Source organism: Lactuca serriola, chromosome 1 (genome assembly GCF_051521515.1).
Source record: "Lactuca serriola cultivar US96UC23 chromosome 1, Lser_US96UC23_V15, whole genome shotgun sequence".
In the NCBI taxonomy this organism is placed as follows: domain Eukaryota; kingdom Viridiplantae; phylum Streptophyta; class Magnoliopsida; order Asterales; family Asteraceae; genus Lactuca; species Lactuca serriola.
The window spans coordinates 77426188-77498276 of record NC_136408.1 but is presented as its reverse complement, the minus strand read 5'-3'; the positions used below and the strand labels follow the sequence as shown (position 1 = coordinate 77498276).

Sequence of the window (72089 nt, the reverse complement as noted above, 5' to 3'; positions counted from 1 at the left end):
ACACTAATTCATTCACTCGGAATAACACATCTTCTAGCACACCTTTGGGATGTACTAAAGATCTATCAGCCAATTGAATGATTACCCCGGTCTTTTTCAATGTGCCAATATTTAAAGTTTTAAAAATGGAATATGGCAAAACATTGATAGAAGCTCCAAGGTCTAGCATATCCCGTGGAACATGAAGATTACCTAATTTGCAAGGAACCGTGAAAACACCCAGATCCTTACATTTTTGAGGTAGTCTTTTCTGTAACACTGCTGACACATTTTCACCCACTTTGACAGTTTCATTCCCTTTCAGTCTTTTCTTAGATGTGCATAATTCCTTAAGAAATTTAGCATACCTAGGGACTTGTTTGATGGCATCAATAAGAGGAATATTTACCTCAACCTTCCTGAACATCTCCATGATTTCATTGTCTTCCCTTTCACGCTTTGACTTGCTTAATCTTAAGGGAAATGGAGGAGGAGTGACTTTTGCTTTAATAGGAACTTGCTTGGAAGGTGTTTTTGACTTCTCTTCTTCTTTCTCTAGCTCTATCTTTTCTTCTTCTTCAACCATCTTAGGACCTTCATATTCTTTTCCAATTCTCAATGTGATAGCACATGCACTATGCTTTGGATTCTTTTCGGTTTGTGCGGGTAGTTTGCCTTGTGACTCCAATTTACTCACAGAAGTGGTGAATTGAGTCATTTGTTGCTCCAGATTCTTAATACTCGCCTTGGTTTCATTTTGAAATGTTTGAGTACTTGTGGCTAAACTCTTGACAATGTCTTCCAAAGTCATTCCTGACCTGGTTGAACTATTTCCTTGATGCATGTTTTGAGGTTGGAATTGAGATTGATGAGGAGGTTGAGTTGGCTGGAAATGTGGTTGATAACTTTGTTGGTGATGCATTTGATTTTGAAATGGGGGTCTTGGTTGATAAGGTGGTGGTCTTGGCTGAAAATTGGCATTAGGTTGATGCCAATTTGGATTGCTTCTTGGCTGGAAGTTTCCTTGTTGTTGACTTGAAAATCCCATAGCTTGAACTATCTCTAAATCTTCTTGTAAGATGGGGCACATATTAGTGGGATGTCCAACTTGTGTACAAATACCACAAGGTCTAACTATTGGTGGTTGCACGCCCTTGTCTTTTGCAAGCATCATCACTACTTTAGTCAACTCAGAAAGTTGAATTTCAATTTTTGGGGTAGAAATTTCTTTCACTCCTCTTGGTGCATCACTGTACCATTCTTCTTCTTGGACTGTATGCTTGGACTCTTCTGCCATGTTCTTGATAAGAACTCTAATTTCTGTTAGAGTCTTATCAGCTATAGATCCACCACTTGATGCATTGAGTAATCTCCTATCCGAAGATGACATTCCTTCATAAAAATACTACAACAAATGATATGTAATCCCATGTTGTGGACATCTTGAGCATAATTTCTTGAACCATTCCCAATAAGTATGCAAGGCTTCTCTCTTTTGTTGCTTGATACCAATTTTCTCTCTGTGTAAAGCTGAAGCTCTCATTTCTGGAAAATATTTATCCAGAAACATCCTTGCAAGTTCATTCCATGTTGTGACTGACCCCGATGGTAAGTCATATAACCACTCCTTGGCTAAATCTTGTAAAGCAAAGGGGAATGCCCTTAACTTGATTTGATCTTCTGTAACTTCATGTGGCTTCATACCCACACAGACTACATGAAATTCCTTAAGGAATTTATGTGGGTCTTCATTCTCAAGACCACGGAATGAGGGTAACAAATGGATGGGTCCAGACTTAAGTTCAAAGTTGATTGCTATAGGGTAATTTATGCACAAAGGCTGTTGGGTAACATCTTGAGTGGCCCATTGTCTAAAGGTTTGTTCAGGTGGTGGACGTGGAGGATTTTGGCCATGGTTGTCTCCCATGGTAGGAGTAGGGATAATGGTTTCAAATTTGGGTAAAGGTGAAGGTATGGTTGATGGATTTGATGAAGAAACTCTGGATTGTTGTTGTTTCTTTAAAAGTCTGGCTTGCTTCCTTCTTTGTTTAACAGATTTCTCTATCTCCAAATCAACTGGTAAAGGTGTACCTGTGCGAAAAGATCTTGGCATAAACAATTAGTACTACCGTATCCCCGACAACAGTGCCAATTTGTTTGGCTGTCAAACCAACAAATAATGGGATAAAATAATAACAATAAAATTCAAGTCACTGCTAGTTCATACACTGGAGATAGTATAGAGTAAGCATGGTCGGTCCACAGGAATGCGGGACTTCTTATTTAGCCATATTCTCACACATCATACAAACAAAAATTAAAATGGGGGATTGTGTTTGAACTCGAATTAAACTTCATAAATAAGCAAGATTGATAACAAAACGCAGTAAAAAAACGTACATTTCCGATTCTGATTCCTATACATGTATTATGTTGAAAGATGTAATATGATTATAACTCATGTTCAATCTAGGTTGGTAATTTAGATATTAATAAACTCTAATATCCAAGTTGACAAAAAATATTTTATTCAAAACAAGTTCTTCAAATAAAACTTCATTTAATTGATTCAATTCAAACAAGCTCTTGGATCAAATCATTAAATGACATTAAGTTCTTGCACTAATTACTAACAATGTTTAAAATTGCTCTTAAGCTTGGGAATATAAACATTTAATCTTTGATTGCACTATTTTTGATCTAATTACAACCAAGTAAGTGTGTGTTACTAACATCAAATCATAAAACATATACGAATTTCATAATTTGATTAACTAGATTGATAAGAATCCTAATTCATTGATCAAGTGAAAAGACAACCAATCAAACATGTAATTAAGTCCAAATCAAAGATCACTTGATAATAAACATAAAGTTAAGTGCAAATTACAACTTAACAACAAACACTTAGGAATCAGAATAAAAAATGATTGAGAAATTAGCCACACATGTCTAAGTTAACTACAAATCTAACAAGTATGATCTTCAAATCAACTTACAAAAAGCAAATTAAAGTGTTTCCAAAGTGTTAGATGATGATATGATACACCAAAATCGCCCCCCTACAGTTCCCAGTCGAAGTTATTTTTGAATATGCCAGAAGAACATGATAAATCAGAAGTTAAAGATTTGAATTTCAATCAGATCACGTTACACGGACCGTGTAACACATGCCATGCCAATACACGGCCGTGTAATGATCCTGATGTGTTGAAAAACATCCAAAACACGGCCCGTGTAACACATGCCTTGCCACAGCGCTGGCCGTGTGATGAACTACAAAATAACTAATCTCCAATTTTCTTCATTTCTTCAATTTAGCTCCGAAAGTTCCGAAATTTCACCGAGAGCTTCCCTTGACCATCCTAAGCATGCTCCAATCTTCAAATTACCCTGAAACATCCACAAAAATGGTGAAATATCGATAGATCCTCGATAATGTACTTAAATGCAAAATGAATGAATATTACACTAAAAATGCAATGCAATGCTATAAATAGACATGAAATTAAACTATGAAAAGGTGCAATTTATGCACCTAACACCTTATTAGTGAAACCATTGAAGTCAAAGCCCATAATCATATCATGAAGACATGCCAAAGCACAAACATAATCTGAATCAATACCACATATGCCGCTATCTCGTAAGATATGGTCTTGTAACACACACGATTGAGCTCGTGAGGCCATAAAAGCACAGGAGGAAGCCTTTACTGCTTAGTAAAACATCGAACCACCAAACCTAATTTGTAACGAAGCCATTCGCTATTGAAGGTCCCTAAAGAACGGACCACCGCAAACCACAATGTCCTCAAGCGAGCTACGTAACCCTTTATCAAAACACAAAGCAACCTATTCCATGTGAATGGGTTTTCATGTCCTCATGCCAAAGAAAAGTTTTGCAATGCCCATGCAAGAACGAAGCAAAAGGAGCTCACTATGGGGGTCATGTAACTATGGTAGAAGGTGCATCAAATCTACAGCCTTGACAGCCCTCTTCCCGTGTCAGACCGTTACATTTGGGACTTTAAGTTTGTTGGATGTTTCTTATTTCTTCTACGAGAACTTTCTTGGATTTTTTTCTAGAAAATTGTAACGCCCCGTTCTTAAAATATCTATATATAGGTCCCCGAGATCAAGAGTAAGGGCGTTTCGGTCTTTCATGAGCAATGGGTTATTATTCAGGAAGGTTTCGGGTCGGGGTGTGTTGCTAGAAGCGTAGATCTTCTCGCCACCTTTTCGTGCATATAAAGTTCGTCAGAAGCGGATCTAGAATGAAGGAGTTATGATACTTTAAAGATATTGACATTTATGGCCCTTAATGGATAAAAGTTGCCAAAGTAGGCCATGCAGACCTTTGGGACACGCGTGGGTACGCCCAGCGTAGGCTGGGTTACACCCAACGTTGTAAAGCAAATGGTCGCGGGTGCAAGGACGCGTACGCCCAACGTACTAGAGGTACGCCCAACGTACGCTCAGAGTCCTTAAACCCAAATTTGAGGGTGAGCCACTATAAATAGAACACAATGGCTTCAACCCTAGCCCCCATATCAGCCTCCCTAACCTTAGAAGAAACCCTAGAACGTTCCAACGTCCATTTTTAGAGATCTTGGCCCAGAAAAGCTCATCTTGGTGGTTTAAGCTTGGAAGAGGAAAAGAGGAATTTGTCAAGGAAGGAGTTGGGTGGCTGGAGCTCGTAGATCTAGGAAGGCATCATCTCCTGGAGCCCTTGTGAGGTATAAAGTCTCTTGCTTGACATCTATTTTATGTAGATCTTGGTGTTATGAAGTTTTGACATCATTTCCTGTCCCAAAGCCCCAAAGTGATGCATGATGTGAGTTGGTTGAGATTAGCTGTCCTTTCAGACCTTAGGAGAGGTCTTGAGTGAGAAAAATGAGGTCCCAATGGCTTTGGTTGTCTCATGTATGATGTAGGTGGGTCTTAATGGATTAAGACTTTGAGTTAAGAGCTTTATGGACGTCCCAAGGGATAAAGTTGGAGACTTTATGGATCCTAGGCATGTTTAGTCGATGGATCTGAAGTTTGGGCTTAAGAGGTTAAGCCATTAAGAACTTATGAGGACTTTTAGTTCAGTGAGTTTACGCCCCGCGTAAAGTGATGTACGCCCAACGTACTCACCTTTCTGCCTGTACGCTTAGCATACATGGGGGTACGCCCTGCGTACTCTGTCTGTATGGATCATGAGTTTTTGGGCCATGGGTTGGGGCATGTTTGGGTATTTGGGCCTTAGTGGGCCATCAGAAATCATATTATATGGACCAAGGAATATATTTTGGGATTAGGGTGAGGCCCATTAAGGGATTTTGCCCAATGTAGCCAATTGGGCCATTAGTGGGTCACTAGTGGGCTTGAGAAACTTACCTAGTGTTGGGCCCTTCATATTATGGTGTTGGGCCTTAGTCATGGACCAGATTGGGTTAAGGGTAAAATGGTCAATTTACCCTTAGAAGGATATTGTTTTCGGCTAAGTGTTATTGTGTCATTAATAGTTCGTGAAGCTAGAGGAGCAACAGCGCGGGGATTGTCAGATAGCAGCCAAAAGGGTACCAACAGTGTTTCAGTAGTTCAAGGTGAGTTATCATCACTATATCGACAGGGTCTACGACCGGTTAGGTCAGAATCCTGGTTAGGATATTGATATGTGTTAGAGACCTGGTTAAGGTCGGTACCTGGGGATAGGATAATGTTATGCTAGTGACCGGTTAGGTCGGAATCCTGGTTAGGATATTGATATGCTATGTGATCGGTTAGATTGTTTGTCTGGTTGAGGATTGTATATGATTATATGTTTATGTGCATATGGTTGTTGGACTGCAGTTGGGTTGAGGCGGGTCCTGCTTTGTGCTGTAGGCCAACATACCCAGGGCGGTCCGGACATTCTGAAGGCCCATCGAGTGGTCCAGATAGGCTGAAGGCCCCAAGAGGGTGGACCAGACGTGCCGAGGCTAGGAGAGTGGACCAGGCCGACTGAAGGCCCGGTGCGGGCGGACCAGTCATACTGTAGACTCAGAGAGTGGACCAGAAGGATTGAAGGCCCGGAGCGGGCGGACCAATCACACTGTAGACTCGATGAACATGACTAGACTGGAGGGTGGACCAGGTGGACTGAAGGCCCGGTGTGGGCGGACCAGTCATACAGTAGACCCGATGTGCGTGGCTGTTCTGCGTTCTGTTGCGATATGGCATGTTATGTGTTTGGTATATGTGGTTGGTATTTTGGGGGTATCTCACTAAGCTTTCGGGCTTACAGTTGTGGTTTAAATGTTTCAGGTTCTTCAGGAGCCCGTGGCAAGGCAAAGGCATGATCGTACGACTCCTCATGTTTTACGTGTTCATGATGTGGTTCTGGGAAATACTCTGATAATAAATGTATTGAAAACCTTTTTGTAATAACTTTATGAAATTGGGTTATCTTTGAAAAGTTTAAATTGGTTGGAATTTTTAGAGCGTTACAAAAATGATCCTACTTCTACTACATGGAATAATTTAATTCCTAGGAAAATGAATGTTTAGCTTTGGATGATTCCTAAGGTAAGGATTGTCACTCGTCTAATTCTTCATGATAAAGGAATTGATCTAGACTCGATTGTTTATCATGCAGTATGAAGAAATAGATGATTCAATGGAAGAAACAAATCAAATCACTCATCACGATGAATTTCCACAAGGATCTCAAGTGGATGATGGAGTTGCACGTTTACTTTCTTTACAGACAAGTACATATAGTTTAAATTGGAAAGAAATTTCACAAGCAGATGAAGAGTGGGATGAATTAGTTACATAAGAAGATGACGAGCGTGAATGAAGGGTATATATGTCAATTCACCAGTAAGAAGAAATTCTCAAGAGTAGATTGAAACTCTAGAAAGTAGGAGTAACACATTCTATTGGTCTGATGATGATGATGATAACCAGAACATATTTGAATTCATGCAACTTAAATAGGTAGATAGATGGATCCAATCACAGTTGGATTCCATAATAGTTAAAGAATCAATCTAATTCCGAAAACCATTTGCGATTGTAGAAGAGCAGTCTCAAATCTTTTTCAAATTGATTTTGGTGCACATCTGAATCAGGTGCTGATGGAATCGTATGTGAATTGACATAATCAAGAATTTGAGTCACAAAATGAAGATGTTGTCATCCCCCCAAACTGAGGAAGAAAGGGAGACAATCAATGCGTTAAAAGTTGATATTAATTCTGTAACACCGTAAATTTCAAAACAATTTTTCGCATTTTATAAAAACATAATTCATTTATTATTCATAAAAACATCATTGTTTGAAACTCAAATCCATAGCATATAACAATCCCAAGATCTCATAACATAAGAATCCCATGTGTGTACTGATTAGGCCGGCGCCTTCCCGCGATCCTCACTAGTACCTGAAACAAATAACACCAAACACTATAAGCACAAAGCTTAGTGAGTTCCCCAAAATACCATATATATATAACACATATTAGCCACTCGAGGCTATAACTCTTTGGGTCCGTGCACCCAACTCTATGAACCCTCAGGCTCTATCTCTGTGAACCTTCCAATTCTAACTCTGTAACATGCACAACATAAATCACATAGAATAATGCAGTGCAACACATAACACATATATAGCATACAACACTGTATCACATAACTCTAATTACCTACTCAAGGTAAATTATAGTGAGAAGACTCACCTCGCGTATCTCGGTAACTCGTAAATCCCTGAAATCACTAGTGCTCGATCACCCGAGCTATAGTCCTCCTATAACACAAATACATCTCTAATTAACACTTTCCCAACTAGGGTTGACTAACTCTATCAAGTCAACACCGGTCAACTCTGGTCAATGGTCAACGGTCAACCCAACTCGCCGAGTCTAGCGTGGACTCGCCGAGTCCCTACGGGGACCCGATTCCTCTGAATCCCTTCCGACTCACCGAGTCACTCACCCAACTCGGTTACTCAACCCCTGGTTCGAAAACACGGAACAACTTGCTCCAACTCGTCGAGTCTGCCAATGGACTCGACGAGTGCATTCCATGCACAACCCCAAACGACCTTCTGAGGTCAGATCTGTTCCACTAACTCATAGATACAGTCTTTCCAAGCTTATTTATCACGTAAAGTTTATGTCTTGGCGCTCATATCACACCTATTGACTCATAAATGGTGTTTTAACCTCAAACACAATGATCCCAAACCAAAACCTCCATAGACTCATATAAAGCTTGGACAAAGAGGCACTCTGGACCTCCATGGGTCCAGATCTAGAACCTAACTCGCTTAAGGGACCATGGGAGCACTAGATCTAGTCACAAAAGGGCTCAATAAGCCCTAAATCAACATGAACATCACCACAACAGAAAATGGTTCGAAAATAATACCTCAAACGTGATGTTCTGGACCTCAGATCTTCAGGAAGTTAACCCTCTTGCTTCCTCTTGGCTATAGCTTCCTTTCCCTTGCTAGACAACACCTCCAAGGTCGACAATGGCTCCTTCTCTCACTCCAAACGCTGAACTCACTAGGGTTTCGCTCTGGGGGGCTGGTGAGCACAAATGACGGCCATAAGGCCCTTTAAATAGGCCCCAAACCCGAGAAATTAGGGTTTCATTAAACAGCACGGACTCGCCGAGTCCACCAATGCGACTCGTCGAGTCCGGTCATTAATCCGGGTGAGAAATCGCATCTCTACTCGGCGAGTCTACGCACCAACTCGCCGAGTTCTTCCACAAAACTCAAAATAAAATGAATAAATATAATACCTGAAATTCCGGATGTTACAGATTCACTTGAAGAAAGAATAAATGAAATGTAGAGGATGTTGGAGGCATGTGTGGATATGCAAAAATTGGTGCATCAAGAGCTTAATTCAACTCTGAATTAGTCATGATCTTCATACTTATGTTGTGATGATGGTTTTAAATCATAACTTGATAGGTAACATTTTTTTTAAATCTTAGAATCAATAAGATTCATTAAATAAACCGTGGAATTAACTATTTATAATGTTCATTTAGATCTGGTTCACACATGTGTATATCCTCAAAACGTGCTCAGAAAGTAAATTGGTCAAAGTTGAAGGAAAATGTTAGGTGAACAAGTAGTACAAGGTCAAGATTTTTAGAGCAGAGGAATTAATAGATGGAATAAGAAAAAAAAGATTAACAACAATGTTTTTTTAATCAGGTAATTTACATTAATACCCTTTTGATTCAATTGTTTATCGTGTTGATTTTGAATTTTCCTTCAGGTTCTTTTAATCTTCGGTCTTGTGTGGTGATGAAATGAAGATGCTAGCTTAGCATTGATGACAAATCCAAAGAAAAACATAAATCCTCTGTTAGTTTTGTAACATCCTAATGAAATTTAATTGTTTAAGTTTGAAATTTTAGATGGCCACGACATGGTGATTACATCACCACGACTTGGAAAAATGATTTGGACCTGCAAATATTAAATGAGTTCCATGCTGTGGCGCTAGGTGGCCACGACGTGGCAAACATTTTTGGCTAAACCCTAATACATGGGGTTTGAGCCCTATTTAAAGGAATGGGGAGGCTAGGTGATGTGCACAAAAGTACCCACTAATTTTAATATTTATAACCTAACAAACTTAGACTATCTATGCACTTATAGGCAGTGTACCTAGTCAGATTACAGTATAGCTTAGGTAAGTCGGGTGTCGATCACAGGGAACGGTAGATTAATTTAATATATTTGATTATAGGTTACAGGTCACACGAAAAGAATTAAGAAATAGTTTAATAAATCTCAAACTAACAATTAATTAACAACTCTCGATAAACTAACAGGAAAGCAAATCTCTTCAGGTACTTTGGTTTAAACAAATTACACCTTAAAAACATAGACAATTGCATACACAAATTCATTTATTCATGTTCACCGATTCCTAAAATGATTAGATTCATGTTCACTATAACTAATCCTTTAGCAAACAAGTCAATTCAAACAGTGATCAGTTGATTAAACTAACATGCTTCCTAGTGTTCAGTTCGTATCGAGCAAGACTTGTACATATAGTTAATCAAATTACTAATTCAATTTAACCTATTGTTGATGGTCATCAAACAAGGCTCACACATTAACTTACCTATTCTCAAATTAATCCTAGTTTCACATTCGTTATTTCTAGTCTTATAATCTCGATGGTCATCAAAAATCATAAGAGACAAGCAATCGAGCAGATGTTCAAGCAACTCAATTCACTTAACAATTAACAGAAAATAATCATCATTAACACATGAGGATCTTTAAACAAGCTTGGCAAGATAAATTAAACACAAATAAACTATTTAATATAGCAATTAGTCTAAAAAATCAAAGCTTCATTCAATCATAAACACAAAGTAAAAGGTTTTTACACCTAAATCAGAAACTTAATACAGAAAAGTACCACAATGGAATGCTAAACATGGTCACGTTAGCAATCCATATGATAACCGACATGTATCCGCTCTCCAATCCTTCCGATCTCCACTCCCGTTAGCTTAACGGCCTTCCGGCCGCCTTCTAGACCCTCAAAACGGCTTAACAGAAGTTAATTGTCGACTAAATTAGGTTAGAAGTCGCCTCCAATCGATCTGTGGAATTATCTTTAAATATACGAACCGACTCGTCGAGTCAAGTGGTGACTCGTCGAGTCCCTCTCACATTCCCCGTATTGTGATTACTCTCTGGGATCCCGAGTCATTATCTTCTCGATTCTTCGATTGGACTCGCCGAGTAGACGATCTGACTCGCCGAGTAGGTGCCTTTTTCAGTGTTTTTCTTCTTTATTCCATTCTCAATATTCTAACTGTTTCTCCCGCTTCCTTTCGCTTCCGAGCTTCATCTTTGGACTGAAAAACATAATTTAACACTTTTAAGTACCTTTTGTCCATAATATGCGATAATTAAGTTAATAAATGAATACTTAATATGAACTAATTATGCACATATCAAAATACCCCACACTTGTCTTTTGCTTGCCCTCAAGCAAAATTGAATTTTAAACATATTAGAATCATATATAACAACTCCAATCTAACCCAGCTATTATGCCAAGACTGCAACGCGTACATTTGTGTCTAAAATTTTTCCTAAAGAACCCCCCATATTCCAAATACTCACAATCCTCATAAACACTTGCCCACTCATCCCGAACTATGCTCATTTTATGCAACCCTCCGAATCCATCCTCAGAAAACCTCTTTACCCTCAAGGTATTTTTAATTGAGCCACCCAAGCATACATAATCTAGAAAATTACAATTTTTCGATACCACTATGAAATTCTTTGAATTCGTCACTTTCTTGATAATTTGATCTTTGATATCTTTGAATTCACCACCTTTATTGTTTGATTTTCGGGTATCTTCAATTTTTTTGGATTTCTTGGAATTTTGATCTTTTGATCTTCACTTTAATTGCTCCAAAATTCATACAATTTCTTGTAATTCTCTCTTTTTTTTTTTACATGTATACCTCACTTTTTCTTTCACTCAAAACCCTACATGCTTAAGCAGGGGCGCTCAATCTCAACCTTTATTGGCTAATGATAAAAATTTTCCTGGATACATTTCAGGTTTAGGCTGCTAAACATATTACATCCCTCAGGCTGAGCAAGATTGTGTTTTAGTCTCATGATTTCACTGAAATAAGGAAGCCACAAATGCACTAGAACGTGTATAGGCTCAACTAAACATTTGGGTTATCATGAAATTATCAACACAACTCTAACATGAAATCCTAATTTTTACCAAAATTTTCTAAATAAATCCTAAGTAATACTTTTGGTATGCAAAATTTTAAAATTAACCTAAATTAAGACTCTAGATTTTCTATTATGTAATTATGTAACCAACCCCCTACCCCACACTTATTTGATGCAATGCCCTCATTGCATATTATGCCTACTATAAACATAAAAATAAACAAAAGAGGGAATTGGAACAAACTCCCCTGGGATAGCAGTCGATAGGCTGATCACTTCCATATTAGTTCCAACTTCAATTAACTTTAGACATGGTAACATCTCATCCATGCCTTGGGTGTCAAAACTCGTGTGGTTCGCTCCAAATACGCGGAAATCAGTGTAAGATCTTGAAGAATGGATATGGAAGAATAAGTGAGCAAGTGGGACAAGTAGCAGCATCAAATCAGCAGTCCATCGGTATAACATTTGAACGACTCGTCGAGTCTTATGGTGGACTCGTTGAGTACCAGCGCGCCTTCACAGAATATGTAGAAATACAAGGCGACTTGTCGAGTCAGCTTAGTGCACTCGTCGAGTAGGCCACTGAACGAAAAAAACTTGGTATTTTGCAACTGTTTTAGCCTCTAAAAACGTCTCTAACTCTTCCCCATGTTTAGACTCAATTGCCCATACCCCTAAAGACCGGACTCGACACTTTGACGTTAAAGTTCCACCTCCTTGACTCTCTTTCTCACTTTGATTCCATGACTCTAAATCCATTTGAAGCTAGTACTCCTAATTCAATTCTGAAAGCATCTGAAGGGTAAAAGTTTTGCAAAGATCTGAAACATCAAGAGCATCAACATGGAAAACAAAATTTAAACAAACTAAAAATAAAAAGAAAAACCTACTAAAAAAATAACTAAAAAGGATATCACGATCACTCGACTTCGTCGAAATCAAGTTACAATTGTTGATTAAATCCCTTGCATGCAAGAAGTGGTTTGTGAAAACAAAATCTTTCGGGACCTGTCAGACTATTTCCTTTGTTTTCTTTGCACCATTAACTAGAAGTAGAACAAGAAGTGACCAAACTAGTCAAGAACAGCAAGAGCTCGGTCTTCCACTTAACCACCACGACACGCCTTGCTATACTACGCCTCATAGATCGAGTTGGACAAATCAACAAAGTAGTAGACTAAACAAGTCAAGAATTCCCTAATCGCTTGCAATCTCGAAACCCATGCAAAAAGTAAAACCAAGCAATGTGTATGATCCCAAATTCCTGCAACATAAAAACAAGAACCTTCCCGACAAGTGAAATGATATCATCGAAAATCAACTAAAAATAAAAACTAAAAATAAAAACTAACTAAAAACAAATAACGAATAATCAAATAAACTAAATTAATGACAAACCGTTCCCCGGCAACGGCGCCAAAAACTTGATGTGCACAAAAGTACCCACTAATTTTAATATTTATAACCTAACAAACTTAGACTATCTATGCACTTATAGGCAGTGTACCTAGTCAGATTACAATATAGCTTAGGTAAGTCGGGTGTCGATCACAGGGAACGGTAGATTAATTTAATATATTTGATTATAGGTTACAGGTCACACGAAAAGAATTAAGAAATAGTTTAATAAATCTCAAACTAACAATTAATTAACAACTCTCGATAAACTAACAGGAAAGCAAATCTCTTCAGGTACTTTGGTTTAAACAAATTACACCTTAAAAACATAGACAATTGCATACACAAATTCATTTATTCATGTTCACCGATTCCTAAAATGATTAGATTCATGTTCACTATAACTAATCCTTTAGCAAACAAGTCAATTCAAACAGTGATCAGTTGATTAAACTAACATGCTTCCTAGTGTTCAGTTCGTATCGAGCAAGACTTGTACATATAGTTAATCAAATTACTAATTCAATTTAACCTCTTGTTGATGGTCATCAAACAAGGCTCACACATTAACTTACCTATTCTCAAATTAATCCTAGTTTCACATTCGTTATTTCTAGTCTTATAATCTCGATGGTCATCAAAAATCATAAGAGACAAGCAATCGAGCAGATGTTCAAGCAACTCAATTCACTTAACAATTAACAGAAAATAATCATCATTAACACATGAGGATCTTTAAACAAGCTTGGCAAGATAAATTAAACACAAATAAACTATTTAATATAGCAATTAGTCTAAAAATCAAAGCTTCATTCAATCATAAACACAAAGTAAAAGGTTTTTACACCTAAATCAGAAACTTAATACAGAAAAGTACCACAATGGAATGCTAAACATGGTCACGTTAGCAATCCATATGATAACCGACATGTATTCGCTCTCCAATCCTTCCGATCTCCACTCCCGTTAGCTTAACGGCCTTCCGGCCGCCTTCTAGACCCTCAAAACGGCTTAACAGAAGTTAATTGTCGACTAAATTAGGTTAGAAGTCGCCTCCAATCGATCTGTGGAATTATCTTTAAATATACGAACCGACTCGTCGAGTCAAGTGGTGACTCGTCGAGTCCCTCTCACATTCCCCGTATTGTGATAACTCTCTGGGATCCCGAGTCATTATCTTCTCGATTCTTCGATTGGACTCGCCGAGTAGGTGCCTTTTTCAGTGTTTTTCTTCTTTATTCCATTCTCAATCTTCTAACTGTTTCTCCCGCTTCCTTTCGCTTCCGAGCTTCATCTTTGGACTGAAAAACATAATTTAACACTTTTAAGTACCTTTTGTCCATAATATGCGATAATTAAGTTAATAAATGAATACTTAATATGAACTAATTATGCACATATCACTAGGGTTTGTTTATTCTCAACCTCCATCACCCTCTTAAGCTTTGAAGTAAGCCCTAATCTCTTTCCTCCACTATTGCAGCTCTTTTTGGGGCTTTTGGTGATCTTGAAGGAAGAAAGAAGAAGAAGTGAGACAAGATCCAGCAAGCAAGTTTCCATTTCTCATCTTAGCACACTCTTAGACCTCTGTAAGTGTCCAAGGCTCCACAATTATGTTGTTAAGTTTCTAGATCCTTAGTTTGGCCTTGTACTCTTCTTGTTCTTGTTAGTTGGGGTGTTGAGATCCCATAAAGGTTGCAACTTTATGAATCTATGGGTCATTTGGAGTGGTTGAGGGTTTGGATTTAAAGTTTGGTTGGGTTTTTGATCCATGCATGATATTTTTGGTCAAAACCCTTATTAAGACCTAATTTGAGTTCAAGAAATGCATTGGACATACATGTATGTAAAGCACACATTTTTATGTTAGTTTTGGTTTTAGAAACTATTCTGGAGCAAATGGACAAATAACTTTAGAGATTAAGTGATAATGGTTAAGTCTATGCCATGTTTTGACTTTGTTGGACCTAAGGTTTGAGATCTAGATCTCTTGGAGGGTCTTAAGGGATAAAGTTGGAAACTTTATCTATCTAGACCATAAGAAGGACCAGATCTAAGCTTTGGAGCTCTTAGGACTGAAGGAAAAGGCTTAACCCATTAAGCTATTAAGAAGCTAGTGCCACGACATGGCCTTAGGTTGCCACGACGTGGCGCTTGGGAAATCGTCACTCGTTGTCAACTTTGACCGTTGACTTTTTCCTTGAGTTGAATTTTGGTCAAACTCCTAGTTTTTAAGGAGGGCTAAGGGTTTACCTTTTGTGACTATATAGGTGTTGTATAACATCTATACTTTCGACTGTGAGAGCAGTAGCAGTTGGTTATCATCTGAGAGGTGAGTCTTCTTACTATACTTATGGGTCGAAGACATGCCGACCTACTGGATTGTGCTCTATGCTAGTTATCTTTGTGATACTTGCATGAAAGACCTCGGTGGGTATCCCATGACACTTGGATGTTAGTGTGACATCCCCAAAATCACGGCCAGAAAAGACCGGTTTGTTTATGCTTTGTTTAAAAATCAGAGTTACATTTTAAATGAAAGTGTTGCGGAATTTGTCCCAAAACAAAAATATGATAAAGATTTATCAAAAGCATTTCCATAGAAATGTATTTCATTAAAAGACTCGGGATGTCATGTTCGTACAGATCAAAAGCATAAACAGTACAATATAAGCCTTACTACATTATTTCATATCTACAGGCCTATATCCGTAATCCCTCATCCAAAACATCACACCTATGCTCATGCGCCACTACCTGTAATACATAAAACTGAGTGGGTCAGGCTTGGGAGCCTGGTGAGCACATAGGGTTTTCAACCCACAATAAATAAGTTTATTAATTTCATCGATCAACAATAACCCGATTACCCGTTCCCGTTATCCTCACTTTACGTCCCTAAACACCTATCATAAGGGACCTAGCCTAAGGATCATCATCGGGACGGACACTACTGCTAAGGGGATTCCTCAGCAATAAATGTCCTAAAGGCAACCATGTGGGGGATGGAGTACACCGGTGAACATATCGTTCACAAACACCTATAGGTTGCGAGCCTGCTAGTGTTCCACTGGACTGTCTAGAAGAGTCCGTGGTCGTCATCCATACTCCGCTAGATGACAAAATCAACAACATCAACATCGAGGCCTCTCATCATTTTATCACACATCACCTATTACATCTACCCATGTTTTACCCCAACATTTTCGTAGATATAAAATACATATACAGTTTAAGTCATTGAAAACATGTATAACAACGTTCATCTAGCATAGATAGCAAGTATTCAGATAATATGCACACATAGCACGTAATTTATATAAAATACTTCATATCTATGTGTAAGTTGAAAGTAACTATGCACTCACTTGTTAAGTTGATGATTCCAAAATCGGGCAGCGCTTGCTTCTAACGATTCTATTTTCCTTCGACGAAACCTAGCATTATTATCGCTAAATTTTAGTCTAATACTTACCGTGACCAACTATTAGTCTTAGTATTATTATTATTATATAAGCGTTAAACAATATTTTCCAACCACTATGTACAGACAGGGGCCAGAGATAAAACACCGGAGGGCAGGACCATTTTGGCATATAGCACTTCTGAAATCCAACAACCCTATGCGGCCCTTTAAACCAGATTCCCCGTACCGCGAGTAGTTAAAAAAAATATTATAACGACACTTATATAAGTTATAATAATAGCTCAAATATTTATTATAAGTTCATAATAACAATACTAATTTTAAATATAAGCTATATTAAAATAAGGTAAGCATAACTTACTTACAAGGGGGTTTTAGCTAGGAGTCGGGCTCTGCAGGGGTAGAACTTCGTCGCTGAATCTTTCTAAGAAAGATTCGTGCAGCGCTTCAGCGCTCACCTTACTATACTAAGCTACAGAAAGAGAAGTCGAATCACGAGGGACCGAAATGCTCGGGGGATAAGGAGAGAAAGACTCTTGAATCAAGAGAATGGTGCAAGAAATATGAGAGCCCAAGGCTCTTATTTATACTAATTGAATTTTCAAAAACTACCCTCCATAATTACTTAATGACCTTTTAGTTATATAAACAACTAAACACCCCTCTATAATACTATTATAAATGGATTTAATGATATTTGTACTAAACTAATGTCGAAAGAACTCAACATTAGTCTTATAATGACCGCATCGTCGATACCTTTCTAATGATATATACATATGTATATATATATGTGTACGTATACATGATTTATACTTTATTTTAATACGTAAATATGCTATTATAATTTGTAATTCGTTCATACGAACTCCGTTTTTGACGTTCTTTATATCCACGCGTAGGTGAAGACGTACTCTACAACTTTCGTTTAGACTCCGTCGGCTAATTTTGACTTTATTTTTAAAGTTATATTTTTAACAAGCCGGGACAGGATTGGTCTGTTTAAAATCTCATAACTTCTTCATACGAAGTCAGATTTGGGCGTTCTTTTTATCGATGTTCTTAGTTTAACATATTCTACGACTTTCGTTTAGATCACTAAGGCTAAATCTCGCTCTATCGTAAATTCACTATTCACGCTTCCCGGTATCGTGCCGGTTCTGTCGTGAAACTTCGACAGGTCATAACTTCTTCGTTATAACTCGGATTTCGGCGTTCCTTATATGCACGGAAACCTTGAGACATATTCTACAACTTTATGTAGAGATATCGGGATTATCTCACACTTTAATTTTGACGCTCATTTTTATTCTTTATTAATTATACATTTATAATTAAATAATAAACACATATAATTCACATAATACTCAAATATTTCATCTTTATTACTTCAAAAAGAGTTACAAGAGTTGACCTAGACTATTACATTGACAAAAATGCTTAGCCCTGAAACCCGGGCGTTACAATTCTCTCCCCATTAGGATGATTCCGTCCCGGAATCATGCATCAGCAAACAGATGTGGATAGCGACTCATCATGTCATCCTCTGTTTCCCAAGTGAGATTCGGCCCATTCGAATGTTTCCATCGGACTAGCACCAAGTCGACCATCTTGCATCGTAACTTCTTAGTCTTACAGTCAATAATTGCCTCAGGCTCTTCGATCAACCTTTTATTTTCATCCATCCTTAACTCTGAGATTGGAATTATGTCGGGAACATCTCCCGTGAATTTCCTCAAATAACACACATGGAAGGTGTTATGAATACCATTGAGTTCTTCGGGCAATTCCAGCTTGTAAGCTTGGTTCCCTATCTTCTGAAGAACTTTGAACGGTCCAATAAACCTTGGACTCAACTTTCCTCGTTTCCCAAATCGTATAAGTCCCTTCCACGGTGAGACTTTAAGCAAAACGGAATCCCCAACTTCGAAAGTTATCGGTCGTCTTTTCTTGTCAGCCTAGCTCTTCTGACGATCCTGGGCTGCTAACATCCTTTCCCTAATCACCTTCAACTTCTCAGCAGTCTCATGGACTATCTCGGGGCCCATAAACTGCTTCTCTCCGGCTTCAAGCCAACAAGACGGCGTACGAAACTTCTGCCCATACAAGGCTTGATAAGGATCCATCTTGATGCTCGAGTGAAAACTATTGTTGTAGGAAAATTCTACCAGAGGTAAGTGCTCGTCCCAATTCCCTTGGAATTCGAGGGTACATGCTCTCAGCATATCTTCCAGCGTCTGAATCGTTCTTTCGCTCTGACCATCAGTTTGCGGATGATAAGCAGTACTCAAACACAACTTTGTACCTAACTCCTCTTGTAGACTCCTCCAAAACCTTGACGTGAAACGACTATCACGATCTGATACAATCGTAAGAGGGACACCGTGAAGTCTTACAATTTCCTTCACTTAAGCATTTGCGAGCTTATCCATAGACCACTTCTCGTTGGCTGCTATGAAGTGTGCACTCTTGGTGAAACGATCCACGACTACCCAAATCATGCCGTGACCGTTCTTCGTCCTGGGCAGTTTAGTCACAAAATCCATGGTGATGTCTTCCCATTTACCCATGGGTACAGGTAAAGGTTCCATACTCCCATACGGTTTCTGATGTTGTGCCTTAACCCTCGCACATGTTACGCACTCGGCCACATACTTCGCAACATCGAGCTTCATCGTCGGCCACCAGTAATAGGGTTTTAGGTCCCTATACATTTTAGTGCTACCGGGATGAATCGAGTACATGGTCTTGTGTACTTCTTCCATCAGAAGATCTCTTATTCCTCCCGTCTTAGGTACCCAAATTCGATCTTGGAATACCTTCAGTCCTCGACTGTTTGTACCAAACACTAACGTTCTTCCCAAACGTTCTTCCTTTCGGTCATTTTTCTCTAAAGCTTCTTCTTGAGCTTTCCTGATACTTTCCACAATCGTCGAGACGAATTCAATTCTTAACGCTCTTGGCCTTTTCCTTTCCAGATTGACTTTCCGACTGAGAGCATCAACAACAATATTTGCTTTACCTGGGTGGTAAAGTATCTCACAGTCGTAGTCCTTGAGAAGTTCTAGCCAGCGTCGTTGCCTCATGTTCAACTCCTTCTGATTAAAGAGATACTGGAGACTCTTATGATCAGTGAAGAGCTTGCACTTCGTGCCATAGAGGTAATGCCTCCATATCTTTAAGGCAAAAACTACCGCTGCCAACTCCAGATCATGAGTGGGGTAGTTCTTTTCGTGCTCTTTCAATTGTCGAGATGCGTATGCTATCACCTTTTCTCTTTGGGTCAGAACACAACCCAACCCGACTCCAGAAGCGTCACTATAAACCGCGAAATCTTCGACTCCATCGGGTAAAGAAAGTATCGGTGCTTCACATAACTTCTTCTTTAGCTTCTCGAATGCCTCATCGTGTTTCTCACTCCACGTATACGTAGCTCCTTTATGAGTCAAAGCTGTTAATGGAGCAGCTATCGAAGAAAAGCCTTGGATAAATCGTCGATAATATCCGGCTAATCCTAGAAAGCTTCGAATCTCCGTGGGACTCTTTGGACGTTCCCACTTCATTACAGCCTCGATCTTTGCGGGGTCAACCATTATTCCCTCTTGGTTAACAACATGACCCAAGAATTAGACTTCCCGTATCCAAAAGTCGCATTTGGAGAACTTTGCAAAAAGCTTCTCCTTCTTCAACACTTCTAATACTTCCCGTAGATGCTTGCCATGCTCCTCTTGGCTTTTCGAGTAGATGAGAATGTCGTCGATGAACACTATCACGGATTTATCGAGGAATGGTTTACAAACCCTATTCATCAAATCCATGAATGTTGCGGGAGCATTGGTTAGCCCGAATGACATAACCAAGAACTCGTAGTGTCCATATCTCGTTCTGAATGCAGTCTTCTCAATATCCTGCTTTCTCACCTTTAGCTGATGATATCCTGACCTAAGATCGATCTTTGAGAAGTAGCTCGAACCTTGCAGCTGATCGAATAGGTCATCAATCCTCGGCAATGGATACTTGTTCTTTACCGTTGCCTTATTCAGCTCTCGGTAGTCTATACACATTCTCATACTTCCGTCCTTCTTCTTCACGAATAACATCGGAGCTCCCCAGGGTGATGAACTAGGTCGAATAAAACCGTTGTCCAATAGCTCCTGAAGTTGCGTCATGAGCTCCTTCATCTCCGTCGGTGCTAATCGGTAAGGTGCCTTTGCTATCGGTGTTGTTCCTGGTAACAAGTCTATACAAAACTCTACTTGCCTATCAGGTGGTAATCCAGGAAGATCTTCGGGAAAGATTTCCGGATAATCACACACAACCGGTATATTCTGCACCTCTTTCTTCTCCTTCTTGGCATCGATTACGAATGCCAAGTATGATGCACATCCTTTGGACAAACATTTCCTGGCTTTCATCAGGGAGATGATTCCAGAATTCACTCTGCGTTTGTCCCCATACACCATAAATGATTCTTTTCCGGGTGGGTTTACCTTTACTATCTTCTTTCGGCATTGAATCTCAGCATCGTTGGCGCTAAGCCAATCCATACCCAAAACGATGTCGAAACCGTTTAACTCTATGGGTAATAGCTCTTCGTGGAATTCGTTTCCGTTTAGGTCAATGACGATGTTCCTAATACGATTACTAACAGGTACGAATTTGCCACTGGCAACTTCTACAATCAGGGCATTATCTAGTTTTTCTACAGGCAATGCTAATTTCCCACCAAATTTATGTGACACAAAGGAGTAGTTGGCTCCGGAATCAAATAGTATATTTGTAGGCAAACCATTTACAAGAAAGGTACCTGAAGCGACTTCTGCTGCCTCCTTTGCAGCCTCGAGCGTCATCTGGAAGGCTCTCACCTTCGGCTTCGGTGGTATGTTGGATCTTCCTGTCTCCTTCTTCTTCGGGTAGTCCTTCAAAATGTGCCCTTCTTCATTGCACCCATAACAGGCTTTCTGGTTGAGGGTGCATTCATTGGCGTAGTGCCCAGGCTTTCCGCACTTGTAACAAGTGACCCCTCCATCACACTTCCCAGAGTGCTTCTTCTTGCACTTGTCACACCACTTCGCTTCTGATCCTCCTCCCCTCGAACCAGACTTCGAGAATCTACTCTTCTTGTTGGACTTCGAGGATCCATTGAAATTCCGTTTCTCACCAACCTCAGCCCTCTCCAGACCTCTTTCCTTTTGTTGGGTCTCCACGTTCTTAGCTACTCGAACAGCTGATTTCAGAGTGGTTGCCATCTTGACTGTTGGGCCAAAGTCAGCCGGCAGTCCGTTTGCGAATTTCTCAATTTTGGAAAGTTCGGTTGGCACTAGGTATGGAAACAACTTCATCTTTTCGGTAAATGCAACAGCATAGTCATCGATGCTCATTCTCCCCTTCTTCAAATTTTGGAACTCATTGTTCAGATCAATCAGGTCTATCTCTGAACAGTACTGCGCCTTCAGTTGTTCCAAGAACTCATCCCATGACATTTTCAGAGCTTCTCCCCGTGGCATTGTATCTGCCAATAGCTTCCACCAGCTCAAGATTCTAGTTTTCAATTGTCTCACAGCGAAGACAGTCTTCTGCTTCTCGCTGCAGTCGCAACTCTCAAACACCATCTCCATCTCGGAGATCCAGTCCATAATCTCAACAGGCTTTGGGCTTCCTGAGAGACTTGGTGGTTTCGCACCCAAGAAATTTTTATACATCCGCCCATCCTTGTTGTTTCTCCCTTCTGGGCCATCCTTTTGCTCACCTTGAGTCCCTACTTGACTCACTTGGCGACTATAGTTCCCTTCCTCAGATGGCTTAGGAACTAGCTCCGTCGGTTCAACATGTATGGTAGGTTCGTCCCTATTTTCGTGGAGCATCCGTCTCATTTCTTCCCTTTGTTCAGCTAGCATAGCCTGAATCATGGCTTGAACTCCAGCCATGGTGACTGGCTCAGGTGCAACTTCTTCAACAACAGGTATTTGTTGAACCACTGGGGGTTGGTTCCTACCTCCATTTGCGTTCACGTTTCCGCTACGGGTCCTTGCCATCTTGATCTATACACCGAATAAGGTGAATTTAGATCTTTATTTAGGATAGACGTTTTAAATCGTCCTTATCACTCCGAAACGTTTACATGCTAGTTCTAATATCGTAGTCGTACGTTTAGAATCCTAAACACATAAGGTTTCCAGATCCGGTCGGCAACAGACCATAGATCCGAACAATTAACAGCATATTATGCACAAAGCATTTAGCACATAAAAGCATTTTAGGCACAATTCCTAAAATAAGCTAGTGCTCACACCTCACAATCATCGCTTAGCATTCTAAGTTTAAGTCTAGAAATCCTACAAATTCCTAGTTCGCTTAAATTAATGCTCTGATACCAACTGTGACATCCCCAAAATCACGGCCAGAAAAGACCGGTTTGTTTATGCTTTGTTTAAAAATCAGAGTTACATTTTAAATGAAAGTGTTGCGGAATTTGTCCCAAAACAAAAATATGATAAAGATTTATCAAAAGCATTTCCATAGAAATGTATTTCATTAAAAGACTCGGGATGTCATGTTCGTACAGATCAAAAGCATAAACAGTACAATATAAGCCTTACTACATTATTTCATATCTACAGGCCTATATCCGTAATCCCTCGTCCAAAACATCACACCTATGCTCATGCGCCACTACCTGTAATACATAAAACTGAGTGGGTCAGGCTTGGGAGCCTGGTGAGCACATAGGGTTTTCAACCCACAATAAATAAGTTTATTAATTTCATCGATCAACAATAACCCGATTACCCGTTCCCGTTATCCTCACTTTACGTCCCTAAACACCTATCATAAGGGACCTAGCCTAAGAATCATCATCGGGACGGACACTACTGCTAAGGGGATTCCTCAGCAATAAATGTCCTAAAGGCAACCATGTGGGGGATGGAGTACACCGGTGAACATATCGTTCACAAACACCTATAGGTTGCGAGCCTGCTAGTGTTCCACTGGACTGTCTAGAAGAGTCCGTGGTCGTCATCCATACTCCGCTAGATGACAAAATCAACAACATCAACATCGAGGCCTCTCATCATTTTATCACACATCACCTATTACATCTACCCATGTTTTACCCCAACATTTTCGTAGATATAAAATACATATACAGTTTAAGTCATTGAAAACATGTATAACAACGTTCATCTAGCATAGATAGCAAGTATTCAGATAATATGCACACATAGCACGTAATTTATATAAAATACTTCATATCTATGTGTAAGTTGAAAGTAACTATGCACTCACTTGTTAAGTTGATGATTCCAAAATCGGGCAGCGCTTGCTTCTAACGATTCTATTTTCCTTCGACGAAACCTAGCATTATTATCGCTAAATTTTAGTCTAATATTTACCGTGACCAACTATTAGTCTTAGTATTATTATTATTATATAAGCGTTAAACAATATTTTCCAACCACTATGTACAGACAGGGGCCAGAGATAAAACACCGGAGGGCAGGACCATTTTGGCATATAGCACTTCTGAAATCCAACAACCCTATGCGGCCCTTTAAACCAGATTCCCCGTACCGCGAGTAGTTAAAAAAAATATTATAACGACACTTATATAAGTTATAATAATAGCTCAAATATTTATTATAAGTTCATAATAACAATACTAATTTTAAATATAAGCTATATTAAAATAAGGTAAGCATAACTTACTTACAAGGGGGTTTTAGCTAGGAGTCGGGCTCTGCAGGGGTAGAACTTCGTCGCTGAATCTTTCTAAGAAAGATTCGTGCAGCGCTTCAGCGCTCACCTTACTATACTAAGCTACAGAAAGAGAAGTCGAATCACGAGGGACCGAAATGCTCGGGGGATAAGGAGAGAAAGACTCTTGAATCAAGAGAATGGTGCAAGAAATATGAGAGCCCAAGGCTCTTATTTATACTAATTGAATTTTCAAAAACTACCCTCCATAATTACTTAATGACCTTTTAGTTATATAAACAACTAAACACCCCTCTATAATACTATTATAAATGGATTTAATGATATTTGTACTAAACTAATGTCGAAAGAACTCAACATTAGTCTTATAATGACCGCATCGTCGATACCTTTCTAATGATATATACATATGTATATATATATGTGTACGTATACATGATTTATACTTTATTTTAATACGTAAATATGCTATTATAATTTGTAATTCGTTCATACGAACTCCGTTTTTGACGTTCTTTATATCCACGCGTAGGTGAAGACGTACTCTACAACTTTCGTTTAGACTCCGTCGGCTAATTTTGACTTTATTTTTAAAGTTATATTTTTAACAAGCCGGGACAGGATTGGTCTGTTTAAAATCTCATAACTTCTTCATACGAAGTCAGATTTGGGCGTTCTTTTTATCGATGTTCTTAGTTTAACATATTCTACGACTTTCGTTTAGATCACTAAGGCTAAATCTCACTCTATCGTAAATTCACTATTCACGCTTCCCGGTATCGTGCCGGTTCTATCGTGAAACTTCGACGAGTCATAACTTCTTCGTTATAACTCGGATTTCGGCGTTCCTTATATGCACGGAAACCTTGAGACATATTCTACAACTTTATGTAGAGATATCGGGATTATCTCACACTTTAATTTTGACACTCATTTTTATTCTTTATTAATTATACATTTATAATTAAATAATAAACACATATAATTCACATAATACTCAAATATTTCATCTTTATTACTTCAAAAAGAGTTACAAGAGTTGACCTAGACTATTACATTGACAAAAATGCTTAGCCCTGAAACCCGGGCGTTACAGTTAGCCCATGGAATTTGAAGGAAATACCATGAGGGTAGCTCATAACACTTGGTTGTAAGACCTTTGGAGTAGCCCATGACATTCCATGGACAAGACCATGGGGGTAGCCCATGACAATTTTATGTATGTTAGTGGTATTTTAGGGAACTCACTAAGTTTTGTGCTTATGGTTTTATGGTTTACTTTTGGTTCGAAAGGGAAAGGATTGATGTGATCGCACAACACTCCCCTCGATTGTATTATGCATAAACATTTGATTTTACTTTGATGATGACAATAATTATAATATGGTTGTTTTGGAACAATTGGGTTGTATTTTTGGGTGATTGAATAATGAAAATTTTTACCACTGTTTTTGGGATGTTACAAGTTTATGTATATTGATTTGGATTTGGGGAATTGTTGCTTAGTGAGTTCCCCAAAATACCTGAAAAATATTTAATACACAATTATAAGCATAATGCTTAGTAAGTTCCCCAAAATACCAGTAAACATACATGCATACAAAGAAAGCTCTTGGGGCTACAACCAATCTACCTGTACAACATCGAGTATCTAGGCTCATAACACTTTAGTTGATGTTGCCATCAACCCACCCTTTGTGAAGGTCTAGACTCACAACACTTAATGTTGATCTTGTCATCAACTCACCGATTGGCCTTCAACATAAAGTTGGTATGCCCACATCTTTGCCTTCCGCACAAAGCTGGAATGCCTCAACCCACCATAAAATATGTCAACATATACATAATACATATAAATACACAACGTAGTGTAATAGATAACAGTTTACAAGTCTACCTACCTAACAACATTCTACAGTCTAACCACATCCTAACCTACTAGGACACATACTGTAATATATAATATAGTGAGAAAACTCACATCAACTAAGCAATAGAAGCTCACCAACAACCCCGACATAGAAACAACTAACACAAGTCACCTAATGATAACCTATATCAGTCCTTAGATAAACACTCAATTTCCCTAAAATTTGACCAAAAGTCAAATTAGTCAAAAGTTAACAGTCAATAGCCTAAGTCAAACTTTGACTTTGACCAGGTGCATCGCGCCCTACAGAAGCGTGTCGTGTATCTGCAGACGCCTCATGCTTCACTACATGACAAAATAGTCGAATTCAGGACAATTTATCTAGAAGCAGGCCACACTCTACAGAAGCGTGCCATGCTTCTCAAATAGTTAAATTCCTAATTAAGGTTTAAAACCTTAAACCACAAAGTCATGGGCCACAACTCTTAGATCTGAATCTCTAAGATGTCTTAATGGATAATGTTTCCAACTTTATCCATTTGGGTGATCCAAACAACCAAGATCTCAAACTCTAATTCACCAAAATGCCCGTAAATGCACTTATCACTTGCATGAGGCTTAAAAAGCCCTATCATGCACCAAATTCCCAACTAAAGGCTAGATCTGTATAATATCATCATAAAAAAACCTCTAGAGTTGCTTCAAACTCCAAAGAACAAGTCTCCAAAGGACTAAAACTCCAATTACCTAGCTAACTTATAGATCCAAAGAGGAAACAACGCAAAACAAGGATCTTTATGACTTACGAAAGTCCAGAAGCTGAAAGAAGGTTGAACAATTCAGTTGCACAGCTCTTAAAGTGAAAGTTTCTTGTTTGCACCACTCAAGAACACCAAACATGTAGGGATAATGCATAAAAGCTCCAAAATCAACAAGAAGAAGAGAAAGGGGGCTAGGGTTTCGAGATATAGTCTCTAGGGAGTGGAGGCAGATGATAATGACCAAGCCCTAGAAGTTAGTGCTTTTAAATAGGCCTAATTTTCGAGAAGGTCTAAGGCATTGGGCTAGGCATGGCACGCCTACCTATAGCCACACCATACTCAAGATTAAATAATTACGAATGAACCGAAAACTTGGTGTTACATACAACTTTATTATTTCAATGGTAGTGGTGTTTTCTTAATAATGATGAAGCTTTTATGGAGCAAAGTGATAAAGACTTTCACGGTAAGGTTGATAGCTTTGGTTGGGGTGATGTTGTGGTTATGGAGAAAAAGGTATGGTTAAGGATCATTGGAATAGTTAATCAATTACCTGATTTCGGTATCATTACACATGATGTTGTTAAAAAGGGTTGGCATAGGAAATGATATGTTATTCTGGAAATATCATTGGATTGGTAATTGTCTTCTCATAACTCAATTTATTTTTACTAGAAACCAAGTTAAATTGTAAAATTAATCAAAGATGTAATGTTCATACATGGGAATAGAATTCGAGCCGTCCGATTCAAGGAGAGATTGTGAATTAAGAGCTCTGTCAATTGTAGGACGCGCTTCTTGGTTTCACTTTCTCAGATTCTAGGGATAAATGGGGTTGGGACACAAGGGGTGTGGAAGAGTTTACACTATCGAAAGTTGGAAAGATAATTGATGATTAATCTCTTCAGGATGGTCCTACTATAGTTAGGGGGAACATGTACCTTCCACCAAAAGGTGAATATTTTAAATTGGCATTGTTGATTAAATAAGTCGCTTACACTTATTAATCTTGGGCAAACGAGTTAACATTATTTCCATCAGTCGTGCGATTTGTAAGTTTGGTCCAAAATCAATCATACATGCACACAATAGATAGTGAAACAAAATAACCATATATATATATATATATATATATATATATATATATATATATATATATATATATATATATATATATATATATATATATATATATATTTGTGAACTAGCGGTAGAGATGTGGAAGCTCATTGGAAAGTGGTGTGATATTATTATATTGAGTCGGTTGGTTTTGGAAGATGTAGTAAGTTGGATTGACGGTGTGAAGATTTCCATGAAGAGGGCAACCTTAGAGTTGATCATTATGACTAAATAGTAGAATCTTTGGAATTTCAAGAATAGGATTATGTTCAAATATCATACTCTTCGAAGGAGTTCGTTAATTGATAGTCTTATTCACTACTCTTATAATTGGTTTGTGTATCGTAATAGAAAAATAAGGAGTAATAATGGGGCCTAATTATTAAACCCTAGAAGGTGGACTGAAAAATTCTGATGGTTTCATGTCTACCATCCAATTCTTGATTCAGGTAGTACTTTGTTTGACTTTATCGATCACCTTGCATGGAATGCTAAAGGAATCAATTTATTGATGCGGACGTTGTTTGTACTAGAATTTGGTATATTTGAAACGATAGAGTTTTTGCGGGGAGAAAAAAATATCAGAAAGGATGATATGGACATATAGTGGATTCTATAAAGGAGTTATTTATTTATTTATTTATTTATTTTTTGTTGTTTTGTAATAGAAATTGTAAATACTCTAAAAATTGGATTTGTTGGTTACAATACCCGTTTTACCTTTTGTAATTTTTGTTATTTTGCTCTAGTTTCTTGCTAAAGTCGTTTATTCTTGTATATTTGGTGATTATAAAAAAAGCCTAATTTTGGCGATTTGTACGTCATGTTTTGTTAGCCTTTTGCTAACTTTTTAATGAAAAAATCAACTGTTAAGAAAAAGTTAATACTAATTGAAGACAATATATATATCACAAGAAAAAAACTTTATCGTTTGACCGAAAACGAATATAACTCTGTCGTACTAGTGTTGTTGATTTTCATCTGCAACGTTCTTAACAAGGCTGAAACTTCGATGTTCGTTTTTGTGCTTTAGCTTATGTTATATCGAAGTTGATTCATTTCAAAGTCGGCCAACTTGAATTCACTATAGAATGTACAAGTATTTATTGCAAAGCTAATTTCGATAAGAAAAAAAATGTATGCCGTCTCCATTTTTGATTGACCTCAACATTATATTTTAGTGCGAATTGGCCGTTTAAAAAAAAAAAACTGTCCATAGCCAATAACACTACAGAAAATACAAACTTCAATCCTGTCTCTCCAAATACACAAGTCCAAAGCTCCATTTTTGACAATTAACTTCAACTATTTAAGCTGAATAGGGGAGGAACGAAAATATTGTACTCTATTTACAACAATAATGGCCCAACTAAATCTTTCTTTCCTCTTGAAGTTGTCTTTATTTGTTTTAATAGCACTAACTTGTGTGTCGGGAAAACATTACCGAGCAACCAAGTTAATCGCTAAAAATAGTTTTTTAACAGCAAAAGTTGATTCTGAAAGTATAAACGAGTCACAAGAATATGAGGTCTATAACTACACCCAAACACTGGATCACTTCAATTTTAACCCCGAAAGTTACACGACTTTTCAACAACGTTATGTGGTGAATAGTAAATACTGGGGTGGACCCACTAACAGTTCCCCGATCTTTCTTTATGTGGGTGCGGAGTCCGATATCATGGGAGATGTAGAATATAACGGGTTCGAGCACGTTATTACTTCGCGATTTAAAGGTCTTTTGGTCTACATTGAGGTATGTTTGTTTGTATTATTACTATATCGAGTAGTAAATGTTGGGGAATTTTGAATTGGGTTATAGGAAGTCTGGATCACAAATAGGAATTGTGTGATACACTTTTCTTGTTTGATATTTCGACCTTAATTGCCTTGGGTATCACGAAATCCAAACTAGGATAATTCCTGAAGAAACGATTCTGATTTTAGGCACAAAATACAGAATCAATTTTGAGAGAGAATGAAGAAGAAAGCGTTTTTCAGTTTTCTGTGTTTCAACGAAGTCGTTGTATTTCCAGGATTTATCCACTCAACGGATAAATGAGAACAGTTTACATCAAGCGGGACCCCCGACTTGACATAGTAGATCAGGGTTCGGTACTAACAATGTTTAGTAAATACAAGTGTGCACTCCCACACCTCCTAACTTGTATTATAACTAAAACACTATTCTTGAAACACTTGTTAAATCCATTACACTAAAATATATTTGATGATTAAATCACCAACATTAAATTAATCATTCCTGCATTGATGATTTGTATATTTTCAGCATCGTTATTATGGGACTTCCATGCCATTTGGGTCTTATGACGAAGCATATAAAAATGCTAACACTCTTGGATACTTTACTTCAGAGCAAGCTTTAGCAGATTACGCTCAAATAATCATCGATATTAGAAAAAACATGTCAGCAGTAAATTGTCCAGTCATAGCTATTGGAGCATCGTATGGTGGAAGTAAGGCCATTACTTTTTAATTTGTTTTCCTATGATATTTGTATAGATAAAGTATAAAATAAATAAATGAGGTTTATTTATTTTTTCAAATTTAGTGCTTGCTTCGTGGTTTCGCATGAAATATCCACACGCTGCTTATGGAGCATTGGCGGTTTCAGCTCCAATCCTCTATTTTATGGGCCTAACTCCTGAAAACGGATATGCTTCTGTTGTTTCAAAAGACTTCAATGTAAGTAAACACCAAAATATTTCATTCTATTCCTTAAATCATGGCGTACTATACGTGAATTAAGACAACTAAATTTTATATGCAGAGTACAAGCACGAGTTGCTACAAAACAATAAGAGAATCTTGGTTTGAAATTGATAGAGTTGGTGCTCAACCTCAGGGCATGTTGAATCTCTCCCAAACTTTCAACACATGCACGTATGTTACAATTCCAACATTTCTTGTTATCATTCATCTCGAATGTGATTTGTTTTCTAATATAATGATCGTGTTTTGAAGGCCTGTGAACACGACTAAACTTCTAAAGTATCATTTGGAGATTATATACGACGTTATGGCTCAATATGATGACCCTACAGTTAACTATTTACAAACATTTTGCAATGCAACGGATGCTGCTGGAGAAGGAACTTACATCCTTGACAGAATCATGGCTGGATATCGTAGTGTAGCTGAAACAAATTGCATAACTTTATTTGATATGGGATTCAATAACAAATCCGGATGGGATTGGCAGGTATACAATCGAATAAGTGTTTTAAAACATGTAGCTTTTCGAGGTGTTTATATGTGCAATTATGCATGTCTCTTTTCCTTTTGAAACGTTTTTGAGACCAAAATATTGTCACTAAATCCCTCCAATATCTCAAAATGAGACATACATTACCCAACATGTATAGCAAAAGCGACACCAATAACCACCACTAAAATATTAATTAACACATCATAAATATGACGATGACGTAGCTACCTAGATGACTTCAAACAAATTTTATATATAAGAACCTCTTTTTGTGACATTTTAAACTGTGGTCTGACTATTTCTTTTCGTTACAAATTAGTCGTGTACAGAAATGGTAATGCCGATGGGACAAGGAGAAAATGATACGATGTTCCAAGCGAACCCTTTCAATTTGGGCGAATACACAAAGGAATGCCAACAAGTCTTTGGTGTCACCCCAAGACCATATTGGGCTCCTATAGAGTTCGGGGGTTATGTATGTCAATTATCAATTCAGTCGTTCCTTATATTGTTATTTGTAGTTTAACCATTTTTATATAGTATATCTTATCTTATAATTCGACCATATATTGTTACTAGGGTATAAAAACTGTGCTTGAAAAGTTCGCAAGCAACATTATCTTCTCCAATGGCTTACGAGACCCATATAGTTCAGGAGGGTAAGTTTTATTTAACCTTTCATGTGAATCTAATACCTCTTTCAAATACTAACTTTTGTTTTTGTTGCAGTGTTCTTCAAAACATATCAGATACAGTTGTCGCTATTTATACACAAGAAGGTAAATTCTTTATGCATTATATATTTGTTTCAAACAAAAAAACATATAGTAAGGTTATTCATTTCTTATAACTATTTGGTTTAGTTCTGATAAATTTATTTATTTAATTTTGTACGTTATCATGTGACTTAGGACACCATTGCTCGGATCTTCTAACTCCTATGGCTACAGATCCGGACTGGTTAGTTGAACAGCGAAATAAAGAGATCAACATCATAGAAGGGTGGCTCTCAAAGTATACGTTCGCGAATGCTAACTAGCTCGCCCAAAAAGATTTACAATCATTAAAGATTTATCTAGAACAATTCTCTTATCATTTATTGTTCTTTTATCATTTAAATGCGATGAAAACTTATTGAGATTTATGGTTATTAATGATTTAATGCATCAAGAAGTAATTGTGACACATACTCTTATGAATTAGTTAAGGATGGTTCCCACCGTTCAAAAAAAGGGGATAGTGTCAAAAAAGAACCGTCTACTCGTGGTTGCTAATTTATTATCTTTATCATATATTATCCGGATCGTATAAACTAAAAGCAACTCATTGTAAAGAAAAAAAATCAGATTTATTTATATTTTTTTTAGAATAGCAAAAATATTATTAATGAAACCAACAAGAAATTAGTAAAAAAAACAAAAAGATTATGGGCGTGTTTGGCACGGAGCTTTTGGAAGCGTTTGGGAGCTTCTAGCTTTTAGCTTTTGACAAAACGCTCTAGTTGAAACAAAAAGTTTCGTTTGGCAGTACGAGCGTTTAGCTTTTAGTTTTAACAAAATGCTCCGATTCTAAAAGCTATTTCATGTAGCTTTTAACAAAACGCTCCGGAGCTTTTGAAATCAATTTCCATAATTATCCTTAAAAATATATTTATATATTTTTTTTATTTTTAATCAATTGTCCTTTTATGTAATTTTATATATTTCAAAAGTTTCCAGCTACTTTTGTCAAACATTCATATAACAAATAAAAGCTACAGCTTCCCGCTACCAGCTACCAGCTACACGCTACCAGCTACCCGCTACCAGCTAACCGCTACACGCTTCCAGCTAACAGCTACTTTTGCCAAACACGCCCTATGGACAACTTGGACAATATTTTGAAACCAAAAAATTGTGGTATTTTTTTCCTAATATAGACAGTATTCCTACTAGAAATAAAACAATAGGAACTAAAAATACCTGCCCCAACATAGGGTATATATGTATTTTTTTTTTCTATTAAGTATTACGGTGAAAATGTTGTAAGTTGTCTAAATGTATTTGGAACGTCAAACTAGAGAAGACAACAGGTACAGGGAATATATTGGACGCTAATCTCATCTCTATCCCCAAATTCTCGTTCTAATTCCCATCCTCATCCACATCTCCATTGGGAACTAGAGATCCTCAACGGAGAATTGTGGATAGTGATATTTGAGGTAAAACAAATAAACCAAAGAGAAACAAATTATACACGAGGTTAACTTAGATAAAAAAAAAGTATAATTTCAACAATGTAATTATTATTTTAATCAACTTTTATGTAATGTTAATTGTATTATAAATATATGTTATAAGTTGTCTTTATATATATATATATATATATATATATATATATATATATATATATATATATATATATATATATATACTTATAAAACTAGCATTTTTTCTTGAATATCATGCATTTGAAACCCCCATTCTTTTTTCCTTTCACCACATTCATTTGAAACTCCCATGACTTTTCAATTTCTTTATAATAATAATTATAATTTGTTAATTAGGTTAAATAAATATCAAATCTAAAGTGTATTCATATATAAACTAAATTTCAATATTAAAATAATATCTTTGATTCTACTTATAAAATTATGTTTTTTTAACTTTTAACATATCATACTTAATTTATTAGTTTTAATATATTGTTGAATGTAAACCATTATCATTTTAAAGGTATAATTTTTGAACAATTTGTATAAAATACTTAAATTATTAATTAAAATATAACATTATAGGCTCAAATTAAATATAAATTTTATTTAACTAAACAACCCAAAGATTATTTTATAAATAATTAAAAATGATAAATTGTAGTGTCTTTCTAATAATGATTGTAAGTTGGTTAATAAGGTTAAATAAATATCAAACCTAAAGTGTAATCATAAATAAACTAAATTTCAATTTTAAAATAATATCTTTACTTCTATTTATAAAGTTATGTCTTTAAATTTTAACATATTATATTTAATTTATTAGATTTAAAATGTTGTTGCATGTAAACCATTATCAGTTTAAAGCTACAATTTTTGAACAGTTTGAACAAAATACTTCAATTGTTAATTTAAATATAATATTACAGTGTCAACTTAACTATAAATTTCAGTTCCACTAAAAAAACCAAATAATATTTTGTAAATAGTTAAAAGTGATAAATTATAGTGATAAATGCAAAAACTAAATTGTAATATCAGTTTAACTAAAATATTTCCTAAATATATTTATATAATCATTAAAATTTTTCAAATAAGTAGCTTAAAATAACTTATAATAACAGTAGTTAAAATTAACTCTATATAAATGATTATATTGTTATCTTTAAAATCAAAAAATAATGTTTGATGTTTTAAATAATTAAAATGATAGAAATTAAAACATTAAGCAAATATATTTTAAAAAATTAGTTAAAAATAACAACTATAAATAATATTAAACCATATATAATATTTAATTTTATTGATGTGTAACTCACGAGTAGAAATCATTCAAACGATTGAGATTATGACGTTATAATAGATTTATATATTATCATATAATTCAAAATAGTTAATATATTATATCAAATTAATATACGAATTATTATATCAAATTTAACAACAACGTTAGTGTTATATTTAAAAATATATATATTTGTAAAAACTTCAACTATATAGGTGTTTCTGTGCATTACAATGTCAACTCAAATATTAAATTTCAGTTCCATTTAAAAAACTAAAGAATATTTTATAAATAGTTAAAAGTGATAAAATGTATTGACAAAAGCAAAAACTAAATTGTAATTTCAATTTAACTAAAATATTTCTTAAATATATTTTTATAATCGTTAAAAGTTTCCAAATAAGTAGCTTAAAATTACTTACAATAACAATAGTTAAAAACAACTATATATAAATGATTATATTGTTAGCTTTAAAATAAAAAAACAATGTTTGATGTTTTAAATAATTATAATGATAGAAATTAAAACATTAAGCAAATAAATTTAAAAAAATTAAATAACAATAAAAACAACTATAAATAACATCAAATCATATATTATATTTAATTTTATTCTTATGTATCTCACGGGTAGAAATCATTCAAACGATTGAGATTAAGAAGTTATAATAAATGTATATATTATCATATAATTCAAAATAATCAATATATTATATCAATTTAGTATATACAAATTACTATATCAAATTTAACAACAACGTTATTGTTATATTTAAAAAAACATATATTTGTAAAAACTTCAACTATATAGGTGTTTCTGCGCAACGCGCGGGCATTCGCCTAATATATATATATATATATATATATATATATATATATATATATATATATATATATATATATATATATATATATATATATATATAGAGAGAGAGAGAGAGAGATAATCGTTCAATCGAGAACATTTCTTATTACGAGAACATTTAAGAACATATTTTGACCACATAACTTTTTTTAATAAAATTATAAAATAATATTCATATAAATCAAAAAATAGTTAAAAACAGTTTAAAAACTGATTATCCAATACCACCCACCACCACCAACCACCACTCATCACCACCATATACAACCCACCACCCACTACCCACCATCCACTATCTACCCACCAACCGCCACTACCCATCACTTACCACCATCCACCCATCACCACCCACTACTCATCACTATAACCTACAACCCACCACCACCCACTACTTGCCACTGCCACCCACCTTCACCCACCTCCACCACCCGCCACCACTAATCATCACTATTATCACCCGCCACCACCCACCACTCTCCCATCACCACGAACCACCACCACCACCACTACCACCCACCATTACTATCTCCATCACCACTATCACCAACCACCACCACCCACCCTTCACTACCACCCGTATCTACCACTCCCACCACCATCACCACTACTAAACACCAACCACCACCACCACCCGTTACCACCCACCCATTACCACCACCCGCCACTACTACCCATCTCTATCACCCATCACCACCACCTAGCTACCACCACTTGTAACATCCATAAAATCACAACAAATTTAAACTTTTTAAAAACAAACCATAGTCATAAAATGCTTACAAAAGCATTGTTTCCAAAATGTTTATCCATACCAGAGTATCCCAAAATCATGAAGTCATAAACAGAGGATGAGTACGGTTACGCCTTCACATTCTCACAATCATCTGAAGTACCTAAAACAATAACTAAAAATTATAAGCCAAAGCTTAGTAAGTTCCCCCAAAGTACCAGCACACACAAACATATAACATATATAACAACATGTCAACTCCAACCAACTATCGGGTTGGAATACCTCGGGCCCAGTCACCCTACGTGTCTAGTCATCCTCGGGATGGGATACCCTATGTGGAATGCCAATATATAATAGGTCCAGTCAACCATCGGGTTGGAATAGCCCAGGCCCAGTCAACTATCGGGTTGGAATGCCAATATATAATGGGTCTAGTCATCCTCGGGATGGAATACCCTTGGGCCCAATCAACCATCGGGTTGGAAGGCCCCTGGTATGTTGGCTCACATACATAGCAGTAAAGCCTCAGCCACCAACCAAAATATGTGCACATATAATAGATAAACATATAATCACTCAACAGACAATCAGGTAGATCTACAGATCACTAAGCATAACATCATCCTATATACCATGATACAGATCTAACAGATCACTACAACACGATAACGCGAGCATGGTGCCTTAGACCCATAAGTACAGTGAGGAAAACTCACCTCATAGTCTAAACAAAAGCTGATGAGGTCTCGACTCTGAATCACAGCTCAAACCGACACCTATCCAACCAAATGACCAATTTCTCAACAAAATTTCCAAAATACCCGAAATACCCTTAAGTTAAACTTGGTTAAGTCCTGGTCAAGGTCAAAGTCAAATTTAACGGTCCTTAAAGACCATATCCAACATCACATCATGGCCATGCCTTGGTCACATTGTGACAATGTACTCGGTCCGATTCCCACTCGACTCGGCCCAACCAAGTCAAATCAGTTAAAGAAATCACCTGAGCTGACATCACGACGTGTCACACCCCGCTAAAGCGTAAATACGAGGCAGAACAGTACAAGGGGTCTCATAGCAAAAGTTAAAAGACAACACCAACCATAGTATTAAAAGCTTTACAATTTATGTTGGGTCAAAAATATGGTTTATACTTTGCTTTTCTAGGCAAATGTATTTTTATGTAATGTTTTATGAGTTTACAGTCAGGTTTACGACCAGGGAGGTGTTTACGGCCGTAAACCCATTTACGGCAGTAAACCCATTTTCGGCCCATGTTTCTCATGTATATATATAGGGTGAGGAGTGTAAGGGTAACGTTTTTAGTGACAAATAAAAGAGAATAGGGAGCTTAAGTGTGTGTAAGTGTGTGTGAATCTTGTATCCGGATCTTCATTCATATCAATACATACAAGATTCATCATTTTCTTCTTCTCATTCTCTTCTATTTGATCTGACATCATCCGTTTGATTGGGATTCCGCACCATCAAACAAATCTGATTGATACACAAGCAGATTGAGGACTAACAATTGGTATCAGAGCAAGGATTGTATCAGTCAATTTTGTCAGATCTGGAGCTTATTTGATATTATTTTTGAAAAAATTTGCGTTTTTGGATAGATCTCTGAAAATTAGGGGGGGGGGGTTGTTCTTCGTGTTTTTGATAAAAACGAGTTTTTGATCGAGTTTTGGAGCAAAATTTTTCACGAAATATGCGAAGAGTTTACGGCCGGAGTTTACGGTCATCGGAGTTTGCGGCCGGCGGTGTGCGGCTCGGAGTGGCTCGGTGTTTGCGGCCTCGGCTCGGTGAACGACTAGGGAAGCCGGCTCAGCAGCAGCAAGCTTCGCATTAGCGCTTCAATAAAAGGGGACGAATTTGGGGGGTGCCGGGGTTTGAACTCGGGACCTCTGAATCATTTCTTCACACGTCTTACCAGCTGATCTAGCTTGCTAGATAGAAGAACACTTCGAAATTTAATTCTTAAACACTCCCTATCGCACCTTCTTTCACATTTTTTTTTTACATTTTTAACCCAAAATTCAATTTCTTTTAGTTTTAAATTCTTTTTTCATCCAAAATATAAAATAATAATAATAATAATAATAATAATAATAATAATAATAATAATAATAATAATAATAATAAATAAATAAATAAATAAATAAATAAAAAATAATAAATAATAAAAAATAAAATAAAATAAAATATAGTTTTTTATTTTTTGATTTTTGATTTTTGATTTTTTTTTTAAATTTTTACTTTGACTTTGATGTTTGACCTTTGACTTTAAACCTTGACTTTTTCGTTTGATTTTTAAAATTTTCAAATTTAGCTTTTCGGTTTGACTTTTAAGGTTGACTTTTGAGGTTTATAGTCAAATGGCATTTTTAAATTTTAGTTTGACATTTAAGTTTTATTTTAGCTTCGAGTTGTGCTTTTAATGGCTTTTGAGGTTAACAAAGGAATTGAAGACATGAAAGAGAATCGTCAGGATATGTCAAGACAAAATTTCAACATGTTCAACTACATTCCCGGAGTAACCCTGGAAGCTCAGTTGCAGCGATTTACCACACTCACTACTGAGATGAATATAGTTGGGATCTTTTTGAAAAAATTTGAGATAAACAAAAAACTACTGAATTCACTTCCGAAATCGTGGGATATGAACGTAGCTGTCATCAAGAAGACAAAAGATCTCAATCGTCTTAGTATTGCTGATGTAATTGAAGAGCTTGATGCTTTGAAATGTGGAAAAACAATGAGTTCCACAAACATCCTGGTCAATGAAGTTTCATGTACTCCATCTTATGAAGATACGATTAAAATTCTTCGTGAACATAGTGATTTGCTAAAAAGGGAAGTCGAGGACCTAAAATACGAAGGATATCAACTTAGGAAAAGACAGAAACCCCCGAAGGCTGAATTAGAAGCAAAAACCAAAGACTTTAGGAAGCTTCAGGAAGAGTATAGCAACAAGTGTGAAAATTATGACTATATTAAGAGACAATTTGCTGCTGTAACTAAAGAACTTGACACTTTGAAAATTAAGTGTGGAAAAACATATGTTAGTTTCAAAAATTATACTGCGTCAAGTCAGACAGTCGAGTCCTTATTTGAAACCCAATTAAAATTCAAAGATAATCAAAACAAGGGTCTAGGGTATGATGGTGTTCCTCCACCTTTCAATCATAACTACACATCCATCCCTATGATACAGGAAGAAATTGACAAAAAGGCACATCTTCAATATGGAAAACCAGCTGGATTTGTGTCAGGAGGTATTCAAGTTGAAAATACTAATGTTTATACTTCATGTGCAGGTAAAGTAGCAGAAGATGAGAACAAGGAGAACACTACTGAACAAACCAATGACTCCTTATACACATAATCTGTTGCTCCGAATTCTGTTACTCCTCACAAACCTGTTGTTGAGAAATACATGCCACTAATTCCAGCGCACCAGAGTGCTTGTTGTAAGTGTGCATGTGGGAACAATAAGAGACAAGGCAAGGATACGTCACCAGGGGCAAGAAGAAACAACTTCACAGTGAAGAAAAAGACATGTTTTCACTATGGAACACATGGACATATTGCCCAAAACTGTCCAAATCGCGCATACGTTCCCTACTACGCACAAGGCTGGCAGAACGCGCCAAGAGGGAGATACTTCAAAAGAAAACCCTCAAGGTCACGTTCAGACCATGGTGACTGGAATGCGCAGAAGGCCAAGAATCCGAATCCCAAGGGCAAGAAGGAAATGCCAGCCAAGAAGCCTAATCCAAGAGATGCTCCAGTGAAACAAAGACCAGTTAGGTCAAAGTCATCTCAACAGCTGACATCAAGATCAAAAGCAAGTGCCAAGGCACCCATCCGATCCAACAAGAAATGGGTTAAACCCAACTACAAATGGGTTCCAAAGGCTTAATCTCCCAAATCAACTAATTGTTGGATTAATGTCTAAGTCCATAACTATAATTGGTAAGACTTGACCCGACCCGGCATGGTCCATTTAGGTTGCATGGCATCATGCATTTGGATAGACTAAAATGAGAGAAATAACACTTAAGGTTTGTTAATATATTATCAGTTCTAATATATTAATTTGGAATTAATTAAGTGATCAAAAGGAGACTAATTAAATATATGGGTTGATTGAAATCATTCATTCTTATATATGTGGGCTTGTGATCCAAGATTCCTTATGTTGGACTAAGTCCATGGGGTGACCCATGGATGCTCCATGGAGGTTAAAATCCATGGAGCATAAGGAATGGGTAAAGTCATGAGTTACATGGTGTAACCCTAATAACCACCATATAAAAGAATCCCATGGCTCAAGAAATCGTGCACTATGTGTGTATGTGAGGGCTAAACGATTTCATGAAGTGTTCAAGTTTCTCTCAAGTTATTCCAAGTGTATTTGGTGTTGTGTGAACCATTTGAGGTGTCACACTTGAGGCACTTGGCACTCAAGCTTCATGAAAACTTTCTACATGAAAGAGGTATGTATTCTATCTTGTTATACTCATTGTTTTGTATGCTAGATTAGGATAATACCTTGTATGTTCATAATTGAATGTATAATAGAGAAAACATAGATCCAAGGTATTTAGGGTTGCATGTACACTTAGGAGTGTTAGAATGCTCAAAACTCAACAGTGGTATCAGAGCCACGGGTTGTTTTCTGTTATATTGATGCAAATATTTTATTTTCAAAGTTGAAAAAAAGGGAAAAAAACATGAAGTTTGTCAAATTTTAAGATAATTACTTGTTCTTGTGAAAAACTAATTATTTGTAAACTTTGAATAATTTGCTTTATGAGTTGAATTAGGTCAAATTTAATAAAAGATAAAATGATATGATTATTTTATTAGTTTTAAAAGTTTGATCTAAAGAGTTTTATTTTTTGAAACCTCCATAAGTTATGGATATGAAAAGGTTTTTAAAAAAAAATTGATTCAAAGTTTTTATGGAGTTACAAAATTTGGTGTTACTGTTTTAAAGGATTCCATAACTTAAGAATAAGTTATGGATCACCAAAAGTTTTTTGTGTTACCTTGTTTTATGAGTGAATTTAGATTAATGAATAAAATTATGTGATAGTTGATTTTAATCCAAATTAATCTAAAAGAAGTTCATAAAATGTGTTTATGTAACTTATAAGTCACATTTATGAATCTTAAAACTCATGAAAGTTGCCATAGGTTACAAAATGAAGAGTCTTTTTCCTCATTAAATTGTTTTATGACTCCATAACTTGTCCTCAAGTTATGGATGTTCAAGAGTCAGTTCATTAAAGTTTTTAAAACTTTAATTAAACTCAGAAGTTATGAAAATCCAAGAGTTTTGAATAGTTTCAAAACTTGCCCTCAAGTTTTGGAATTTGTAAAGTTTTCCCCATGAATACTTTAATTCCAAGTTAGCCCTTAGAATTTTAAAAGTTAAAATTCAACCCTTATACTTTATAATATTATAAGTTAATAATATTTATATATATGTATAAGAGTAAAGTCAGTCTTACCGTTAGTAGGCCTCATTCACGAAGCTGGTCTATAAGGGGGGTATAAGGTTATTGCCTATAAAATGGCAGTTTAATGGGTGTCCACTCTCACCCACCGCTTCCTTGACCGGTGGAGGGTCGTTAGCCGAACGGGTAGGACAATGACTAGAATTCTCCCTTCATTAAAAGTAATAATGATAAATACTAAGTAACTAAACTCTTACAAATACCCAATCTTAGTTACTTAGGAAAATGTGAATAAGGTGCTAATCCATGAAATTACACTTTGCACTTTGTTTAAGTCGGTTAGTGGAGCGTGCGTGGTTAACCGACACACTAACTCGTATTTAACAAGGTAGGCAAAGGGTGACTTAATGTTTATCATAGTATCGATGAAGCGTGTGTGGTTAACCAACACATCGATTGAGGGGTAAACACCTAAGGGTACCAAGTAATTTGCATGGTTACTTCACACCTTGTTTTGTGATCCTCGGCATCCCAGTCACAAAACCTGAAGGGCACACTCGATATTGAAACATGCCAGTGAAAAGTTCAATGAATCTCAAAGATCTAGGAGTTTCAAAAACCAATTAAAACCTAATAATACATTTCGTTTATCTTGGTGGAAATTGGTGAATCGTCATTCACCTACCTTCGAATATTTTATAGCTTGGATTACGGCATCCCTCTTCTAAGTTATAAAATAGTTTGTTGGGTCCTGGCCTTAATATTTCATATTGGGTGTCATATTAAGGACTTTAAATCAACTATCTTGAATATCTCCCAAAAAGATGTCTGGTTTAGACATTTATGATCTTCCTAAATCTCTTGAAACAAGCTTTCCTAAATGAAGATGATGTCCCATGGAAATCATACTTCTTTCACTTCCTCCAATTTTTCTCCCTAACCCACAAGTTCAAGGTCACTCAAGCCCTATTGGCAAGGCAAGGTCTAGGTGTGATCACATCTTGGAGATGTAGTCACATATTGACAAGCCGGGAGAGTTGGGTGTCAAAGTCTTGAGAAAGTTGGTGGCTCAATCACTTTCTAAGTCACATAGTGAGTTTCTGTGGAACTCCTATGAAACAAACTATGACAAGACCCTTAATTATCTTATCTATTTGCTAAGATCAACTTTCTAAAACTTGATGGACATTGACAATGGTGACACCGGATATCCAGTAAAGCTCCCTCTTCCCAATGGAAAGGGATCGACCATAGTTAACTCGGTTGACCAAATGGTAAAGAGAAAGGCTAGGTCTATGATAGTCTCATGTTCCATTACCAAAGCGTCCATATGTTGAATTGCCAAAGGAAAGGGCATTGTTTGCGAAGCTGCCAATTTACCTAAGGGTGTTAAAGTCAATAAGTTTGACTCTACTTTAGGTAAAGTCCATTATCTAACTCTGCTAAGTTTTTATTCTGAGATTCTTGATACATGATGTGACTTGGTCACATGTTGATGTTTTAAGAATCAAAGAAAAGTAAAGAAACTTAAAGAAAGAATATGCTGAATATGATCGCGTAGATGGATTTCTATCACATAGTTTGAGGATCGGATTCTTGGGCTACTTCTTAGGAGTTATGATATTTTGCTTAGGAATAAATAACAACAAGTTTTCATATGGATTGTAAGGATAAGTTTTTCCGCAAAGTTTTTAAAATAAAAGGAAATTTTAGATTTTATTTATTTTAAAATATCCTTACAATGGCATTTGGTGAAAATCTTTGTTGCTTAAAAGATTTCATTAATAGCAAGAGTGAAAATACGAAATTGATTCTATCATTTGTGGTAATGTCTAAATTTACCAAATAAGGAAAGATTCTCATCACCCAAGCTTCAATTGGACCGGAACTTGGAATCATGCAAGTTGTATAGCATGATGAATGAGAAATTTCAAGTATTGGAAAATTAAGACTAATTACTTGTTCACATGGATGTGTGTGTCAAGTGAAGGACTAAGGGATCGAGTACACATTCTTGTGCACTGGTCAAGTCCACCACAAAAGATCGATAAGACTATTCATCATAGTTTACTAAAGCTTAGTAAATATGATTATACTTACAAACTTAAGTGTAACTCTGAGACATTGGAAAAGGTTCCAATGTAAGGCAGAGCGAATAAGAAGAATCAACTTAGGCAGAAAGATAAAAGTTTCTCAAATATGAAAAGATGGGAGAGTACTTTAGTATCCGTTTTGTGATCATCTTAATGATTAATAAACCATAGCACAATTATTTCTCTTAGGGAATCTTAGTGCATTCTTATGACTAAGAAGAGGAACTTGAATTGTTGAAAGGTTTAAATCAAGGAGATAAGTCATACTTCGTTCCAAAAACAATTCTTAGAGTTATACTCTAAGATTGAACTTGAGTGACATGTCTTAGAGAAGGTTTAAAACACTTGTCAAATATAAGAGTAAAATTTTTCTACTCTTGTACATTTGAAATTGGTAAGTTGTGATGTTTTGGATAAAACAAAGACAAACTAAGGCCAATTGTGTGAAGTGTTTGTCTTGATTAGAATCCACACTATCTCTTGCATATCTGAAAAGAGAGTCTTATATGTCAAGAGGACAGTAGGAGTCTTAAAGGTCTTGAAAGTCTTAAGAACTAATCAAGAATAAAACCTGAAATTCTTCACTAGCACACGACTTGAGGTTTATAACCTATCATGTTGACATATTCTGTGCCCATTCCAGTTAAACTTGGTTTTGCATAAGAGTTCTTAGAGTTCTCAATTGGTTGCACAACAACTTGGAAGCAATGGCAGGCCCTTGAGCTGCCAGGTGGGAAGAAATTAAGATTGAGTTCAATCCATATGAGTTTGGATTTGTCATTATCCTTGTTTTGTGATTATGGTTTTGACAAATTCATATGGGTAGGAACTCATACACCATAAAAATCTAAGTGTCATAAGGTTTCTCTCCGATTCATAAAAATGATGGTGAGGAAACACTTTCACTAAGTAGATTTTAGCTAGATAGCAATTGCGATATTTGCATTCTCAAAGTCGTTAGTGGAGCGTGTGTTGTTAATCGGCACACTAACCTGGACTTGTGAGAAGTGGAAAAAAGGTCTAACCATTATGATTACGGCATCCCTCTTCATAATTGTTTAGACACACCTATGAGCTATCTAAGGGAAGGTGTATGATTTTGATAAAGTTTTATCAAAACAATCTAGTATCAGGAATCTGAACTTTGGTAAGAAAGTCAATGAAGTATTGATTTCTAGAAGTCCAGCTGATTTCTAAGTACATGTCAAAGCTAGTGGGAGCATAAGTGTTATGCTAATAATCATCATGTTAGTGGGAGCATGATAATTATGATAAGTAGTGCAAGTTAGCAATGTTAATTATAGAAAACAAAAAGTTTCAATTGGGAAAAAGTTGTTTTGCTATAATTAAGGGAGATGAAATTATACTTCATCTCAAATCTAAAAGCTTAGATTGAGGTTTTAATCGTATTTAGTCAAGGATATATATATATATATATATATATATATATATATATATATATATATATATATATATGAATTTAATGTTAGAATGGCTCAACATAAGGAAATTCTGTATATGGGTCCATTATTTGCGTTCTAAAATTCGATTATGCTTACGACATCCCTTTTCATAATCTGAAATATGAGAACTTGGCAAATAGAAATGAAAATGTTATAGCAAAAGATTGGTTTAGTCTTTATGTGAGACATCATGAATCGTGTTGCATATGCTTTGGATATAGGATCGATTACATGTGCTATATTCATCCTTTCTAAAATTTTCCAAATGCCTGGGGCGTTAAGAAGGGAAAAGGTCTATAATAGGATATGACTAAAAAGATTAATCAATTGTACGTCGAGGACAATCTAAGGTTTACCAAAGATTGGGTGCTCAAGGACATTTGGAAGTATAGTGATAATCTGGAAGAACCGTATTGACATAATTTGTAAGGAGGCAACTCTTGTTCAGAAGTGATAGTCAAAATGAATCTGGAAATGTTTCAAAGTTAAAATTATTCAATCTGTGTAAGATTAGGAAACTTAATGCAAGAAGGATGTTTCCAAGGAGCTGATCTCCTTTGGAATGCTCTGTAATGATTGTTTTCAAGTCTTTCCAACTTTGTACATAATCATTACAAGAAGATCAATGCATATAAGTTTAGAATTTAACAGATTTCAGTAAATGGCATGAATTTGGAATTCTTGCATTTGTAGTAAGGATTTGGGACTGTGAAAGAGGATCATTAAAGCTATGTTCAATTGATCTAATTCACAAAGTGAAGATCATAGACAAACATAGTATGCATACTTGGTGTATGGCATGATTAGTGTTTAGAAAACATAGTGTACATGCTTGGAGCATGGGACAACTTTTGTTTTAAATTCAAGAATAAAGTTGATAGCTGAAACAGTATACAATGAATAATGTGTAATCATATGGTGATAAATAAAAGGTGTTTTATTTATGTTCATAGGTTTTGATACCATATTGGATTCAATTATTCTTGTGTTTCATTTTGCATGTTTTGACTTCCCGAATAAACTAGGTTATTCTTCCGGAATGACTAAGTTATTCAAACCATCCACAGTCGGTCATATGTTGGAAGTAGATATGAATTAAGACTGTCATGGGTTGGCTTGTAGAGGTCTAAGGTGTTGGACAAAGGGCTACAACCCTCATGAGTGCTCATAAGTTCTGAGTATTGGATTCAACCCGCGCTCATTGGAATCACTTCATGGATTTTATCACGAGTGATCATGAGATGATAATATCTTATATTCTTCAAACCTAGAGATATGAGTTGTTACTATGAGTTGGTTGTACATTGATTGCACGAAAACGCATTCGGTAACTCGGTGTTATAAAACGTGCCTTTGTGTATGATTCAACAAGTAGTAGAACAAGCCATATGAGTCGAGGTTTATCCATTCCTTTTACCTTCGGGATAAAAGCGATATCTGTGGGCCCCTCGATGATTTGATGATGACAAATGGAAGTGCTCGGCCGGGCCAGGACTGATTTGATTTGTTCAATTAGTCAGTCGTCATAAATCGGAAATCGGGAAACAAAAAATGGACAGAGAGAATGATTATAATCCATGTCTCAGTCCATATGATATCTAGAATGGAGGAATATATGATCCCTTATCTAATGGACAAGTCATTGACAAAGGTCAGAGTTCATCTACAAGGTCAGAGTTCGACAGAAGCTTTTGAGAGCTATGATTGCCAGTCAGTTCTTGAAGTCATACGCAATAATAGTCTTAGACTTATCCAAGTGGGAGACTGTTGGATTAATGTCTAAGTCTATAACTATAATTGGTAAGACTTGGCCCGACCCGGCATGGTCCATTTGGGTTGCATGGCATCATGCATTTGGATAGACTAAAATGAGAGAAATAACACTTAAGGTTTGTTAATATATTATAAGTTCTAATATATTAATAAGGTTATTTAATTAGTATTGATCAAGAATTAATTTGGAATTAATTAAGTGATCAAAAGGAGACTAATTAAATATATGGGTTGATTGTGTAAATCATTCATTCTTATATATGTGGGCTTGTGATCCAAGATTCCTTATGTTGGACTAAGTCCATGGGGTGACCCATGGATGCTCCATGGAGGTTAAAATCCATGGAGCATAAGGAATGGGTAAAGTCATGAGTTACATGGTGTAACCCTAATAGCCACCATATAAAAGAATCCCATGGCTCAAGACATCGTGCACTATGTGTGTGTGTGAGAGCTAAACGATTTCATGAAGTGTTCAAGTTTCTCTCAAGTTATTCCAAGTGTATTTGGTGATGTGTGAACCATTTGAGGTGTCAAACTTGAGGCACTTGGCACTCAAGCTTCATGAAGACTTTCTACATGAAAGAGGTATGTATTCTATCTTGTTATACTCATTGTTTTGTATGCTAGATTAGGATAATACCTTGGATGTTCATAATTGCATGTATAATAGAGAAAACATAGATCCAAGGTATTTAGGGTTGCATGTACACTTAGGAGTGTTAGAATGCTCAAAACCCAACACTAATGAATCTAATATTTCTACATCTTTTGTTTGTGATAAGCAGGATATGTCATGGGAGAGAGTACCCTGCAATGATAACAAAGGTCGACCCTGTTTCAAAATGGACTGGGTTCCAAAGACCAATAGATCCTGCTCTGTGTCGGAGCAGCTGTGGTGGCATATCATCAGATTTCGGTTTGTGGGTAGTGGCTACTCCTAGCATATGATAGGGGACATCTCTCAATTGTACAACACTCAGAACATTGTTCGAAAGTATGTGTCCTTTGCAGGAAAGGAAAGAAGAGAAGAAACGAAGGGATCACATGGGGTTAGTGCTTAACGACATGAAGAATTTTCAGATTTGTTCTGAGATTATGTGTGTTATTCTCAGACCTTCTGGATGCAAATTCAATCGGTGAATTACGATTTGTGTTTTCTTCTCTATACTCCTGAGTTTATCTTACTCTAATTTGTTTTAAAGAAAAATTTTCATTTTCTTAATAGTTTTTCATTAGTAGTTATTATTGGGAAGTGATATCAAGAATGTGATAACGGGCAATCTAAAACATGTGTAAGGAACTGAATCTGAACTGTTTAGACTCTGTGATCAATGTGCTGGTAGGCATGAAGGATTTGACAGTGTGGATTTTGTTAGGATTGTTTGGACTGACCATATGACGCTTGGGCAGATTGAGCAGTGAGATAAACACGGGAACCCATGGTATACACTAAATTAATATGCACCTAGAACAGTGGCTCAACTTTTCCTTGATATATGGACTTATGTCCTTAATTCTGGTTCTGATAGGGCGACTGGGGGGTTCTGATAAAGTAGGTCTGTAGGAAATTATTTTCTTGCTTTCTATCTGTCAGTCATATGTTGTTTCCTCTGCGTGATTGGAAGAGATCCGACCTGGATTGCAACATATGCAACTTTATTTCTATGCATCTTCTTTATCTATGAAATTCTTCCTATCTGTTAGCCATATGCTGTCTCTTCTGCATGATCAGAAGATCCGACCTGAAACACAGCATATGCACCCTACTATCTCTATATCCCTCTATCTCTGTTAGTCATATGTTGTACCCTCTGTGTGATTGAAATAGATCCGATCTGGGACACAACATATGCATCTATCTCTAAATCTTTCTTCCTCCTTAATAATTGTTTACTCACCTAAAGTAAGGAGTCCTTAGGAAGTTCTTGATAACCAGGGTATATCGGGAAGTGGGGAACACATTCTAGTGCAACTAAAATTGAACCATTTAGAGGCTGCTTGTAGATCTCGCTGCTTGATTTAAGTGGACAATAATACCTGTGGTCATCATCAGCTAAATGGTTTATTTAGAAAAGTTTGTCGATACTCTTCGTGTTTAAGTGGACCACAATACCGGCAATTGACCAGATCTATTCATGAAAGTGAAGGTACTAATAAACAAGTTTAGGCTGTCTGACAACTTTGATCCCAAATATTTTTCTTTTTGTTAAATTTGTTCATAGTTTTCCTCTATGCACAAATTTAGGGGGAGAATTAAATAAAAAATTCTCAAAAATCAAAGAAAAATCAGAAAATTTCAAAAATCAAACAAAAATCAGAAAATTAAAAAAATCCAAAAATAGTGTTATTTCTATTTTGTTTTTGTTTTAAGTTTTCTTTTAGTTTTGTTTTGTCTTGAAAAGTGATTTCAGGTGTAGATGAAACTCATTGAGTTTGTGTCGAAAATTTCTAAGCCAAAGCTTCATCCGTGATCATCAAAGAATTCTCATTCGAAGGAGCAAGAAATGAAGATTATTCTTTCAACATTCAATCTTTCAACCCCAGAAGCAAGGTGAAGCTGAAATTGAAGATTATGTGACGGATTGCATTGAAGCCTCCTCAATCAATCAGTTGCTATCTATGAACCTGCTGAAGTGATCCGGAAAATTATTTCTCTCCGAAGTTCTCTCTAAAGATTCTCAAGTTGATAGCACCAATTTTCAAGAATCTCTACAAGAAGCCTCCTCACCCAATGTGCATTAAATGTCAAATTCAGAAGAAATTCCCAACTGCTCAAGATGAATTCATTTATTGAAGATTCATCAAGTTCATCTTGAAGCTGTGAAGTCATCGAAGATAAACGTTGAAGCCAATCTCCAACTGAAGATTAATAAGAAAATTCAGCTACTTTTTAGGGGGAGCTTATTCGGTCAATTAAGACAAGAAATCTATAAACCAAGGGGGAGATTGTTGGGTCAAAAATATGGTTTATACTTTACTTTTCTAGGCAAATGTATTTTTCTGTAATGTTTTATGAGTTTATGGTCAGGTTTACGGCCAGGGAGGTGTTTACGGCCGTAAACCCATTTTCGGCCCATGTTTCTCGCGTATATATATAGGGTGAGGAGTGTAAGGGTAACGTTTTTTAGTGATAAACAAAAGAGAATAGGGAGCTTAAGTGTGTGTGAATCTTGTATCCGGATCTTCATTCATATCAATACATACAAGATTCATCATTGCCAAAATGAGATGTAAAGTTCATATTCTCATGTGAAAGAAATTTCATTGCTAAAACGAGTAAACAAATTTAATTGCTAAAATTAGTATACAAGTTTTGTTGCTAAAATGAGTAAACAAGTTTGATTGCTAAAATGAGTAAACAAGGTTCATTGCTAAAATGAGTATACATGTTTCGAGTAATAGAAGGTTGTTGCTATAATGAGTAAGATAGTTTGTATGTTTATGAGCAAACAATGAGTTCACAACCAAGCCTATGAATGGTACCGTATCATGATCTGTGCTTATCGTTCCATAGATAGACATGGTATCATATGCACTCAAGCATTCGGGCGAGTGAGGAGTTGTCAATTCCTAATAGCGCTATTCACAATGACCATTGGCTTAAAGAGTTACTGGTTGGAGTAAAGTGTAAGGGACTTACGACGATAAGGCCTCATGTTTCAAGTTGCATACACATACACAACAAAATATAGAAATCATTTTTTGATACAAGTAAAATTAAATACAACGAATAATAAATAGTTTTTGGACATGCTTTTCCACCCCAAAAAGTAAAAAACCGAAAATAGGGGTGGTGAATACTCACAATGCTTTGAGATAATGCAAATGGTGCCTTGAACTACGCTTCACTTGTACCACTATCGATTCTTACAACTATGTTCCATACTAATGTGTCTCTACTCGAAATCTAATACTAGTATACTTACTACTACAATATAATTATGTCAAGATAGTGTTAAAATTTTAATATTGTTAAGTTACAAAATTTTTTCTGTAAAATTTAGATTTTTATGAACCAATTTGTTGTATAACAAATTCAAGTGGAAATTCCCATTATTGAAATGTTAATATTTAACATTTTAGCAAATGTTCCAATGATTAAATATTCAAAACTAAATCAATTTAGTTCCAAAATTTTCCAAACTTTGCATTTCAGTTTTAACTAAAGTCAAAGACCTTAAAATAAATTTTCTTGAATTTTTGATTTGTATAACTATTTTTCACCATTTTAGTTTCTTGAATAATCACAAAATCATGGAAAAATAGTAAATGATCATGAAAAATTCTTAGACTTTTGTTGTAACAGTTTCACAACATCCCTAAACTAGGAAAATTATTAAATGTTATTTTTGGTTAACAAAACCTGGTTTATGCATTTTAATTGTCTTTTACATCAAGATATTCTAATTAAACAGAAACTGGGAAAATTATTAAATGTTACTTTTGGTTAACAAAACTGGGAAAAGTATTAAATGTTACTTTTGGTTAACAAAACTTGGTTTTTGTAATTTAACTGTGTTTTACATCAAGAAATTCTAATTAAATAGAAAATAGTAATTAAAATTACAAAACTTTTTATTTAGGTTCTAGCAGCAGTCTTAGACTTCCAGAAAATGTTTCATGAGTTTTAGATATGTATAGCTATTTTTCCTATGTTTAACTCTCTAAATCGATACAAATTCATGAAAAATAGCAATCAGCTAAGACAATTCCCCAAACTTTTTCACCACTTTTATGCAACATATATAACCTGGGAAAAATATAAAAACTGGTTTTCAAACAGTTTAAATATTTTTCTTTGTTTTATTCACTAAAATAAGCGTTAATTCATGAATAATTATTAAAAGGTTAATGAAATTTACCATAATTTTTGTAAAATTCATGTACAGTGTACATAAGTTGGAGAAAATACCAGAGGTGATTTTGATATATTGGAGTCCGATTTTTTGATTTATGTGTATTTAATCTTAGGAAAATAGAAAAAATATAGCATACAAAAGCGAAAAATCATCCCACTTTTTATGTGGCATCCTAATGTAGTATAAAATTTCCTAGAAAATGTTCATAAATTTTGGATGAGTAAAACTATTTTTCCCGATTTTAGTCCATTATATACACAAATATCATGGAAAAATAGATATATGTTATGAAAAAATTACAAAATATTTTTCTAAGTATTACAGATGTTGTAGGAGCTGCGAAAAATCATAGATAATCATTTCACATAACCTAACGTGGTTTTATGATTTATTGGAACTAAACAAAAAGAAAATTAAAAATCATACCAAACACTAACAAAAATCGATGAAATTTAATGAGAGACCTTTATTAACTTTAGGGCTCATCTACAAATTTATCTAAGATTTATGGACCTAAGAATGTATTTTATATGATTTATGGCATAGTTTCCTTTTAACAATTACAATAAATCAAAGAAATGAAACAATTTGTGGTATTTTCCAGATCATCTTATTTTATTAGGGGAGTTCTAAGAAAATTTTGTTTTGAACAGAAAAGGAGATTTAGATTTTTTTATTAATAAAATCTTTTACATGCCCTATTAACAATGTACTTTGATCATCAAACCTTTAAGCTTGAGGTTCAGCACATGCATCACGATTTGAAGACCATGCATGGACATATTTTGTTCATAGTGATGTTTTCAAAGGAAAAGTTGGAAGAATTTGGTGGATGAACATTTAAAACTAGTAAAAATCTGTATTTTAGGGTTTCACATAGGTTTTGGTCCTTGGATTTCAGCATCAAACAACATGCATGTTGTTCTTTGGTGAAATCCAACCACCATCATCATCAAACTCGGCGTTCATGGTTATGCATGTGAAAGTTCATAAAGAATGGTGTAAGAGAAGAAGAAAGTGTAATAAAACTAGTAAAACTTGAAAGAAAAGTGAAGGAGAATGAAGGATTTTCGTGATTACCTCTAAGAACAACACTTGAGGATGAAGATTTTGTGCTTGATAAGTGTTCTTGGCTGAAGAAATTCGTGAGTTTAGAGAGAGATTTAAGAGAAAAGGTGTGGTGGAGGGTGAGAGAGAAAGAGTGAAAGAAAAGTGAAGAGTGTTCGGAGAGATCAGAGTAACGCTTGAAATTTGTATATCAAAATAAACTTTGGATATCAAAATAAAATGAAACTTTGAGACTTCGAATTATTTTTGGGTAACCTAACTCTTATTCATATTAGAAATAATGGTTGAAATTTGTTTTTGTCAATTTATTGACATTTTTATGTAGTGATTCCGAGAATCAAGTGAAATTGAAGAACCACGTATACTAGTCCTAGTTTCAACTTTGACTTAAGTTCCTATAAGCTTCTGACCTAATTTATACTACTAGGCCAAATGTGTTATGTGTCTATGTGAATGTACAAAAGTGCTCGAGTGAAGGAATGATCTAAATTAGGATAGTTGTTACAATTAAAGTAGTTGTAAAATTCACATATCAATGTGAAATCTAAGTACACTATCCCTCGATTCTACTTGTTTCCAGGTTTCGAGTAGGTTATCACTTGGCTTCTAGTTACTAAGTCTAGTATGTGTCATTCCTATACATGCGACTAAGTTTATTTAAATATAAATTTTCTCGAATATTGACGGTTGTTACAATTTCCCCCAGTTGAAAGAATTTCGTCCTGAAATTCAATTCATGACGTATTCAACTAGAACTTAGTAAAATACTGTTGGATTAGTGTCTAAGTCCATAACTATTTTGGTATGTACTTGACCCGATGGTGCATGGTCCTTTTGGGTTGCCTTCACCGAAGCAACTTGATAGGATGAATTATGGAGAGAAAGGATTAAATATGATTTATTAATATATTATGAGAATAATATATTAAAGGAGAAATCATATTGTTTAATTAATATTAGTCAATAATTAATTGGTAATTAGTTTTGTGACTAAAAGAGATTAATTAAACTTAAGGGACTGGAATTGTAATTATAAGATAATTGCAATTTGGGCCATGAATTGCCTTGAATCAAGAGGTGGACGAATTCTATGGGGAAACCCATAAGGAAATCGTCCATGGGCTTGATTAAAGGAGTCTATGGGTTGCTTAGGGCTTAAGCAACCAAATTAGGGTTTCCTTGTTAGATAACCCTAATAGCCTTACTATATAAAGACCCCTTATGCCTCAAAAACGTGTACAAGCAACCTTCTAGGGTTTTCACACGTTTTGGGCAGCCTCTAACCTCTCTCCTCTTCATCCTCTTGCTTATGGTGTTTGTGAACCATTAGAGGAGTGACACTTGTGACTCTAAGCCTTCCAAAGTCAATTCAAGGAGGAATTGGGATTGTTATTGCTACATAACAATCAAGGTAACATTATAAACTTATTCTAATATCTAATATGATTACTTGTATGCTAGAATTAGGGTTTATAGTCTTGGATTCAAAGCATGTACAATAGAGAAACCTAGATCCAAGCATTAGGGTTTGTATGAGCACATAGGATGTCTTATGTCTAAAACCCATCAGTGGTATCAGAGCCATGATTGGTTTCAATTGTATTGATGCATTAGATATCTGAAAATTTTGATTTTTTGCATTCTGGAGGCTGGACTCACCGAGTCCATGGCTGAACTCGCCGAGTCCAAGGTGACTCGCCGAGTCCAAGTCTGACTCGACGAGTCAACTCGTCAGAAGGAGGGTACTTCGGGATTTCTTGCTGTTTTTGCTTATGGATAGTTACCTTATCATGTTAGATCAATATTAATCCGATTATATGATATATTTGACTATAATTTTGATCTAATTGAAGATATTTATCAATTAATAAGATAATTGTTTCCTTATAAGATAATTGATTAATTATTTTGAGTAAATTGATAAATTATTTTGCAAGAACTCATCAAATATGGATAATTATGTGATTAAATGTTAATTTGAATTATTTGTTATTTGATCCTTGTTGTTATGAAAAGTTTCATATTTGGCCCTTTAGGTTTTATAGTTTAAATTTGAACCCCAAAAGTTTTGTTGTTTTTAAATTTAAATAGTTGAAACCCTAATGTTTTGAAAAAGGTTTCAAAATTTGCCCTCAAGTTTTGGAATTTAAATTTTGATTAATTGTTTAATTTTGATGTATATTTAAATTCTAAACCCTAATGTGTTGAAATGTTTCAAAACTTGCCCTCAAGTTTTGGAATTTAAAAGTTGATTAAAAGTTTAATTAGGAATGTTAAATTCTAAAACTAGGATAGTTTTGAAAAAGTTCAAATCACACCCTTATGGTTTATTAATTAATTAAGGTATATAATTAATAGAGATTTAATAAATCCATAAAAGTTTAGGTTTACAATTTAATTGAATTAAAAGTATAATTGTTAAATTAGACCACCTAATATTTTAAAAGTATAAAATACACCTTATACTATATATATAACATTAAAAGTCTAACATTATATATATGTATGAGTAAAAGTCAGTCTTACCGTTAATAGGCCTCATTCACGAAGCTAGTCTATAAGGGGTGTTTAAGGAAATTGCCTATAAAATGGCGATTGAATGGGTATCCACTCTTACCCACCGCACTCTTGACTAGTGGAGGGTCGTTAGCCGAACGGGTAGGATAGGACGAAACCTTCCATTATAAGTATAATGAATTACTAAAGTAACTAAATGTTTTTCGAAATTCGCAATCTTAGTTACTTAGGCAAAAGTGAATTGATGCAATTCCATGAAATTACACTTTGTGCCCTTGTGAAGACGTTAGTGGAGCGTTTGTGGTTAACCGGCACACTAAATGGGTCTAAGCAAAGGTAGAAAAGGGTGACTCAATGTTTGTCATAGTTCGATGGAGCGTGTGTGGTTTACCGGCACATCGAATAGGTGACTGTAACATGTGAGGGCACCTTGTAGTTTGCATGGTTATTCACACCCGCTTTGTGATCCTCGGCATCCCAGTCACAAACAAGAGGGGCATATCGAGATATAAACATGCCATTGAAAGTTCAATGTATCTCAAAGGATCTAGGAGTTTTCATAGATTTAAAACTTAAATTTCTTTTTCGTTTTTCATGGTGGAAATTAGTGAATCGTCATTCACTTACCTTCAAATATTCTGCAACTAGATTACGGCATCCCTTTTCTAGGTTGTAGCGTATTGTGTTGGGTCCTAGCCTTGGAATTTCATTTGGGTGATCTACCAAGGACTCAATCTATCAACTAACTTGAATTCGTTTTTCTCCCGTTTTGTAGATGTCAAAGTTCGACAACTATGGTCTTCTCAAATCCCGTGGAACAAGCATTCCACATGAAGATGATATTCCACGATTCGATCGAGGAACAAGAAATCATGCTTCACTTCCTCTACCTCCTCCAATTATTCTCCCTAACCCACAAGTTCAAAGGCTTGAAAAGTTCAAGATCACTGAAGCCCTTTTGGCAAGTAAACATAAGGAAGGAAAGTCCGTGTGTGCACACGTCCTAGGGATGAACTCACACATTTATAAGTTAAGAATGTTGGGATCCGTTGTCTGTGAGGAAATGGCTGTTGATTGGGTTCTTCAGTCACTTCCCAACTCATATAGTGAGTTCGTAAGAGAGTACTATATGATAAATTACGACGTGACCCTTATAGATCTCACTTATATGCTTATTGCTGCTGAATCTGCAATGATTTGGCGCAATAGAAAAGCAAAGTTGATTGGTGAATCTGCCTTCGAGACCTCTATGGATATAGACAATGGCAACGAAAGACATGCTATGATCGAAAAGTTTGATCATAAGAGAAAGGCGATGTCTGAAGTAGTTCCATGTCCTGTTCCAAAAGAGTCGATTTGTTTTTATTGCCAAGAGAAGGGGCATTGGAGACGAAGCTGCCCCATTTACCTAAGAGATCTAAGAGATGGGAGAGTCGAAAAACATGGCTCTAATCTAGGTAAAATCCATTAACTAACTCTTTTAAGCTTCTATTCTAGATTCTTAATACATAATGTGATAAGATTACAATTGATGTTTTATAGGATCGAAGAAAAGAAAGGAAGATTAAGGGAAGAAGTGAGCAGAATCTAACCGTGAAGGAATGGATTTCGATCGCATTTCTCGAAGATTAGATTCTTGAGCTACTACTTAGAGTTAGAATTAGATTGCTAAGAAAGATGTATTAGCATAGTTTTTCAATGAATTGCATTGTAAGGACAAATTTTTTCCGCAATAAAATAAATTTTGATTTTAAATTTTATTTATTTATCCTTGCAATGGCGTGTATGAAAAATTGATGTTAAAATGTTTCTATTATTAGCAATAATGGATTTGGTTCTTATTTATAGAAAGTCGAGAATTTACCAAATAGGGAGAGTTTCTCATCGCCCAAGTTTCAATTGGACAGAAACTTGGAATCATGCAACGTAGATGCACGATGTATGAGAAATTTCATATTTGGAAATTTAGACTAATTCATTGACAAAGAGTCAAGTGAAGGACTAGGAGATGGAATACACAAAGTTGTGTGTTGATCAAAGTCCACCATAAGAGTAACGAGACATTCGTCATGATTTACTAAAGGTTTAGTAAATATGATTATACTTATAAGATTAAGTGTAATTCTGAATTGATTGAAAAAGTTTAAATCAATAGTAGAACGAATAACAAGAATCAAGTAGACAGAGAGATAAAAGTTTCTCCATTCTAAGAAGAAGGGAGAGTACTTTTTATGCTTTACGATAGGTCTTAATGATTAAGAACCATATCTCAATTGATCCTCTAAGCGAGTCTTGGTACAATTGTATGTCCAAGAAGAGGAATCAAAAATTGAAGAAATGGTTAAATCAATAAGTCAATCATACTTCGTTCCAATAACAAGTCTTAGAGTTAAGATTGTGACAATGAGTGAAAAGTATTAAGAAGGTTTAAAACATTCATTAAATGTGGTAAGTTGTGATGTCTTAGATAAGACAAAGATCAACTAGGACCAATTTATGAGGAGTTTTGATAAAAACTACACTAACTCTTGAATATTTGTTTGTCAAGAAGTGGTTATTGACAAAAGAATCTTATATGTCAAGGAGTCAGTGGGAGCCTTAATGGTCTTGAAAGGTTTCAAGAACAAATCAAATAAACCTTATCGATCATCACTAGCACACGAGTTAAGGTTTACAACCTATCGTGATGACATTATTTTGATTCTGTACCAATCCAATCGAGTTAATTATGCATGAGAGTTCTATGAGTTCTCATTTTGAACGCATAAAAGGCAAAGCACCTTAATCAATGAAAGGTACATTGATAAGAAAAGGTGAGCCGCTTAACTACTTGGAAGACATGGTGGGCAGCTGTGCTACGATAAGGCAATAAATCAAGATTAAGAAAGCTCGGTCCATATGAGTTTGAATTTGTCATAAACTTTGGTTTTAACAAATTCACATGGATAGGAACACATACACCGCTCAAATCTAAGTGTCATAAGATTTCCTCCTTCATGAAAATGATTGTGAATAAATGCTTTCACTAAGAGAGATATTAAGAAGATAGTGATTGTAAAATTGCATTCTCAAATTCAATCATGGTTACGGCATCCCTTTCCATAATTTGAATTGTGAGGTTTGGCAATTAGTCTTAATTGTTTAGACACACATATGAACTATCGAAGGCAAAGGTGTATAAGTTCAAGAAGCATTGATAAAGGATTATCAAAGCATTAAGTATTAGAAACATGAACTTAAGAAATTCAATAAGTATTGTTTTCTGAAAGTTAAGATGTTTATGAATACATGTCGAAGCTAGTGGGAGCATAAGTGTTATGTTTTATAATAATCATCATGATAGTGGGAGCATAAATGTTATGATTGTATGATTATTAAAGAAAGTATTGCAAGGTTAGCAATATTAATTATAGAAAACAAGAGTCATACTTTGCAAAGTTGTAAAAGTTGAAAGGTTGTTTTGCTATAATTAAGGGAGAGAATATTATGCTTCATTTCAAATCTAAAGGCTTAGGTTGTGGAATAATAATAAAATATAGTCAAAGGTACATAGTGTGTTCTTAAAATTTCGATTATGATTACGGCATCCCTCTTCACAATTCGAATTTTGAGAACATAGAAAATAAAACATTATGCGTCGTGTCCCATACGCTTCGGGTATAGGATCGATTGCAAATGCTTTAATGTTGGACCGTTCTAAAATTTTCCAAATGTCGAGCGCATTTAGAGGGAAAAGGGACTAGAATTGGTTTTGACTAAAACAATTAAACAACTATCAAAGGACAATCCAAGTTCGACGAGGATTGGTCACTTTTGAGTAGTTGGAAGTATAGTATTGGAAAATATGGAAATGTTTCCATATTGGATGGACCATATCGACATCATTACGAATAGATAAGATTCTATTAAGAATGAGTTGTCATATGGAACATATGGAAGTGTGTCCATATTGGGAATTGAATATTGAGAAATCTATGACTAGATTAGAAACTTCTATGCAAAAGGATGTTCAAAGAGTGTACTTTGAGTGAGAGACATCACGTCTATGGAATTGTCTTGTAACAATCTCCGATAGAGGACTTTTTAATATCATTGGCAATAGTCTTTGTGACTTTGGTGCAGTGACATTACGAAAGGATAGTTGCATAGAATGTTAGAATCTAGCATATTCTATAAGTAGCAAGAATTTGATATTCTTTGACTTATGAAAAATGGATTTGGAGTTGTGAAATGAGAAGGATTGGAAATGTGTTCAATGTGATCTATTTCACAAAGTAAGAACCATAGGTAAACATTGTGTGCATGCTAGGAGCATGGGACAAGTGTTGGAATTCAAGTAAGAAGTTGATTAACCGAAACGACAAATAATGAGTAATCGATATGGTGATAAATAAAAGGTGTTTTATTTATACTCAAAGGTTTGAGGCCATATGGGATTAGTATTATTCTTGTGTTTCACATTTGCATGTTTTGACTTCCAGAATAATTGAGTTTATTAAGAATAATCGAATTATTCAAACGGGCCACAGTCGTTCATATGTTGGAAGTAGATATGAATGAAGACTGTCGTGAATTGGTGTGTGGATTGTCTAGAAAAGTATTAGACATAAGCAAATGTTTGCTGCAACGTTCATGAGTGCTTACGAATATGATTTGAGCATTGGATTAAACCCACGCTCACTTGGATCACTCCATGAATTGTATCACGAGTGATTGGTGAGACGATAACATCTTATATTCTTGAAACCGAGATGTGTGAGTTGTATCTTGCGAATCGGTTGCACATTGATAATATGTAAACGCACCAGTAACTTGGTGTTATAAAACATATTGTTGTGTGTAATTCGGTGCGTGAGTGCAAGCAAGCATTGTATCAAAGTTTATCCATTCCTTTTATTCAAAGTAGAATAAAAGCGATATCTTTGGGCCCCTCGATGGTTTAGTGATGACAAACGTAAATGCTCGGCCGGGCTAGGGCTAATTTGATTTGTGCAATTAGTCAGTCGTCATAAATCGGGAATCGAGATATAGTACAAAGAGAATGATTTGAAATCATATCTCATATGATATCTAGAATGGAGGAATATATGATCCCTTATCTAAGGACACGCGTATTTGATATGATCAGAGTTGACAGCGGCTTTGGAAAGCTACGATTGCAGATCGGGATCCGAAGTCATACGCAGAATAGTTATTAGACTTATCCAAGTGGGAGACTGTTGGATTAGTGTCTAAGTCCATAACTATTTTGGTATGTACTTGACCCGATGGTGCATGGTCCTTTTGGGTTGCCTTCACCGAAGCAACTTGATAGGATGAATTATGGAGAGAAAGGATTAAATATGATTTATTAATATATTATGGGAATAATATATTAAAGGAGAAATCATATTGTTTAATTAATATTAGTCAATAATTAATTGGTAATTAGTTTTGTGACTAAAAGAGATTAATTAAACTTAAGGGATTGGAATTGTAATTATAAGATAATTGCAATTTGGGCCATGGATTGCCTTTTATTATAAGGTGGACGAATTCTATGGGGGAAGCCCATATGAAGTCGTCCAAGGCTTTAAGAAAGGGCTCCATGGGTTGCTTAGGGCTTAAGCAACCAAATTAGGGTTTCCTTGTTAGATAACCCTAATTGCCTCACTATATATAGAACCCTTAAGGCTAAAAAACGTGAACAAGCAACCTTATAGGGTTAGAACACATTTTGGGCAGCCTCCATCCTCTCTCCTCTTCATCCTCTTGCTTATGGTGTTTGTAAGCCATTAGAGGAGTGACACTTGTGACTCTAAGCCTTCCAAAGTCAATTCAAGGAGGAATTGGGATTGTTATTGCTACATAACAATCAAGGTAACATTATAAACTTATTCTAATATCTAATATGATTACTTGTATGCTAGAATTAGGGTTTATAGTCTTGGATTCAAAGCATGTACAATAGAGAAACCTAGATCCAAGCATTAGGGTTTGTATGAGCACATAGGATGTCTTATGTCTAAAACCCATCAAATACAAGTATATGGTTGAAGCGTTCGTGACTTGAAGAACCTCTTGATCATATATGACTAATTCCTCAAGGGGGAGTCAAACCCTTTAGCTATAATCAGGTTAGGGTTTCACTAATTCGAGTTCACAGTCTAGATTGTGGGAAATTAGGATCATGTAAATCATGATCCGACCATGGCGACCTAGTTGAAAAAGATTATATATTATCTAACTTAAAAGAGCGTTATAAGTTTTTCCGAAGCATCAACTACATTGAGTGCTAAGTCTACATTGATCTTTGGGTCGCATTCTAAATCAACACTAACTGTAAATTCGCTGCCTAATAAAGAAAAGATTACAGACTATTTGCTCACTTCTGGGCTAGCTACTAATTCTAGAAAAGGTATATTCCAAAATAAGAAGAGGTAGCATGAATGAAAGAGAAGCAATCGATGGTAAGTTCCTAAAGATACTTGCTAAGGGTAGGCATCGAAGTTTTGGTGCATTTCAAATGTAAAGACTACTCAAGTGTCGTCTACAAAATAAATTACGAAATGATCAAGGATCTTCGAGGCTATATTTACTACTAGAGTTACTCTTTCTATAATAGAACCATATTCGAGGAATATATATATTTAGAGATTCAGTGCTGCAAATGGAGACGTTGAGAGTTTATGATAAATTAAATCACATTGTCTAGATATCATTTTGAGTGTTTAGAAATGATAAGTAATCTTACTATTATCAAAATGTGTAATAATTCCAAGAGAATGAAGATACATGAGTGACGATCAAACGAAGTAGTAAAATAATAAAAAGATTAATTAAGGTTAAAGGTTTAAGTCGTCATTAATGGAATTTGTATAGAAATATTTATATTACAATTTTTGAAATATTGTCCAATTGTTTAAGTCATGTCACATTCAAGTTTACGAGGAGTCATAATATTTATGAAAAGAAGTTCGAGAGTTTAGGAACTCACTGAAAATTGCAAAGTAGAATGCTATTTTAAGAAAGGTGTAAAATATCGACCATTGAAAATAGTGCATTCTTAATTTAGTGATCCTAGAAAAACAATCATTTGAAGGATAGATAATCATAACGTTTAAATTTTTTATGTTTTTAAAGAAAAGAAGAAACATAAAAAAAAATGTATTTTTCACATATATTTTTCGGATTTAGAAGAATGATAAGCACAATGGTATTCATCTTGTGTATTAATTGTAAGGAAAATACAATGAAAATTACATTCTAAATCAAGTTTTCGAATTTAGAATGAAAGAGCAAATGTAAATAAGGATTACTTGTTTATAGTAGATTTTAAAATATATATATATATATATATATATATATATATATATATATATATATATATATATATATATATATATATATATATATATATATATATGATAAAAGACGTAATGGAATATATCAAAGTTGACCAAGTTAAAATTATGCCTCATGACTATCCACGTATTAATCACTCAGGTTGATAAGGGCAGACTTCTAGTCTGTATGCGTATGAACATGGTACCAAGAGAAGAAAAATAAACAAAAACAAAGTTAGACCATGTATTATTTTATTATTATGTGTGTGCGAGATCTCAAATCAGATAGAGAACAATAAATAAAGTGTGGGGTAAGAAATGAAAGGTAGTAGCAGTAATGATTGCTATTGTTAAAATTTTAAAGGGCGATATCCATAAGTAGATTAAAAACTTGGTTGATATATATTTCAAAACTTCAATCCTTGATGTGTGTTTATGGTTACATAGACACGCATAAGTTTTAAAGTGTTTGCTCAAAATTCGTGAGTTATCTATTAAGTTAAACTCCATTTGTTAAAAAGAAAAAGTATTACAACTGGTAGTTGAAAATCTGATAGTTTTTCCCTTTTAGACTAGAGTCCAACAATTGTTAAAACGGATAAGGTAAAGACTCCATATATTTCGAAAAGTAATTATACATTGTTGAAAGTATGCCACTGGAAATTTAAAAGTGAACACTAACTTTTGCAATACTTTAAATTTTAGAAACTTTACAGATTATAAAACTAATTTGAAATAAAATAAATAAATGAGGTATGATGGAAATGTGGGAATTAGAGATGTCTTATACACATGTTTGAAGTAGAAAGTTGCAGAAATATTATACTGGATTTCAAGAAAACACATTTAAGTAAAGTACATTGCCTAAATGACAAAGTGGTCAAAAGAGCCAAAATAAAAGTGGTTTGAAATATCTGGTGAAGCTTTCACACATAATATGAACTTCAGTGTCATATATTTATGTTTTATAGAATAGAGTTTAAACAATTTTATATAAGAAAACGTTTCTAAGTTTTTGTTTTCAAAAATGTCTCAAAATGGTAAGCAAGGTTTAAAATGGTCTATATGACCGTAAATGGCACATCTATCCGCTGAAATGGATTTGAAATGAAATTGAAATGGCAAGGATAAAACCAAAATTGGTTAAATTGAGTTTTGAAGAAAAGTGTTAAGTTAAAGCAAGTTGTCAAAAGTAAAGTTGGTTGCTTTTAGCGAGAAATATAGCTTACATTGTTAGGAAAGGTCTAGTAAGTTATATGAAGTGGTTACAAATTATTGTACTATTGGTAAATAAAACTGGTGAAGTGGAATCGGTTTGGTGAAAGATTAAGAAGCAAGGACTAAGTGGGTTAGTGTAACTAGTCGTACCTAATACTAATACTAGTATAAGGCGAGTACTGATGACTTTTCCCCAAAGGTTAACTTGTAGGTTTGGCCTCTGCCTCGGCGTAAGTGGATGTAACCCTTTATAACGATAGGATTGTTAGTAATGTCACTAAGGGTCTAACGAATGTATAAAAATAATAAGGTTTGAAGGTGGATTCAAAAATTTTAAGAAGGATTCGTACAACGAAGTAGTGCGATGTTTGATAGAATATGAAAATTTAAGGTTGGATGTTGGGTGTGAAACATGTTACTAATTTGGAAAGTGTGGTATACTCATGATAATCACCAGTGCATCTGGGGGCCTCAGACTAAGGCTTGTAAATTTTGTCATAAGGGGATAGTTTGTGCTTGAATTAGGATATTCGAAGTAAAGATGGTAGGGTCAGAACTACCTAATGAAAAGGTTTTCGGTAAAAAAGATATCATATCTTAAGTTTTAAGCTCAAGGTGGAAACTGTTGGATTAGTGTCTAAGCTCGTAACTATATTTGGTAAGTACTTGACCCGGTTGTGCATGGTCCTTTTGGGTTGCCTTCACCATAGTAACTTGACAGGGTGATTTATGGAGAGAGAAGATATTATGGTTTATTAATATATTATAAGAATAATATATTAAAAGAGAAATCATATTATTTAATTAATATTACTCATACATTAATTAGGAATTAATTTGGTAACTAAAAGAGATTAATTGAACAAATGGACTTAAACTGTCAAATGTGTGATAGTTGTATTTTGGGCTGGGAAACCTAATGGATTAAAGAGGTGAAATAAATTATGATGGGAGCCCATCATATTTTCGTCCATGGTCTGTATTCTAGAAGGTTCCATGGGCTGCTTAGGGTTTAAGATGTCCATTAGGGTTTTGACTGAAACCCTAGCTGCCCATAGTATAAATAGGACCCTATGAATGCAATTTTCGGCCACTTCTTTTCTAAGAACCCTAGAGCCGACTTTTTGTGCCTCCCTCCCTCTCGCAAATACTACCCTCTTGCTTGTTGGTGTTTGTAAGCTATTAAAGGAGTTACACTTATGACTCTAAGCTCAAGGAAGAAGAAAGATAAAGAGTTCTTGAAGAGGTAATCATCTAGATCTCATTAGTTACATTAGTTTTGTAATATGTTTGCTAGATTTAGGGTTTCAAATCTTGTATGAATTGCATGTAGAATAGAGAAACCTTGATCCAAGTAATAGGGTTTGCATGTGCACATAGGAAAGTTCTTTTGTGGCTCTAACCCATCAGTGGTATCAGAGTTAGGTTTGGTTTCTATTGTATTGATGCCTTGTTTATTTTTTCAAGCTTTAAAATCGAGTTTTGTGCTATCTGTGTGACGAACTCGGCGAGTCCCAATGTTGGCTCGATGAGTAGATTGTTTTGATGAAGGATAATTGCTAAAATCGTTTCATATGATAAAATCTGAATTTTATTGTTTTTATGTGATTATCCTTACCAAAATAAAAGATAATTTCTAATTATTTGAATAATAATTTCCTTATATGATAAAAGTTGATTATTAAATAATCTTGATTATGTCAAATTTAGATAATCATTAAATTAATTGTTTGATTTAAAATTATTTGCTATTTGATCATTATGTTTTGAAAAGTTCAAAACTTGCCCTCAAGTTTTGAAATTTAAATTTTGTGATTAAAATGTTTAATTTGAACTACTTAAATTTCAAACCCTAGAATTTTAAAAGTTTAAAATTCGACCTTATACTTTATAATATTATAAGATTAATATGTATATATGTATACCCTAAAATGCTAGTCTTACCATTAGTAGGCCTCATTCACGAAGTCGATCTATAAGGGGGGTATAAGGTTATAGCCTATAAAATGGCCATTTAATAGGTGTCCACTCTCACTCACCGCTTCTTTGATTGGTGGAGGGTCGTTAGCTGAACGGGTAGGATAGGGCAACCCTTTCTCATTAATAATTATAATGAATTATTAAAGTAACTAAATGTTTTTTTTCAAAATTCCCAATCTTAGTTACTTTAGGCAAAAGTGAATTGATGCAATTCCATTAAATTACACTTTGTAGCCTTGCTAAGACGTTAGTGGAGTGTGTGTGGTTAACTGGCACACTAATTGGGTTCTAAGCAAAGGTGGCAAAGGGTGACTCATTGTTTGTCATAGTTCGATGGAGCGTGTGTGGTTAACCGGCGGCATATCGAGATTTAAACATGCCATTGAAAAGTTCAATGAATCTCAAAAGATCTAGGAGTTTTCAATACATTTAAAACTTAATCTTGTTTTTGTTTTTCATTGTGGAGAATTAGTGAATCGTCATTCACTTACCTTCAAATTATTTACTTATTATATTACGGCATCCCTCTTCTAGTATGTAAATAATGTTGTTGGATCCTAGCCCTAATTTCTCATTTGGGTGTTTAATTAGGGATTCTTTTCTAATGAAACTTTGTTCTTTTCCTTTTCAGATGTCGAACATGAACAACAACGCTTTCGGCTCGAGTTCCTCCGGCTCATTCTCACTCATGAACTTGTGTGGAGGGTAACATTCGACAGAAACAATTTGAACGATTGGATCCGTAACATAAGAATGGTCACCCGTTATGAGGACAAAGAGTATGTCCTTGACAAGGAGCTGAAGGAGATCGACATGAACACTGCCACTCCCGAAGAGATCGCTGCCTTTGAGGCCCACGAGCGTGATGCCACGAAAGTCCATTGCATCATGTTAGCGACCATGACTTCCGAAATCCAAAATTCTTATGAGGACATGTATCCCTACGAGATGCATCAAGACTTGTTGGACCGGTACCACCAAAGTGCGAGGCAAGAAAGGTATGAGATCATCATTTCGATGATCACTACCCGAAGGGGTAGTGGAGAGTCACTTACCACTCATCTGAAAAAGATGCAGAGATATGTTGATTGTCTGCTAAAGTTGAATGTTAACTTTGATGAAGAACTGGAGATTGACATCATTCTTCACTCTGTGCCTCCCTGCTACAACCAGTTCCGCATGACCTACCATATGAATAAGGAAGAGGTCACCTTGATCAAGCTTCAAGGCTTGCTTAGGACTGCGGAGAGCAATCTCAAGGATAAGTATGTTGCATCAACTCCCGCTCCAACTACTGCCCCTGTTTTGGCTATTAGGCAAGGGAAGGGTAAGAAGAGGAAGGCTCCCTCAAAGAGCCACCACAAGGGAAAATCCCAAGATGGTACCTCTTCTAGTGGAACCAAAGTTGGTTATGCTAAACCCAACTCAAACCCTAAGGAGGAAGAGCTCCATCACTGCCACAAAATAGGGCATTAGAAGAGAAGGTGCCCAGAATATCTGCAAGCAATCAAGGAAGGGAAGATCAAGGCATCCTACGCAGGTATTTACATAATTAAATCTAATGATTCATCACATTCCATTTCTTGGGTACTTGATACAGGATGTGGTTTTCACATTTGTTCTGATTTGCAGGGCCTAAGAAGATATAGGGATGTGGAGAATGGGAAGATTAATTTGATCATGGGGAACAGAAGATCATTGCCTGTTACCAAGATTGGATTTTACTCTTTAATGCTCAGTAGTGGATTAGGATTAGATTTAAACAATTGTTGCTATTCGCCAGATATGGATAGAAACATCATTTCATTTCATGGTTTATATAGACAAGGTTTTAGATATTCATTTGATAATGAAAAGGGTTCTATTAATGCTTATCTTAATGGTGTATTTTATTTTAAAGCATTGCCTTGTAATGGAATATATGAAACTGTGATGGTTGTAGATAACTTAGGAAATGATGTGTTGTGTATTGATTCATCCAATGGTTTGGATAAAGCATGCTTGTGGCATTGTCGTCTTGGACATGTCAACAAGAAACGCATAGCCCAACTCCAAAAGGATGGAGTGTTGGAGTCATTCGACCTAAGGGATGATGACATGTACGAGTCTTGTTTACTTGGAAGGATGACCACAAGGGATGAGGGTCTGTTGGATCTCATACACACCGATGTGTGTGGGCCCTTTAGATTAACCACAAGGGATACAAGCCGCTTCTACGTGACTTTTACCGATGATTATAGTAGATATGAGCATATCTACTTAATCGAGCACAAGTCACAAACCTTTGAAAAGTTCAAAGAGTTTAAACAAGAAGTGGAGAATCAGTTGGGCAGGAAAATCAAGATGCTTCGATCCGATCGAGGAGGAGAGTTCCTAAGTCTTGAATTCCACAACTATCTTAAGGAATGCGGAATCGTTTCACAATTGAAGCCACCTAGGACACCGCAGTTGAACGGTGTGGCTGAGAGGCATAATCGAACCTTGTTGGACATGGTTTGTTCCATGATGAGTCGTGCTTCTCTACCTATCTCATTCTAGGGGTATACCTTAGAGATTGTCGCCCATATCCTTAACTTATTCCCCACAAAGAAGGTTTCCAAAACACCTCACGAGATGTGGATAGGGAAGGCTCGCTCGTTGGCACATATCAAGGTTTGGGGTTGCGAGGCTTTCGTAAGACGAGAGACTCACGAAAAGCTCGAACCTCATAGTGAGTGGTGTATATTCATCGGCTACCCGCAGAAGTCCTTTGGATATCTCTTCTATAGACCGCGTGACAATGTTGTCTTCGTTACGAGGAGAGGGGTTTTCCGAGACCGAGAACTCATAAGCCAAGGGGACAGTGGGAGGCAAATCGATCTTGAAGAGATTCAAGAGTCGAGCGACGAAGGAACCTCTAACACTAGCGCTCAACCTGAGTAGGAAACTCCGGTTGAACCGATTGACGAGTCCTTACCTCTTAGACATTCTGATAGAGTTAGGGTTCAACCCCAATTTTATGGTTTTCATATTACTACCGAAGGGGATATGTTCATTAGTGATAGTACACTAGTGAATCTCGACGAACCTAACATCTATAAGGAAGCCATGGCAGGCCCGAAGTCTGCAAAGTGGAAAGAGGCGATGGACAGCGAGATTCCGTCCATGTATGAAAACCAAGTTTGGAATTTGGTTGACCATGTGCCCGGACGTAAGACGGTCGGATGCAAGTGGATCTTCAAGAAAAAGACCGACATGGATGGGAATGTGCACACATATAAGGCGCAATTGGTCGCGAAAGTTTCACTCAAACTCCTGAAGTTCACTATGATGAAACCTTCTCACCGGTTGCCAAGATAAAATCTATTAGGGTGATGATGGCCATTGCTGCATTTCATGATTATAAAATATGGCAAATGGATGTCAAAACCGCTTTCCTTAAAGGGAAGTTGGTTGAGGATGTTTACATGGCTTAGCCAGAGGGTTTTGTCAATGCAAAGCATCCCAATAGAGTGTGCAAGCTTGAGAAGTCCATTTATGGACTTAAGCAAGCGTCTCGCAGATGGAATCTTTGTTTCGACGAGAAAGTCAAAGAGTTTGGTTTTTTACAAAGCGAAGATGAATCATGTGTATATGTCAAATCCAGTGGGAGTATAGCTAGCTTCCTCGTATTGTATGTCGATGACATACTACTCATAGGAAACGACATCCCGACACTGTAGGTGGTTATGTCTTGGCTCGAGAAGTGCTTCGATATGAAGGACCTCAGAGAGGCTTCCTATATTTTGGGAATAAGGATAGTGAGAGACAGAAGTAAGAGACTAATAGGACTTAGTCAGAATACTTACTTGGACAATGTACTAAAATGTTTTAGTATGGAGAATTCAAAGAAGGGTAGTTACCGATCCAAAGTAATGCCAAGTTGAGTAAGACTCAATGCCTGAGTACCGATGTCAAAATAGCAGAAATGAGCCGAGTACCTTACGCTTTCGCAGTTGGCTCAATTATGTATGCTATGACTTGTACTCGCCCTGATGTGGCCTTCGCTTTGAGGATGGTCATCAGATATCAAGGGAATCCTGGCAAAGCGCATTGGACTGCAGTCAAGAACATTCTTATGTACCTTCGGAGGACCAATGAATGGTTTCTAGTCCTCGGTGGGAGTGATGACTTAAAGGTGCGAGGGTACAGTGACACCAGTTTTCAGACCGACAGGGACAACTACCGTTCGCAGTTGGGCTGGGTCTTTACTCTTAATGGAGGAGCAGTGACTTGGAAAAGTTCCAAGCAAGAAACCGTGGCTGATTCAACATGCGAATCAGAGTACATTGCAGTGAGCGAAGCGTCAAAGGAGGCAATATGGTTGAAGAACTTCATTGGAGACCTTGGAGTTGTGCCAGCCATAAAGGAGCCCATAGAAATTTTCTGTGATAATGAAGGAGTGGTTGCCTTGACCAAGGAACCGAAGGATCACGGTAGATCTCGACATATCGACAGAAAATATCACTTTATTTGACATCGGGTGGAAGAAGGACTCCTCATAGTTAAGATGGTATCGTCAGAGGATAACCCAGTAGATCCTCTTACGAAGGGACTGATCAGGGTTAAGCACTTGCAGCACGCTAGGAGCATCAGGCTGAAGGACGATATTAGTTTAGATTAGATAGTTTAGAAACGTGTAATAGATAAACTGTAATTAACATTTGATGATTAATTAAAAGAGTATTATTTATTAGTAATGTTACTGTCTTATGTTAATTGTTTACCTATTGTTTCATTTTGCATGTTTTGACTTCCTGAATAATAAGAATTACTCGAGCCGTCCACAGTCGTTTATATGTTGGAAGTAGGTATGAATGAAGACTGTCATGAATTAGTGTGTAGATTGTCTAAAATGTATTAGACATAGAAAATTTTTGCTACAACGTTCATGAGTGCTTATGAGTTTGATTTGAGTGTTGGAATAAACCCACGCTTGCTGGAATCACTTCATGGAATTTATCTTGAGTGATCGCAAGACGATAATATCATATGGTCTTAAAACCTAGATATATGGTTTATTGTTTGCTGATTGGTTGTGCATTGATAGTACGTAAATGCATCAGTAACATTTGATGTTATAAAACGCATTGTTGTGTATGATTTGGTTAGTGAATAATAAATGCATATAAGTCGAAATTTATCTGTTCCTTTTATCCTAAGAGGGTAAAAGCGATATCTGGACCCCTCGATGATTTGGTTTGATTTATATGCTGGTCCCGGTCAGGACTGAATTGATGTGTTCAAATTAAGTTCTATGTCAAACGAATTTGAGATCGAGAAACAATCTGCTGGAGAATAAGTATCACTATGTTCCATGTAATTATCTGCATGATATCTAGAATGGAGGACTATACGATCCCTTATCTAAAGGACAGGTTACTGATAAGATCAGAGTTTGACAACGTCTTTGAGAGCTACGATTGCTAATTGGATTGTGCTTACATTTGTAGTTACTAGACTTATCCAAGTAGGAGACTATTGGATTAGTGTCTAAGCCCGTAACTATATTTGGTAATTACTTGACCCGGTTGTGCATGGTCCTTTTGGGTTGCCTTCACCATAGTAACTTGACAGGGTGATTTATGGAGATAGAAGATATTATGGTTTATTAATATATTATAAGAATAATATATTAAAAGAGAAATCATATTATTTAATTAATATTAGTCATAAATTAATTAGGAATTAATTTGGTATCTAAAAGAGATTAATTGAACAAAGGGGACTTAAACTTTCAAATGTGTGATAGTTGTATTTTGGGTTGGGAATCCTAATGGATTAAAGAGGTGAACGAAATTATGATGGTAGGCCATCATATTTTCGTCCATGGCCTGTATTCTAGAAGGTTCCATGGGCTGCTTAGGGTTTAAGCTGTCAATTAGGGTTTTGACTGAAACCCTATGCATGAAATTTTCGGCCACTTCTTTTCTAAGAACCCTAGAGCCAACTTTGTGTGCCTCCCTCCCTCTCGCAAATACTACCCTCTTGCTTGT

The 72089-nt window shown here is 35.8% G+C and overlaps 1 protein-coding gene across 1 annotated transcript; it reads left to right on the top strand.

Moving 5' to 3' along the window:
- The first annotated feature begins 29362 nt into the window (after window positions 1-29362).
- On the top strand, window positions 29363-32400 carry LOC145069541 (uncharacterized). The gene is made up of 9 exons (XM_079016479.1): window positions 29363-29758; window positions 30293-30479; window positions 30575-30708; window positions 30794-30906; window positions 30988-31225; window positions 31551-31706; window positions 31811-31890; window positions 31961-32010; window positions 32143-32400. The coding sequence occupies exons 1-9, from the start codon at window positions 29363-29365 to the stop codon at window positions 32268-32270; spliced, it is 1482 nt and encodes a 493-aa protein (XP_078872605.1). The 3' UTR covers window positions 32271-32400.
- Window positions 32401-72089: the final 39689 nt, after the last annotated feature.

Bases quoted from the DNA above. Each gene is read 5' to 3' on its own strand.
- LOC145069541 (XM_079016479.1), top strand. From the start codon at position 29,363: ATGGCCCAACTAAATCTTTCTTTCCTCTTGAAGTTGTCTTTATTTGTT. The intron at 30,480-30,574 runs GTAAGGCCATTA...TTTCAAATTTAG, and splicing joins TGGAGCATCGTATGGTGGAA to TGCTTGCTTCGTGGTTTCGC. The intron at 31,226-31,550 runs GTATACAATCGA...GTTACAAATTAG, and splicing joins AATCCGGATGGGATTGGCAG to TCGTGTACAGAAATGGTAAT.